Genomic DNA, 72,089 nt, shown 5'->3' on the forward strand with positions numbered 1-72,089 from the left:
ACGGTTTCAGTGGGAAAGACGGTAAATGGTTCAGACATTAATGGCAAATATAAAAAACTAAGATACCGAAGTTACCGGAGTCTACAATGGCAGACTGTTAATGTAGGGATAGTGAGAAGTAACATTCAAGACTGAAGCAATTATCCCCTCTAGTGGTATACTTTATACTGTACCAGGTTACTACACACTGATAATACAAAACATTTAGGACACCTGCTCTTTCCATGACATAGACTGACCAAGTTAAAGCTATGACCCCTTATTGATGTCACTTGTTGAATCTACTTCAATCAGTGTAGATGAAGGGGAGTTAAAGAAAGATTTTAAAACCTTGAGAGAATTGAGACATGGATTGTGTGTGTCATTCAGAGGGTGATTCAGCAAGAGAAAATATTTAACTGTCTTTGAACGGGGTATGTTAGTAGGTGGCAGGCGCACCGGGTTAAGTGTGTCAAGAACTGCAACACTGCTGTTTTTTTCCATGTGTCTCAAGAATGGTCCACCACCAAAGGACGTCCAGCCAACTTGACACAACATGGGCCAGCATCCTTGTGGAACGCTTAGGGCAGCTTGTCGAGTCCATGCCCAGAGGAAATTAGGCTGTTCTGAGGGGAAAAGAGTGTGCAACTCAATATTAGGAAGATGTTCCTAGTCTATTGTGGACTCAGTGTATGTCATCCTACATGTTTTTTTAATAGTACAGTATTTTTTTATTTAACTAGGCAAGTCAGTTAAGAACAAATTCTTATTTTCAATGATGGCCCCTGTTCAGGGGCAGAACTACAGATGTGTACCTTGTCAGCTCGGGGGTTTGAACTTGCAACCTTCCGGTTACTAGTCCAACGCGCTAACCACTGCCGCCCCAGTATCACAAACGCCCGTACAAAACCATATAAAGTGTGGGCCTGTAGTATCTGTAAATCAACTAAACGTTGTTTTTTATTTCCATATGCAGATAATAAAGCATCATTGTTCAGTTAATATTCTAATATTAGCATTATACCTCTAGGAAGAGGAAATGGTCATAAAATCAAATAGATGAAAAGACGGAAACAAATGTTTTTGAACTACAACTTTTATTTAAAAAATGTCAAATTCAGTGCAAAGTAATGTAGTTCATTGGTGTCTAGATCCCTGTTGGGTGGCAAAGTGTCACAATAATCCTGTGGGGAGAGAAAACAAGAGAATACATTAAATTAATGGGTGTTAACTAATCAGGGTTCAACAAAGCACTTCAAGTCCTCAATTCCTTCAAAAGAGAGAGAGCAGGAGAAAGGAGTATGGTCCCTGCAGTAGGACTACATGCTGGCCATGAGGTTCTCCAAGTGGTACTCCAGGAGGCTGGAGAGCTCAGTGACCAGAGACTCTGGGTTAAAGTACCAGGCCAGCTGCTGGCCAAACATGTCATCTAGCAGAGCCATCAGCCCGCCCTGAAGAGAACACCACACAACACATAGAAAATGGTCCTGAGTTACTAGCTTATCAAGAGGAGAGAGACAATTAGAAATACTCCCCCTAAAATGGCATTGAAACCTGGTTAACCATGAATAAGGAAGTACACTAAGAATATGGAAGTAAACAGGAAGTAACCTCTTGACTCTTACATTGAGCAGCAGTAGGTATCTATCAGCCTCTGGCTCCATGTTGGCAGCAGTGGGCAGGAAGGAGTACAGGAGAGCGTACAGACGCTCCACGAACCCACCAGGGTGCTAAAGGAAACAAAGGAGGAGTAAAGAGAATAGAAGAGATGAGGAATTTAAGTGAAACTGCTAATAGAGCGATATTAAAACATGTTCCACTGAGATGCTACTTACCACCATCAGGGACTTCTGAGCTGTCATCATCCCAAACAGCACCAGCTCAAAGAGGACATCTAGCATGTTCACATGATGGATCTAGGACAAGAAAACACGTTTGGAGAAAATAGGAATGATTTCATAAATATCAGCTACTGTGATGTATAAAAGACTTGCATGTGGAAGAACTCAGTGAGACTTGAAAGAGTTAATAAACTCACCTTTGCCTCAGCCAGCTCCCTCTCAATGTCATTCCGCTTGGAGGGGTCACTCCGGTAGTCCACAAAGTCGTTATAGGTACGGATGAATTTGGCCTCGTCCTATGACAAAGAAAAGAGCATCTTAGTGAACAGAACACATTTCCCCTCTGGGACGCTCTCTTTCCCTTGAAAGAGAATGAGTTAGTGAGTTACCATGTGGTTGGCCTGAACAAGGCCGCCCAGGAGGACTTTTCCCGCCACAAACAGATGATTCCTGCTCAGGGTGGAACCAAGCAGGGTCTAGGAAAGAGGGAAGAGTTAGGGTGAGACATCTTCCTCTAGGAGACAGAACAAGAAGTCACAGAGAGAAAAATAAAAGTGGATCCACTCACAGTAAAGGCCTGGCGCAAGGAGACGAGCCTCAGGGCGATGTCCTCCACTCTCTTGGTGGTAAGGTAGAGGCTGTGAAAGGGAGGGAATGAAGCATGTCAACCATTAGAGTCAATGGGGGATAACAGCATTATGACCACTATCCTTCAGCATTTGACAAGCTCAGACTACACAGACATTTAGAGGAACTCACTTTAGCAGAGGAACCTCCCTCTCCTCAGGCAGCAGGTCCTCCCAGCCCTACGACAACAAAACAAGCATTCAAAATCAGTGACCAGTGCAATGACATAACAAACAATCGGTCAATGGAAGGATCTTAATGCTCCTAGTCAATAGTATGTGTGTGTAACGTCTGACCTCATAGCAGTTGTGGCCCTCAGGCTCTGGGTCAGTGAACTGCTGAGTGGTGGGAGTAGAGAAGGAGGCAGCCTCCGACCACGCTGAAGAGGAGAGAAGGCCGTCCAGCCCCATGTGGAGAGTGGCGTACACCACTGAGATATCAGTCTGCTGCTCAAAACACACAACACACCTGTTTACCACACACACACACACGTTATTAGAAAAACACCAAATCGAATGCAAAAATTCCCAGTAATGTCTAGTCTATATACATAGGAAATCGTTTATTTACCTGGTAGCAGCCAAGCGTCACGTCCACAGACGTCTCGTGGCGGAGGTGAGACGCATAGTGGGTCACCCTGCCAGCCACACGCTAACAAAGAGAGAATACATATTAAGGCCAAATGGAATAAGTGAAGAAAAGCCTAATCTAATACTATTTCAGTAGTATTTACGTCTTACCTGGATCCAAGTGATGGACTGCACTTTGGTGGCACAGTAGGGGATGCCCTCTGGACTAGGCCTGGCTGTCTCCTTGGAGATGGCCTACACCAGTTGAGTCTCCAGGCCTCTCACCCTACTCACGTGGTGCATCCTCACCACCACCTGCTGTTGAGATAAACAACAAGACAACATCAACAAAACCACTTCGGCAATTGCTGTGACACATTTCCACCAAGATCAAATGACTGACAATATAGATTATGATTAGGTTGTTACAAAGACACATACCTGGGATCCCCCACGCATGTAGGTGATGGGGCTGATGAACTGGAAAGTTCTCCAAGCTTTAACCACCGGACCGGCATTGTTCTGCACATTACAATACATTCATGTTGGAAACAGTAAACATTGTAACAGTGATGTGACTGTGCTGGGGGGGGGGTCTCTTACCCTGATCACAACAGGCCCACAGTACTGGGGCTGAACCTAATCGGAATCAACTGCCAATTGCCAGTGGCCTCCTAAAGCAGAAAGCAGACAAGAGATTTGTTTCATGTTAAAGAGACACAACTTGAATATCTGGGATATTTTTCAAACATAAAACCCCAAACTTTCAGAAAATTGTACCTCAAGGATAGTCTGCACATCTGGCACATCCTCAAGGATGATAGCAGCATTCTGGACATGAAGGAGGACCGGCAGCTGTGGAACATCTGGCACATCATCCAATGGCACATCCAACTGGACCTCGTCCAGGACAGTTGTTTCTAAAATGAGGAACATTGGAATATAAAATAAACAATTGTTAGGACATAAAACATAGCAAGATTGCTAATACTAGCTAGCTAGGTAGCAAAAGTCGATCGCTTAGCAACAGTTACTAAAGTTAATGTTAGCTAGCAAGCTAGCTAGCTACAACATCTCTAGCACAAGCATTTTTGCCAAGTCTGAATGATAGAAATACACAACATTTCGCAAATTATAATGACATTGTTAAATGTAGTAAAAGAAGAGTTGTAAAACTCCACATACCTCTTCGAAGTCGCTGTCCACCTGTCGACGATCACGAACCCTGCAAAACAGAAAAAGACAAAAACAAGCCACAAATGAATTTGAACAACCTGTCGATGCAGTAGGACGCCGACGTCCACGCACTCTCTCTGCCAGTCTTGAAAAGCACCCAGGCATTTTCCAGTCGATTGTTCTCAGGTCTCAAAAATCAAACAAGTTTGTTGTCAGCAGCAAAGTTGTTGTTTTCGCACAGAAAACGTTCCATAGAACGTCGGTTAGATGTCTCTTGGCAACACACGTTCAAAAATGATTGTTTACAAAATTGACAACTGTGTTGCCATAGAAATTAGTTTGGAATTCTGATTCCCTTTAGAATCCGTTAAAATTGCTTGTCATCATTCTAGTGACGTTGACGTGCTCCTTCGTAGCTCAGTTGATAAGAGCATGACGTGTTGCAAACATTGCTAAGACGATAGATAATGATTTCAGGGATTTTTGTGATGAGTTATCTGAAATTGAGATAAAATACTGTATTAAAAGCCTTAAGGACAATAGGTCCCCTGGAAATTATGGTTTAATAAGCGAGTTTTATAAAGCATTCAATGATAAATTGATTCCTTGCATATCTGATTGGTCAAAAGACCAATTACTCAAAAAATGAATTGGGCTGCCTGTCTCAACGAATCCATAGAAACCTGGACATGCTCCAACTGAAATGTTCCTTCCTGTCAGTACTGATGTTGAATGGCATTAAATACACTTTTTTTGTTGTAGGTTTGTTGAACATGAATGGAAATAAAACTCCAGCACACTGGTAGCTTTAAAGACGTGTGAGTATAACTTTTCCAGGTGAGTTGAACCTGCCTGTGGGTGCAGTGGGGATATTCCTGGGAGGTCTACTGATGAAGAGGTATAAGCTTGGCGTTGTGTCTGGAGCCCAGCTGTCTTTCGTCACCTCCTTCATGGCCTACCTCCTCCTCCCTCTGCAGTCTGGCACTAAGTGTGACAACGTTCAGGTGGCTGGTCTGACCGTGTCCTACAACGGGTAAATATGACATCTGATTGGTTGGTCGGTTGGTGGGTTGATAAAAACAAAAGTTTTGATCAGTGGAATATGAGGGAGAGCTAGACCAAAACACACATGGGCTTGTGCCGGGGCTCCCTCTTGTGGGAATATTCAGTATGGTTGTTACTGAGCCCGGATTCCTGGCTGTTTTGTCACTGTGCCTGTGTCAATGATAGTTCAGCAACAATTATTTAAACATCATTATTACCAGCCATTTTCTCTGTCCCCCAGGTCCCCTGGTGTACGATGGCAGCCTGTTGTCAGAGTGTAACAGAGACTGCTCTTGGCTGGGGAGTGGGACCCTGAGTGTTCAGACAACGGCATCACCTACACCTCCCCCTGCCTCGCAGGCTGCTCCAGCTTTACAGGTTACGGCAAGAACACGTACCAATACTGTTAATGTACTGAGTGTACAAAACATTCACAGGGATGCTGGCCCATGTTGACTCCAATGCTTCCCACAGTTGTGTCAAGTTGGCTTTATGTCTTTTGAGTGGTGGACCATTCTTGATACACACAGGAAACTGTTGAGTGTAAAAAAAAACAGCAGCGTTGCAGTTCTTGACACAAACTGGTACCCCTGGCACCTACTACCATAACCCGTTTAAAGGCACTTAAATATTTTGTCTTGCCCATTCACCCTCTGAATGGCACACATACACAATCCATGTCTCAATTGTCTCAAGCTGTACAATATATTTTTTAAACCTTTCCCCTCTTTATCTATACTGATTTAAGTGGATTTAACTAGTAACATCCATAAGGGATTATAGCGTTAACCTGGCTTCATCTGGTCAGCATATGTCATGGAAAGAGCAGGTGTTCTTAATGTTTTATACACTCAGTGTAACTCATTGGCACTGAAATTAGCTATTTTCAACCATTAACTGGGGCCTTGTTGAGGCCTTATCTAAGTAAGTAATTGCTGATTGACAAAGTATTATTTTGATGTATGGAAAAAAATATAGTATGCAATTCCTATGTAGAGAAGGTTCTCTCTGGTAGTTGTTCAATATGACTTCAGCTTTTACAGGGCACTGTGGTAAAATGGATGTTTAATCTCAGTGTGACTCCCTGTTTAAATAAAATAAAAAAACATCAACACAAACACAGGATATGGGGTACACATGGTATCACATCATTACATACTAGGCCCTACTGCACCTGTATTCCAGCACCATTCCAGCATCTGGAATTGACTCAACATGTTTTAGGTGGAGGATCAATACATGTGGGGGAAGAGGTGGCTGTCGAATGTATGATTCTGATATGTACAGGTAAGTTCATTGTGTGTGTGTATGGGGGGCGTCCATGTTTGTGTCCATACTCTGAGGTGTGTTTTGAATATGAATGAGCAGCAGTGTTGTGATGTGTCCTATCCCGTCCTTGCAGAGTGATCTTCCTTGGCCTCATCACATGTCTCAGTGGCTCCTCCTGAGGAGGGATGGGGACACCACTATGGGCTGATTTCAAGGTTTTACTGCTAACCTACAAAGCATTACATGGGCTTGCTCCATGACATCTCTCTGATTTGGTTCTGCCGTACATACCTACCCGTATGCTACGGTCAAAAGACACAGGCCTCCTAATTGTCCCTAGAATTTCTAAGCAAACAGCTGGAGGCAGGGCTTTCTCCTTTAGAGCTCAATTTTTATGGAATGGTCTGCCTACCCATGTGAGAGACGCAGACTCGGTCTTAACCTTTTAGTCTTTACTGAAGACTCATCTCTTCAGTGGGTCATATGATTAAGTGTAGTCTGGCCCAGGAGTGTGAAGGTGAACGGAAAGGCTCTGGAGCAACGAACCGTACCGCCCTTGGTGTCTCTGCCTGGCCGGTTCCCCTCTTTCCACTGGGATTCTCTGCCTCTAACCCTATTACAGGGGCTGAGTCACTGGCTTACTGGGGCTCTTTCATGCCGTCCCTAGGAGGGGTGCGTCACTTGAGTGGGTTGAGTCACTGATGAGATCTTCCTGTCTGGGTTGGCGCCCCCCCTTGGGTTGTGCCGTGGCGGAGATCTTTGTGGGTTATACTCGGCCTTGTCTCAGTAAGTTGGTGGTTGAAGATATCCCTCTAGTGGTGTGGGTCTGTGCTTTGGCAAAGTGGGTGGGGTTATATCCTTCCTGTTTGGCCCTGTCCGGGGGTATCATCGGATGGGGCCACAGTGTCTCCTGACCCCTCCTGTCTCAGCCTCCAGTATTTATGCTGCAGTAGTTTGTGTCGGGGGGGCAAGGGTCAGTTTGTTATATCTGGAGTACTTCTGTCTTATCCGGTGTCCTGTGTGAATTTAAGTATGCTCTCTCTAATTCTTTCTCTCTTTCGTTCTCTCTCTCGGAGGACCTGAGCCCTAGGACCATCCCTCAGTACTACCTGGTATGATGACTCCTTGCTGTCCCCAGTCCACCTGGCCGTGCTGCTTCTCCAGTTTCATCTGTTTTGCCTGTGGCTATGGAACCCTGACCTGTTCACCGGACGTCCTACCTGTCCCAGACCTGCTGTTTTCAACTCTCTAGAGACAGCAGGATGGTAGAGATACTCTTAATAATCGGCTATGAAAAGCCAACTGACATTTACTCCTGAGGTGCTGACTTGCTGCACCCTCGACAAGCACTGTGACTATTATTATTTGACCAATCTGGTCATTTATGAACATTTGAAAATCTTGGCCATGTTCTGTTATAATTTCCACCCGGCACAGCCAGAAGAGGACTGGCCACCCCTCATAGCCTGGTTTCTTCCTAGGTTTTGGCCTTTCTAGGGAGTTTTTCCTAGCCACCGTGCTTCTACACCTGCATTGCTTGCTGTTTGGGGTTTTAGGCTGGGTTTCTGTACAGCACTTTGAGATATCAGCTGATAAAAATACATTTGATTTGACAGACCCCACACTCATGTCTAGAGATCGAACTTCAGACTCCCTCCAAAACCACTGAACCCCTCAACACACCGAAAGAGATTACGGTGCACACCCTTAGAGGGAGCCGGAACAGGATAACTCCCTCTACCATCACAAAGACACAGAGGAGGAGGAACTATCCAACACCCAGGGAGAGAGAACGAGTGACCTCAGTCGAACACAGTCAGAAAGAGGAGGTGGAAGAGGCATTAGATAGAGGGGGAGGTTACCCCAGAGGCCATTCCTCCTGTTCATGTGAGTAAGAAAGAGCAGAAGGCTTCTGATCAGCCAAATGGCAGGCAGAGGGAGAGCTCATAGTGATTCACACCCACAGAGAGAAAGACAACCCACACAACCTCTTGGTTGAGATGAACCGCACAGAGGCACAGGGCTAGCCAGTCAGCCTGCCTGCTCTGATCCTCAAGTCAATTGTATTTAAATTCATGTTAATTAAAGATTTTTATTCAAGAATTGAAAAGTCCCATTTACTTAATGATCATTTTTCACTGTCTTCAACCCTCAAGAACCAGGGTGAGTCTGGGTCACCCTTTTACTGCTGCTCATTCCTTAGTACTATTACCAACGAATACCTGTTTGTCTGTAGTCATAGCTGTTCTTAACCTGTTCAACTCTGACGCCCTCTGGTGGCATTTTATAAACGATGCATAATATTGTATTTTGCCCTCATAAAGTACATTTCGGTCCTTACAGAAACATGCTTACGGAAAAGGAAAGGTGAATACCTAGTCAGTTGTGCAACTGAATGCATTCAACTAAAATGTGTCTTACGCATTTGACCCAACCCCTCTGAATCAGAGATGTGCGGGGTCTGCCTTAATCGACATTCACGTCATCCGCGCCCAGGGAACAGTGGGTTACCTCCCTTGCTCAGGGGCAGAACGACAGTTAAGTACTGTTAGAAAGCTAAGAACTGTGGGATTCTGATAATCGTCAGAAACAATGTGACTATTACAGAGCCCGAGATACGGTGGAGGTCCCAATTGTTGGGGAATAAGGGGTTTGAAAGTCTAGGTTTGACATAAAATATGTAAACAATTACTCGCTCTAAACATGTGCACATTTCCAAAGGAACATAGCCATTTTAAAAGCACGGGGTTTGTGCAACGTTTTTCGTTTTACAGGATATACACATGAGAAGAAAGCTGAAGTCTCTACCTATCCATTGATATAAATATTCCCCTGTCTGATTCCTAGTTCATCCACTAGTTAGCAGTAGGAGATCACATGAGTTCTCTTGGCCACTTGAAACCAGTTGCATCTGGATCCTGTAATTTCCTAATGAGCCGCCCCCAGGTGGTGAGGGTAGGCAACAATTTGTAACTGGATCCTGGACTTCCTGACAGGCCGCCCCAGGTGGTGAGGGTAGGCGGCAACATATCTGCCATGCTGATCCTCAATACGGGGACCCCTCAGGGGTGCCTGCTTAGTCCCTTCCTGTACTCCATGTTCACCTGCGACTCCAACACCATTAAGTTAGCCAATGACACGATTGTGGTAGGGCCTGATCACCAACGACGATGAGACAGCCTATAGGGATTTTTTTACATTTGTTTATTGCTTAAACACAAATTTTAACACAGCATAAACCAATACTGATCAAATTAGAAATCAAAGCAGTGGTAGGTTTTATGGGGAAAACATTCAATCAAATACACATGGTAAGCAGATGTTAATGCGAGTGTAGCGAAATGCTTGTGCTTCTAGTTCCGACCGTGCAGTAATATCTAACAAGTAATCAAAACATTTCACAACAACTACATTATGCACACACAAGTGTAAAGGAATAAATAAGAATATGTACATATAAATATATGGATGAGCGATGGCCAAACGGCATAGGCAAGATGCAGTAGATGGTATAGAGTACAGTATATACATATGAGATGAGTAATATAGGGTATGTAAACATTATATAAAGTGGCATTGTTTAAAGTGACTAGTGATGCATTTATTACATCCAATGTTTTATTATTAAAGTGGCTAGAGATTGAGTCAGTATGTTGGCAGCAGCCACTCAATGTTAGTGATGGCTGGTTAACAGTCTGATGACCTTGAGATAGAAGCTATTTTTCAGTCTCTCGGTCCCAGCTTTGATGCACCTGTACTGACCTCGCCTTCTGGATAATAGCAGGGTGAACAGGCAGTGGCTCGGGTGGTTGTTGTCCTTGGTCTTTTTTTGCCTTCCTGTGACATCGGGTGGTGTAAGTGTCCTGGAGGGCAGGTAGTTTTACCCCGGTGATGCGTTGTGCAGTTGCTGTACCAGGCGGTGATACAGGATGCTCTCGATTGTGCCAAATTTCTTCAGCCTCCTGAGGTTGAAGCCAAATTTCTTCAGCCTCCTGAGGTTGAAGAGGCGCTGTTGTGCCTCCTTCACCATGCGGTCTGTGTGGGTGGACCATTTCAATTTGTCCGTGATGTGTACGCCGAGGAATTTAACTTTCAATTTCTCCACTACTGTCCTATTGATGTGGATAGGGGGGTTTCTCCCTCTGCTGTTTCCTGAAGTCCACGATCATCTCCTTTGTTTTGTTGACGTTGAGCGTGAGGTTATTTTCCTGACACCACACTCCCGAGGGTGTAGCATAAGAACAGCTTCATTGGCACAATGGACAATAACCTTGCACAATGTTCTAATCTAACATTCTAATCTATATCTGCTTAATTTGTAAATTATGTCAGTGTTGGAGCCCCTAGCTATCCATAAATGAAAAAAACAAGAATATGGTGCCATCTGGTTTGCTTATTAATATAAGGAATTTGAAAATATTTATAGGTTTATAAGTATATTGTATCCAATTACATTTTTGATACTTAAGTATATTTAAAACCAAATACTTTTAGACTATTACTCTAGTATTTTACTGGGTGACTTTAACTTGAGTAAAAGGGACACGTACGGAAGTCGTCTGTATCAACAATAGTTCGTTGCGGGACAAAGCAATGGCCATGCACGTATACATTTTACGTATGGGTGCTCCCGGGAATCGGACCCATAATTCTTGCAGGACCACAGACAACAAGTCAACGTTACGTTTCTCTCAAGATTAGAATACTTGTGTTGTAGCTACACAGTAACACGTTAGCTAACGTGCTAGCCAGGGCTACAGTTTGCATCCATGACATACTTGTGTCATACAGTGAATTCAGGTTTAGCTCATGTCAGCTACAATGTAGTTGGAATCATTTGTAATAACTGTCTCTCTGAAGTTTATTTTGTTGCCACCACGGTGAACCACGTGTATTTCTGCGTGCGCCACCATTTTTTCTCATTTCAACTATGACCCTTCGCCTCTGACCCAACAACACATGGCATGTTTCTGTCCTCGTTTATTCAAAACTGGTTCGTAGTCGCCCTCAAGCGTTCTTCTCAAATTACTGCATTTTATTATTATTATTTTTTTTTTTAAATGATTTAACCTTATTTAACGAGGCAAGTCAGTTAAGAACGCATTCTTATTTACAATGTTATGTATTGCTCATCATTGGTGACGGCTGTTGTTTACTTATTTATTTGTTGTCTCATCACATTATTGTACAAAACAACGGACACGTAGCTAATACACCAGTATTTATTGTTTCGAGTGGTCTTTTTAGTGGTATGGGGATCCAGTATTGCGTCGCTGATGGCATTGATTGACAGATCATCCCTGAAGTTGTTTTATTACGTCAAAGTGCATTCACATTATGACGTTGGCTGAGTTACCGTATAAAATGCGATAGTTTATCTCTTTGGTAATCACTTGGTAAAGTTTTACATGGTGGGAATATAGGCTCCAGCCATAGACTTTAACCATGGAGGATAATAAGGTAAGCCTATGAATTGCTAACAGAGAAGCCCCATGCAGTGGTGCAGGAACCGCTCCACCGTCTTTTTTTATGCTGCAGGGTTTACAGGACATGGCGGTAGGGGTGCCGCAAGTAGTGGCAGCTGGGTGGCAGTGTGGGCTAACGTTAATGTGCCGCTAATATTATAATTTGTAATATTGTAAAACAAATGAATGCATTATAATAACCTATGGGACTTGTTATACATCAAATATGATCATTGCAAAGATAACAGTAGTAGGCTATTTATCATAATTCTACCTAAATTATAATAATAATAATAGGTGACTCCATAACGCATTAATTACGAATCTTGATATCAAGCAATATAATCTATGTGTATTTATAGCGAAAACCTGTTCTGTTATTTTTTTTAAATTAATTGAATGCTGATTGGCTGAAAGCTATGGTATATCAGAGCGTAAAACATTTATTTGTCCTCTTCTAATTAAGTTGGTAACCAGTTTATAATAACTGTGCGTTGTGTCACTTGTAAGAACAGCTCTTAGCTGTGGTATATTGTCCATATCCATGAGCATTTAAAGAATGGTCCATTTCTTCCAATCAGAGTTTAAATGAAGATGATCCACATGATCATCAAAGTTTGGAAGGTCAAGTCCAGAAAATGAAGAATGATATCCAGAGTTTAAACTATCCAGAAGATAGTGAAGTGAAAGATCCCCTGCCTCAGATCGAGCTGAAGGCTGTGACAAGGAGAAAAGTTAAGGTGAGAGAATAGACTGAGGAGAGAAAGGGAAATCTGGGGTCTTACATGTCCACACTTTAAACCTGTCCAATATGCCATATAACATGTTGTTGTGAGGTTGGAGGGTAAATTGTCCTTACAACAGACTTCCATCTCTTAATATTCAATCACCAATTGTTTACTGTAGCTCTTCTCAAAGGCCTGTATAGCAACGGCAACATACAGTATGTCATTGACTGTATTGTCTTTTTAGACCAAGAGGAGGACAGGTGCCAACAGGTCCACAGTTGAACAGAGCACTGATAGTGATGCGGCTGAGAGAGATTTTGTTGATAATCAGAATGATGAAGATGAGGAAAAGGTGAAGAAGGATCCCCTGCCTCAGATGCAGCAGGATGCCGTGAAGAGAAATAAAGTCAAGGTAAGGGAATAGATTGAGCAGAGATGTGGATATTTGTGATATCTTTCATATCTGTAACCTGCCCCTACAGCATGTTGTTCCGAGGAAGGTAAATTGCCCATGCAATACCCTTTTATCTCCTAATAGTAAATCTAGGGCTGACCCCATTTGGTTGACAGTTTGGTCGATAGGCTGTTGGTTGACTGGGATTTCTTAAGTCGAGCAGCCGCAAAAGTTTGTTTTCTTCATGGTGCACATGGACACCTGTCTGATTCGCGCCTGTCTCAGTTGACTAATCCATTGCCGCGGCCACAGGGATGGCACAGTCCATCACGCTAAGACGTGATACTGACATTTTATATGGTTATATCATTTAAAAATAATGGCGCAACACTAATAAATCATATTATTTTATAACAAATGCGCTTTCTCCTGCATTGGATACGGTCGCTGTCCATGGTTCTGAAACATAATCTTCAGTGCTCCGTATAATTGCCGCCCTTTCCTATGTTGCTATGTGCATAATAACAAAGTTAACCAGCATATTGGGATTGAGAACAATGCTGCAGAGGCAGCAGCAGTAGCAGAGATGTGGAAACAGCCCTGGCCTTAGCCTAATTGTCTAAGAAAATTGAGGAGAGAGGAAAACCCAACTAAATTAGGTCTATAATCAAAAGCCTAATTGTTAAATGTGCCTGGCTTTGTAAATCATCCATATACACTGCTCAAATAAAGGGAACACTTAAACAACACAATGTAACTCCAAGTCAATCACACTTCTGTGAAATCAAACTGTCCACTTAGGAAGCAACACTGATTGACAATACATTTCACATGCTGTTGTGCAAATGGAATAGACAACAGGTGGAAATTATAGGCAATTAGCTAGACACCCCCAATAAAGGAGTGGTTCTGCAGGTGGGGACCACAGACCACTTCTCAGTTCCTATGCTTCCTGGCTGATGTTTTGGTCACTTTTGAATGCTGGCGGTGCTTTCACTCTAGTGGTAGCATGAGACGGAGTGTACAACCCACACAAGTGGCTCAGGTAGTGCAGCTCATCCAGGATGGAACATCAATGCGAGCTGTGGCAAGAAGGTTTGCTGTGTCTGTCAGCGTAGTGTCCAGAGCATGGAGGCGCTACCAGGAGACAGGCCAGTACATCAGGAGACGTGGAGGAGGCCGTAGGAGGGCAACAACCCAGCAGCAGGACCGCTACCTCCGCCTTTGTGCAAGGAGTAGCAGGAGGAGCACTGCCAGAGCACTGCAAAATGACCACCAGCAGGCCACAAATGTGCATGTGTCTGCTCAAACGGTCAGAAACAGACTCCATGAGGGTGGTATGAGGGCCCGGCGTCCACAGGTGGGGGTTGTGCTTACAGCCCAACACAGTGCAGGACGTTTTTCATTTGCCAGAGAACACCAAGATTGGCAAATTCGCCACTGGCGCCCGTGCTCTTCACAGATGAAAGCAGGTTCACACTGAGCACATGTGACAGACGTGACAGTCTGGAGACGCCGTGGAGAACGTTCTGCTGCCTGCAACATCCTCCAGCATGACCGGTTTGGCGGAGGGTCAGTTATGGTGTGGGGTGGCATTTCTTTGGGGGGCCGCACAGCCCTCCATGCCATTAGGTACCGAGATGAGATCCTCAGACCCCTTGTGAGACCATATGCTGGTGCGGTTGGCCCTGGGTTCCTCCTAATGCAAGACAATGCTAGACCTCATGTGGCTGGAGTGTGTCAGCAGTTCCTGCAAGAGGAAGGCATTGCTGCTATGGACTGGCCCGCCCGTTCCCCAGACCTGAATCCAATTGAGCACATCTGGGACATCATGTCTCGCTCCATCCACCACAGACTGTCCAGGAGTTGGCGGATGCTTTAGTCAAGGTCTGGGAGGAGATCCCTCAGGAGACCATCCACCACCTCATCAGGAGCATGCCCAGGCGTTGTAGGGAGGTCATACAGGTACGTGGAGGCCACACACACTACTGAGCCTCATTTGGACTTGTTTTAAGGACATTACATCAAAGTTGGATCAGCCTGTAGTGTGGTTTTCCACTTTAATTTTAAGTGTGACTCCAAATCCAGACCTCCATGGGTTGATAAATTTGATTTCCATTGATCATTTTTGTGTGATTTTGTTGTCAGCACATTCAACTATGTAAAGAAAAAAGTATTTAATAAGAATATTTCATTCATTCAGATCTAGGATGTGTTTTTTTTAGTGTTCCCTTTATTTTTTTGAGCAGTGTATATATTACCAGTCGAAAGGGTTTTTCTTTATTTTTACTATTTTCTACATTGTAGAATAATAGTGAAGACATCAAAACTATGAAATAACACATATGGAATCATGTAGGTATCAAAAAAGTGTTAAACAAATCAAAATATATTTTACATTTGAGATTATTCAAAGTAGCCCTTTGCCTTGATGACAGCTTTGCACACGCTTGGCATTCTCTCAACCAGCTTCATGAGGTAGTCACCTGGAATGCATTTCATAAATTAACATGTGTGCCTTGTTAAAAATTAAGTAAAGGAATTTATTTCATTCTTAATGAATTTGAGCTAATCAGTTGTGTTGTGACAAGGTAGGGTTGGTATACATAAGATAGCCCTATTTGGTAAAAGACCAAGTTCATATTATGGCAAGAACAGTTCAAATAAGCAAAGAGAAACAGCAGTCCGTCATTACTTTAAGACATGAAGTTAAGTCAATCCGGAGAATTTAAAGAACTTTGAACTTTTCATCAAGTGCAAAAACCATCAAGTCGCAAAAACCATCAAGCACTATGATGAAACTGGCTCTCATGAGGACCGCCACAGGAAAGGAAGACAGAGTTAACTCGGCTGCAGAGGATACGTTCTTTAGAGTTAACTGCACCTCACACTGCAGCCCAAATAAATGCTTCACAGAGTTCAAGTCACCAACACATCTCAACATCAACTGTTCAGAGGAGACTGCGTGAATCAGGCCTTCGTGGTCAAATTGCTGCGAAGAAAGCACTACTAAAGGACACCAATAAGAAGAAGAGACTTGCTTGGGCCAAGAAACACAAGCAATGTACATTAGACTGGTGGAAATCTGTCCTTTGGTCTGATAAGTCCAAATTCTAACAATGTCTTTGTGAGAGTAGGCGTACAGATGATCTCCGCATGTGTGGTTCCCACCATGAAGCAAGGAGGAGGTGTGATAATGTGGGGGCGCTTTGTTGGTGACACTGTCTGTGATTTATTTAGAATTCAAGGCACACTTAACCAGCATGGCTACCATAGTATTCTGCAGTGATACGCCATCCCATCTGGTTTGCGTCTCCAGGCTGTGTAAGGGCTATTTGACCAAGAAGGAGAGTGATGGAGGGCTGCATCAGATGACCTGACATCCACAATCACCCAACCTCAACCCAATTGAGATGTTTTGGGATGAATTGGACCACAGAGTGAAGGAAAAGTAGCCAATAAGTTCTCAGCATATGTGGGAACTCCTTCAAGACTGTTGGAAAAGCATTCCAGGTGAAGCTGGTTGAGAGAATGCCAAGAGTGTACAAAGCTGCCATCAAGGCAAAGGATGGCTACTTTGAAGAATCTCAAATATAAAATATATTTAGATTTGTTTAACACTTTTTGGTACCTAAATGATTCCATGTGTTATTTCATAGTTTTGATGTCTTCACTACTATTCTACAATGTAGAAAATAGTACAAATAAAGAAAAGCCTTGAATGAGTAGGTGTGTCCAAACTTTTGACTGGTACTGTATACATATATACAGGAGTAAGACAGATATAGCTTCTATTGCCTGTTTGAGTATTTGTTTAATAGCCTACTGATTCTGTGAGCACCAAGCCTCATGCACCAGCAAAATGTTGAATTAAGCAATTTCACAGATTCGGTTGTTTTTAATATTTGCTATGCTGTAATAATGGCTTTATAATTTTTAGTCATTAGAACAGACTGGTATTGCTTAACATTTGCTTAACCTTTTGCGCGTAGGGGGCAGTATTTTCGTTTTTGGATAAAAAACATACCCATTTGAAACGGCCTATTTCTCAGCCCCAGAAACTAGAATATGCATACAATTGTCAGATTAGGATAGAAAACACTCTAAAGTTTCCAGAACTGTAAAGAAGAAGTTTCCAGAACTGTAAAGAAGAAGTTTCCAGAACTGTAAGGAAGAAACTAAATGGCTGAAATGATATTGCGTCTTCAGCATGGACAGCACAATAAACACTTGCTGTTATGTGGTGCCTTTTCGCTGCAGTAAGGAGGAGAGCGAGACAACGTGCACCTGTCACACAGGCACTCGCTGTCATTTATTTTAATACAGTGTCACCATCGGGCTCTTTCTTGAGTCATTTGTGTGTCTTAATTATTTAATTAAACAGTGTGCTTAAAGCATCAGCCAAGCTCAGTGCCTATGTAGGTGATTGTATTCAAACACATAGGCTGTGTCTGATATGGAAAAATACATTTTAACATTAGAACAGGATGACTCTCGGTCGACAAATATTTGTTTTTGTCGGGGACAGCCCTGCAATCAGTCTTACCCTTGCTCTACTCAAAGGGCTGTATTGGGATGGCTTCATACAGTATCTACGTGTATATCATTGACTGTATTGTATTTTTAGGCCAAGAGGACCAAGAGAAACAAAGTGGAGCAGATCACTGATGCAGGTCATAAATGAAACACTAATTTCACTGAATGTAATCCTTTTGCATGTAAATCTAATTTAGTATGGACATCTATTGAGCAGAAGACTAATAGCAGAGTGCACATGTTATACTTTCTTGGCTACTTAACTTCACAAAGTTGGCTAATACATATTTGCCTCAGAAGGTTACATGTTTTCTGACTTCTTTACCTTGGTGAATGCTGCTTTGCACACAGATCCCTCTACATCTGTGGAATTCTCTGGGATGGCAGTTCAGGGGACATCTCACCAGGGACAATCTAATGAGAAGATCCTAAGTGAGTGTGTCTCCAGGGCCTGTCAGACCAGGGCTCTTGACCTCCCGCCAATCGATCCGGATGCTTTCAACCCGATTATCATCCGGTTTCTGGAAAAACTTACTGAGGAGTATGTCCAAACTTATATTGTAGTATTTGAATGCAATGTCATCTGGAGGATTTTATAAATTGTATGTGTGTTGGTGTGCTTTTTGGTGCTAAAAACATCTAATTATCTCCTATAGGCAATGGAGGCAGTTAAGCATTGGCAGGATGGACCCTGTAAGTCCCTTAACCCTGAAAATGATTCATAGATATATTAATAGATGTTTCAAGAATATTAGATACAAACCTTTTATCTATCTACAGTATCATCCACATTATCACAAACAGTTACATTCAAAGAGCTTTTTAGTAGCCTACTGCTTTTCATGCTTTCCAATGTATGCCACTTTCATGATTCTCATGAACATATGTGAGATTGTTGGTATCTCTTCGAGGAGCTTGGTTTCAGAGCCCGGCTATGAGTAATCTACCTACACTGTTTCGGTCCTACAGGTGATGAGGGCATTGCTTGCAGAGATGTGCCTGGAGATTGTGCGGTTTGTATCTGAGGCCATCCTGGAGGTCATCATCCCTGCAATTTTCCGTTTTGTACGGATATACAGCCACGTGTCTCCAGTATCTGGCAAGTCTCTGACAGAATCAGAGAGATCCTCTAGCACAAACCTGAAGGTTCGCAAGAGAGGCAGCAGCAAATCCTCAAGGTCTTGCACGGCCAAATCAAGCTCCTCACGTAATGGGTATGTTCAGTCATTCCTAAAGAAACCGGTTTCACCTAACTATTCATAACCCATTTTGTGAAAATATGTTTTGTTATCTGTATAACAGTTTACTCTTAATGACCAGTTTAACTGATTACTGAATGATGTATTAATGTCACTACTGTGTCTACTATTGAATATGGAATGCTGTATTGTTTGCTTTGTATTCTCAAAGGTCTCAGACAGTGTTGCCAAATACTCAGGGAGATGGTGAGTCTATATCATCTGAGCCACTCAGGGACTTTTTTGGGATTACTGAGGACAGTCTCCTCACTGGTGTCCAGGATTCCTTCAAAGAGTCGCTGAACAATGTCCTCTGTATCCAAAGAGAGGACCAGGTAGACACTCAAAGTCTATCCCGGGTTATTGTTGGAGAAGTGTCAAAGAAGGTCAATTCCATAATCTCTGTGGCTATCCAAACTCCCATCTCTGGCCGAATGTCCCCTGTTATTTTTGCCAGTGGTGGTGTCTCCAGAACCAAGGTTGTTGAGGAGATGGTGTCTGGCGTTTCCAACATACTTCAGATGTATATTAATGGGAAGAGTGTTGAGCAGATTGTTGTTCTCAGAGAGGATGGTGTTGAGGTGGATATGACACATTTAACAGGACAGGTCATGACAGCCTTCAGTGGCACTGTTTTGAACTTCAGCAATAAGGAGGAAAATGACCCCGATAAGAGGGAACTGCTTTGTGTTGTTGCTGACCATATGAAGATGCTTGAAGCTTGTAAAAGTCCTGAGGAGATGCTAAAACAAGGAGAGAGCAACCTCAATATCAAAGGTGCCACATCTAGTCTTCGTCTGTCAACACAAAGTATGGACAGACTACTCACTGAGGAGTTTCAGACCAAGGCCACTGAATCGATCCGGGAGATCGTTAAAAGATTCAGGGGTTGTACATCATGTTGTTCTGGCACTACATCATCTTGTCCAACTCCTAGGATAGGTGAGATCAGAGACCTTATGATTGACCCTGAGGCCTCTGAGTTGGTAAGTACCTTTGTTTCAGACATGGACAATCTTACCCAGTCTATCAGGGCATCCTGCTCTCCTGCACAGAGTGAGCAGATCCTTCTTGAAAACCATCAGAGTAAGATCTGGTCTTACACTGTTGGTTGTTACTACGACATGAAAAATACGCTGAAGAGGATTCTTACCTGTCCAGAAAAAGGGTATCTCGCAAGTACATTTGTGGAGAGCACAAAAGATTATTTCACAATGGTTCCAACTTTGTGCCTAGACATCGGTCATTCCAGTAATGGTGAGGCTGACACATCGGACTCCATTTCTTGTAAACCACTTTTAATAACCCCCTCATCTATGAATGAACAAAAAGGACAAAGTGAGACCCCAAAACCTCTCTTGGCTCTCAAAAAGTATTTGCAAGACCAAGTCCTCCTTGACACCACAAAAGCGATTGCCAGCCAGGTTCTTGTCTTGTATAAGACTGAGGTGATGGAGAAGTTCTCATCTTCTGTTGGAGAGTGTGATTCTGAAGAGTCTCTGGAGGCCATTCTATTTGTGGATGGCATCATGTCTGACTTGAATGATTTCACCAGTTCGTGTTCCCCCTCACCATCTGAGTTGTTAGACAGTGAACAATGTCTCTCCCATCTCACTTTTCCACTTGGTCTGCAGGACAGGACCACCAACAGTGAATCTACCCAGAGTCTTCCAGTTATAAATATGAAGAAACTCTCCAGTGTGTCTTTCCAGACAAAGGCTAGAAAGGCAGTGAGCGAAGCCCTGAGATCTGTCAACCCCTTTACAAACAGCTTACTGGGAGACTCTGAAGCATCTAAATTGCTGGACACTTTTGTAACAGATGTGGAGACTATTGTTCAGTCCATGCAGGCACATCACTCTGAAAATGTCAGAATTTCAAAAGTGAGCACCCTTTCTGCTGCTCGTATTATATATCATAGATTTCGAGAAATGCTGAGGCGGTTTCTCACTCCCTGCCAAGACTCTGTAAAGGTCATCGATGGTGTTACACCAATACATGATGAGACTCTCAAACAGGCTCCTAGTGAAAGTTTAGATTCTCAGGTGACTTGTAATAGGGATTCTCTTGAAATCCAAGCGGACCTTCAAACCTGTACCAAGGAGGTCATTAGTCAGATCCTCACTGTGTATCACTCTGAGGAATCCATGGAGGAATACCTCTCTAGCCTAAAAGGAGATACAGAAGACCTGTCCAAGCTTTTGGATGCCGTTGTTTCTCAGATTGACGTCCTTGCCGCCTCCAAATCATATTTATCTGTTGATGACTATGCTGTCAATACACAGGACAATTTGCATGGTGAGATCAACAATGATGAGGAGGAAGCATCCTCTAGAAGTCTTAAATCCACAGCCTTTGACAAATTATGTACTGATGAGTTTCAAACTAAAGCCTCACATTTGGCTGGTGGGATCCTTCAATCAGGGTTGATTGCCATTGTAAATACCAGCCTTGATGGTAGAAGTGCAGACATTTGTACAGAGTCCAGTAATGATGGTGATGATAGAGATTTCAAAATCCTTCAGAACCGTGGAACTCCACCTTTGTTCACCTCTTCTCTGCACACCAATTCTGCAGCATCCAACATCGTCATAAGCATCACTAAAGACCTTAATAGCATCACCCAGATGACTAAAATGTCTGATGCTTCAGTGTCTGGCCAGTTAGAGAGATCCCTGTCAGCTTCAACCCTTCCTGTCAGTGTTCACAACGGGGTCAATGTGAAAGGAAAGATCATTTGGCCAGGCACTGTTAACCTGTTCAACAATGTGTTCATCAAGGTCAAGGATTTTTTTGCCCAGCAACAACCAGTACTCCTAGACAATGTGGTTGAGGCCTCCAAACATGCCGAATCCATATGCAGAACAGCTACTTCTACACAAATTACTTACAATGAACATGAAGGCAGCCAGACCAGCATGGTAAATTATTCCAAAGCCTTAATTAGTCAGACTCTGATGACAATCCAGAGGAGAGTGTTTATGTCAGAGAGGATGAGCACCTCAGAGAAAGCCCTCTTGACTCGTTCCATCGTGGGCTCCATGTTGGAGGATGTTGACATGGTGAGAAGTGATGGACACGAGATACACCGGCCATCCTCCTCAAAGTCCTCCCTGTCCATCACCTCTGCCATGACCAGAGGGTCCCAGAGTGATTTGACAAATTCTCTTCCAGGCACTCCAGTCCCCAATGAGTGGCCTGTTGAAATCTATTGTCCTATCATTAGGAGTTCGGTCATTGATATGAGTGACTCCTCAACTCATTCACAAGGGTCAACAAATTACACAAGGCAAACCATCTCTGCCATAGTTGACACTGTTATGGAGGTCATTCCAAGAGAAGATACGAAACACACAGCCACTGCAGATGATGTCACTTCTTTTACAAGAAGACTTGCGAGACTCAGCCCCAGGGACGGTCTTCAGAACTTCTCACATGAGCTCACTGACAAAGTTTATGAGCTCATAAAAAGTCACAACACCCCCCAGGCTCTTTTTGTGCCAGCTGGCAAGAGCGTGTCTGACTCTATTCTTTTGAAGCTGAAGACAGGATTGAATGCTTCTGAAGAATCCAGGGAGTTTCCATCTGACCTTGTATACTCCTTTGCTACGGAGTCAATAAAACGTCTGCTACAGCAGATTGTCTTCTGGCTTCCTCCACCATCACAAGGATCCGATTTCTGCCAAACTATCATCTCTGATGGTTCTCTGCAGGAAACAAGTTGGCTTATGCCGAGCTCTTCTGCCATCTCCATTAGTTCCTCACAGGTTTACTTTGACACAAAGAGCCTTTTCACCAATATAATGGTCAATCAGGTCATGGATACCTGTTCTGTGGCCTCCAATTCATCAGAAGAATTATCAGAGTTGATGAACATAATCAATGGGTTGTCCCCAACTGATGCTGGAACACTTGACTCTGACAGACCGGCTCTCATGACCACTAGCCGTCAGTCTAGTTCCAAATCATTGCCTAGACCCCCTCTGTCTGGCAGCAGCACACACAACGGTGGAACTGTGGATATTCAAGTTTTAGGAGAGGTGGAATCCAAGATGGACAACAAAGATCTGGAGATGTCTAGTGTCTCTGTGCATCCATCAACTCCATCAGCCATGGACTCTGAGACACATGCATCATTTGACTCCACTAGCAATGACTACACCTCTTTGGTACTTTTACTGATTGTTAGATTGCTGTCAATGATCACCCCTATCACATTACTGGAATCCTCTGACATTGGTGAAACATCAAGAGTTCTCACAAAGAGGATTCTGTCTGAGTTCTGTGGCACCTCAGGCCTTGAACCAACTCAAGCCTACCCCCAGAATCTGAAAATCAAAAAGATTTTCAAGGCTGTCTACAAGGGGCTTCTTCAAGAATTTGGGTCAGAGAAGATGCTCCAGGTTGCAATGAAGTCAACGGATTATGCATTTGACGATGCCCTGGTCAAATCATTAACTAGGGAACTACTAGCTAAATGCAATGAGGCTAGCTCTTCACCTCCCTCCATGACACAGTTGTCATCACACAATGTACTTGGCAGTGACGAGGTAGGTAATTCTGGGCTTCCAACAACTTGTAGAAAGGAAAAGAAGAGAGGAAGATTCAGCGCTCTCTGTGGACTCAACCCAAAGGTACATATGTCATCAAAATACACATTTTTAAGATTATTTTTTATTCATTACGTACAGTATGATGGTAAACACTGATACCCTTTGTGTGCAATTTCTCCTACTGTATAAATGACTGTTTGTTACCCAGTGTACAAAGAAGGTCAACAAGAAGAACCACTGCACTCCAACACCTTCCCAGAACCAGACCCCTGCCGTCAGTGAAAAAGGTAAGTCAATACACTCAAATGTGTACTGAACAAAAATATAAACGCAACATGCAACAATTTCAAAGATTTTATTGAGTTACAGTTCATATATGGAAATCAGTCAATTGAAATACGTTCATTAGGCCCTTATCTATGGATTTCACATGACTGGGAATACAGATATGCATCTGTTCGTCACAGATACCTTAAATAAAAGGTAGGGGCGTGGATCAGAAAACCAGTCAGTATCTGGTGTGACCACCATTTTCCTCATGCAGCGTGACACTTCTCTTTCGCATAGAGTTGATCAGGCTGTTGATTGTGGCCTATGGAATGTTGTCCCACTCCTCTTCAATAGCTGTGCAAAGTTGTTGAATATTGGTGGGAACTGGAACACGCTGTTGTACACGTCAATCCAGAGCATCACAAACATGCTAAATGGGTGACATGTCTGGTGAGTATGCAGGCCTTTCGACATGGGGCCATGCATTACCATGCTGAAACATGAGGTGATGGCGGCGGATGAATGGCACGACAATGGGCCTAAGGATCTCGTGACGGTATCTCTGTGCATTCAAATTGCCATTGATAAAATGCAATTGTATTCGTTGTCCGTAGATTATGCCTGCCCACACCATAACCCTACAGCCAACACGACGCCATATACGTACGTGGTCTGTGGTTGTGAGGCCTGTTGGACATACTGCCAAATTCTCTAAAACGACATTGAAGGCAGCTCTGAGACAGAGACAGAGTTGCGTTGTGTGGTGTGACAAAACTGCACATTTTAGCGTGGCCTTTTATTGCCTCCAGCACGAGTTGCACCTTTGTAATGATCATGCTTTTTAACCCACAAGAGTCTACGCCCTGTCTGGGCCGAGGGGTTTGTATCGGCCTTACTGCTATTTGCCCATACAAACGCATTGAATAACAGATTCACTACATGGAACTGAAGCGTCTGATATATATCGTCAACTTTTTTATATATATATATATATATATATATATATATATATATATATTTATTTATATGTATATATATTTTTTGCATGTTTTTATCCCCTTCTTTTTGGCACTAAACAGTCTAAGCCCTGGGGTGGCCTATGTAACACTTCTGCGTTAAATAGGCGGATTGAGACTGCTAGGCTACCTGCCGCCCGACATTTGTAAATTATGTAGAATATTACAATTTAAATAATAATAATGCAATACTAATTCTTCACACTAACTAGGGTCAGTTAAAGAAAATGTTATGTTTACATTTTTTCCCCCAGCAATTGTCAATGATCAACAATCCTGCCGAACAGAGAGTGTATGCTCCACCAAGAAGAAACCAAGGAAGCGCTCGCTCATTTCCAGGATGTTTTCAGCTATAGGCAAAGCCTTGTCCAGTCCCTTTACTTCCTGCTATAAAAAGAAGAGTACCTAATCTATATTTCAAAATAAATATTTGAAATTAACATAATTGCATTAATTCTTCATGTTGAGTGTTTTTCATTATATATTATTGGATGATATAAAGTGTAGTAGTAGTAGAAGTTGTATAGTTGACTATAAACATACATTAAAAAATAATAAGAATAGTGTGCACTTCTAGGTACAGTTGAAGTCTGATGTTTACATACACCTTAGCCAAATACATTTAAACTCAGTTTTTCACAATTCCTGATATTTAATCCTCGTAAAAAATCCCTGTCTTAGGTCAGTTAGAATCATCACTTTATTTTAAGAATGTGAAATGTCAGAATAATACTAGAGATAATTATTTATTTCAGCTTTTCTTATTATTTATTTCACGTTCCCAGTGGGTCAGAAGTTTACATACACTCAATTAGTATTTGGTAGCATTGCCTTTAAATTGTTTAACTTGGGTCAAACGTTTCGGTTGGTCTTCCACAAGCTTCCCACAATAAGTTTACTGAATTTTGGCCCATTCCTCCTGACAGAGCTGGTGTAACTGAGTCAGGTTTGTAGGCCTCCTTGCTCGCACACACCTTTTCAGTTCTGCCCACACATTTTCTATAGGATTGAAGTCAGGGCTTTGTGATGGCCACTCCAATACCTTGACTTTGTTGTCCTTAAGTCATTTTGCCACAACTTTGGAAGTATACTTGGGGTTATTGTCCATTTGGAATACCCACTTGCGACCAAGCCTTAACTTCCTGACTGATGTCTTGAGATGTTGCTTCAATATATCCACATCATTTTTGTGGATATCACATCAAATAAAACTATAAATAATCTTATCTAAGTCCTTTACAATTTTAGGGGTAAGTCAAGTGACAACGAGACATAAACCAATCTGGATAACCCTTCAGCTTTGGATAATAATACTCAACCGTATAACGAAATATCTCTCATCAACCAGAGGTTCAATTAGTTAAAGTTCAATTCAGTCCTTTGTTTTTCATCCTTGCATATAACAATTTCAATATAAGTAACCTTATCTTTAATTGGGATACCAAATACTTCCTGTAAAACACAATCCTTGAATGGAAATAAGGCTGACTTACTGATATTCATTTTCAAACCCGAAACTAAGGAAAAGTCTTCAATACAGGAAACTGCTTTAGAAACCTCATTCCTGTCTCTTAAAAATATTACGATTCGCCTAGCATTAATAGAAAAAACAGAAATGGACATTTACTATCACAGTGACTAGATGAAGAATATTAAACTTGTATACGTTCACATGAACCAGGGTCTCACAAAAAGAAAAGTTCTTACTAGTTGCAAATAAAAACAGTCCTTTGCACCACGCTAGTGGGTGACCTAAATTCTCTATATATATATATTTATACAATTGCAAATAACATTGTACCATAAATTGGTAAAAACTAATAGCCATCAAGCTAACATTAAGTGTCAGTGCGAATTTCCCTGCCATAAAATAAATCTATATATAAAAAAAGTGTGGCTCACACAAACAATGCTCTTTCCTCAAGAAATATAAAGTTTTATCAGATGCAAATAAAACTCAGTCCTGCACAACTCACTTGATAAATCCAGCCACAGACGATTCTGAGCTTCTTTGTCAAATGCTGTCAGATCCTCCTTGAACCTCAGGTTGTTCTTCTTTAAACAGTCATTTTTCTTTGCACTTTTCCTTGTCATGTCCCTCACTGTCCTGGAGATGAATCTCATGATCACTGGTCGTGGTGGCTGGTTGTTTTCCCCATCTCTCAGCCTACCCAGGCGGTGCACTACATCCAGAGAACCTGCAACAACATTTCGCTCCTCCTATTGCCCTGCAAATGTCCTTCACTCTTGCTTTGATGTTCTCGTCAGATTTTTCTGCTATTCTTTTTATTTTTAAATTTTACCCCTTTTTCTCCCCAATTTCGTGGTATCCAATTGTTGTAGCTACTATCTTGTCTCATTGCTACAACTCCCGTATGGGCTCTGGAGAGACGAAGGTTGAATGTCATGCGTCCTCCAGCGCGCATCCAACCCGGAAGCCAGCCGCACCAATGTGTCGGAGTATGTTTTCATGTGCCATGTGCCATGATTCTGACATTTCACATATGGTCCTCATAGGATTAGGCTACATAATTACAGTGGTGCAGTAAATGTAATCTCAATTCAATACGAGATGCATATACTGTACATATAGCCATTATAGCTATTAAACCCATGTTCAGTGACTGTAATCTGTGACGCAAGTGGCCTAATATGTTTGTGACGTTCCATGGAACCCACAGTGTTGTTTAAAACTAGATTCTGATTGGCTTGCAGGTCATTCTACTGTGTAAATTATAAATGAAAACGTGCTTTTATATCAGTGTTACAGATTCACATTACTGAACGTGTCTCAACCCGTACCGCGCTTTTATCTAAAGGTATCTTCACGCACGACTGGATAGGCCTTTTGGATACGCTTGTCCAAGGTAAGGATATGAGTCAAGCTATAGCCTACTTTTAATGTTTTAGTTCCGAACTCAAATTACTCCAGTCAAGTGATTCATCATAAAAGTGAGTTGTTTTGACTGAGCAGTCCAATGACCAATGCTGTTTTTGGACTATGAGACCCTCGGCTATATACTATGATGAGCCAATAACATGCATAGATTGTGCATTAGGCATTGCACAAGTTAGTGTCTAGGTCAGAATATAAAGTTGCTACTTCCGTCAACTCAAGTTACTCAAGTCAAGTGATTAATCGTAAGAGTTAGTTGTTTTGACTGTCAAAACAAATAACTTTGATGGAATATTCCAAATTACAATGGCAATTATTCATCACAAATTCACAATATTACTTGTATTTCAATGATTCATCCAGGCCCAAGACATAAAGTCTCCTGAAAGCTGTGTAGCAATCATTCCATTGCTGACCCATAGGATGGTAATCACATACATGATTGGCTTCATCTAGAATCATGGATACCTTTCATGTGAGTACTCACACACAATATTTTTTTTACATACCTCAGAAGGAAGATACCTCAATATCTGGAAGCACTGTCTCGTGTACAATTGCTAATGCTATCTCTGAAATGTCTAGCAAAATGTTGACTTGATCGTTTCATCAAGACCTTCTCATCACAAGTTGGAACTAGTGGTCAACATTGGGACAATGCAGCCATAAATAACATGGACCAATATTTTCATGGAGGTAAGCACTATACTTCTGATGGGTTTAAAGATTGTATTACATTATCTTACCATAGATATTTTTCCTCTAATTTGGCTCCCGTTCCTCCAACAGTGAGCATGACCTGCCAGCAGAGCTCACTGGAGCAGGGAGACATGCCGTCATCCTTTTGGCGCCTGACAAAGTACACTTTTTCTCTTCTAAATAACACTACAGTAACATCTTCTGCACAAAGTTACATTCCTAATTAGATTGGTGTTAAGTGAGAACGAATCCTAAAGATGGTCCAATGGGCATGGTATGAAGCCTCTCATCATCTCAGTGTGTTGAACCACCTGATTTCTTGCAGGCTTGAGATTCAGATCCTGCTGAATGATGTTAAGCATTCGATTAACCACATGCAGGGGACGCTGAACACCATGCAGGGGCAGTGTATTGAGTTGCAGACTGCCATGTCTAAGGTAGTGTCAGATGAGTCTCAGATACAGAAGAATAAGTCTATGATGGTATGGTGATAATGATTGAGATGGTGATTATAATAATGATGACTAGCGGTACCCCACCCTAAGGGCAGTAAATCATTGGATCTGATTAATTAAATTCAATGCAATTCAATCTTTGAGGAGTGCAACCATAGAAATACAATGACTTTACACTAATAATAAGCTATTGTCAACTTGCCGTCTATGCTTATCTTGCTCATTGCTCACTGTCAATTGCTGACTGTTACCCTATGAGTGCAACTATTATTGATTTCTCACAGAAAAATTATTTGGTTGCAAATGTACCTGGGGCCATGTAAATAATTGTTAGGCTACTCATTTTGAATCCACCGGTGGCAACTTGTGTGACCATAAAAGTCTGTGCGACTTGGCACAGTAAAATAATTTGGTTACTGACCTGCCCTACATCATAGAAGGCCCTTCAAGTCGAACTAGGAAATTCTGACATTTCTGACTCACTAACTCGTCATGGAATGACTAACTCGTCATGGAAAGTTTCCCACTTGTGAAGTATTAGAATCAACCAGTAGGAAGCTCTACGCTAATAACGTACATTCATTTTAACTCTGAGGTTCCAAGTTTCCGATGACATGTGAATGCGTCAATAATTGCTATGGTAATTTTGAATGTTCAGTCAGTGAGCATTATGTGTAATTATCCTACATACTTACATCAAATACTTTATGATAGCATCATCTCCTGTAGTAGCAGTGCCATTCCAAACACAATAAATGTAAAAATGAACAAAGATACAAAATATTGCTAAAGTGAAGAAAATCAGCTCAAAAGTGTAGGAGGAAATGCCCCTGCAGCAGGGAGGCTTACGGTATTATAATATATTGTAGATAACATTAATATAATTTGTGTATTTACAGTATCAGTACACATACAAATGAAAGTATATGCTAGGGAATGATCTACACTGAGTGAACAAAACATTAAGAACACCTTCCTTTTGAGGTCCCCCCCCTTGGTGGTGGACCATTGTTGATACTCAGGGAAAACTGTTGAGCTGAAAAACCCAACAGCTTCTGGCACCTACTACCATACTCTGTTCAAAGGGACTTAAATGTTTGGTCTTGCCCATTCACCCTCTGAATGACACACATACACAATCCATGTCTCAATTGTCTAAAAGTCCATCTTTAACCTGTCTCCTCCTCTTCATCTACACTGAGAAGAAGATTTAACAATTAACATCAATAAGGGATTATAGCTTTCACCTGATTAGTCTGTGTCACAGAAAGAGAAGGTGTTCTTAATAATGTTTAATACACTCAGTATACTATGTGTCAATGATGCTATAGATTCCAAGTGGTTGATTTTTTAGGGAATATGGAATATTCTCTATTTTATACCTGCAGATCATCACAGCAGCTGATGTTGCTGTACAGAGGAAGGAGATCCTCCGAGCATCAGGCCTCATCCCTGAACAAAAGGAGTTGATCCTCATGGCCAGTGTCACTGCGCAGAGGAAGGGAATCGTCCCAATGTCCAGCGTCCCTGCACACAGGGAGGGGATCCTCCTCACAGCCAGTGTCCCTGTGAAGAATGGAAACAATCATCCACAACCACCTCCCATCATCCCCATGGTGGCACCACTGTGGAAATGGGATGGTGGAGCGTGTACTCCACCTGTGGATTTCTATTCCAAGAGAAGAGGTCACTTAAACGTACCTAATTAGTAAAGAAATTACCATTGTGATAGCGTGATGATGTGACTATTTTATGCAGAAATAGTTTGGCGATTGGTCACATTTGTAAGCCCTCACATAATAATGCAGGGAATTGTTGATTTTGCAACCAAAACAATGCGATGGCAGAGTACTGGAGTAAACTCCCAGTAATCCCCGTGACTGCGTGTAGGTTAAGATTGGGTTGTAACAGAGTATCAGAGCGAGACGTTCCTACCTGTCAGCAAGTAATTGTTCTGTGTGGTGACATGATCAGAGTGGCCTGACTTCTTCCACTTATTACAGATGTCCGACTTAGATATGTTGAGCATCCTGCTATGATGTCCATTACCAAGCCGGAACACTCCGAGGCCAACCCTCAGTGCCAGACGGCAGCTGGGTCTTTGGGAGTGGAAGAGTTAATAAGAAGGAGGTTCATCTACCTGAGGACAAAGACAGATCTGTAAGGAACTGGTTATTAACACTATATTCTATGTAGAGACAATTGAGTGGATTAAAATTTGTACAAATTGTGGCTTGCTTCACATTGCTAATATCTTCTTCCTCAGATTGTCTGGGATCCAACTCTGCACAGATGGGTTAACAAAACTGAGCCCAAGGCTGAGGTACACACTTAAATTCAATGAAATTAAAAACAGTGAACAACCATTGTATTTCAACTGTGATAATATTACTAACAATTTGGAAAATGTGTTGATGCGTTTTCCAGAACAAGTGTGTACAACCACCTCCACGAATGGGGACATATGGATATCAGGAGAACACTGGCAGTGTCCCCAAAGGAGTGAATCCTTACTCTATGAAAGCAAGTGAATATTGCTTTAGAATACATGTGGTTTAACCAAGACCGTGTCAGCCGATCATAGATGTCCCTGGTGGTCTCCTGCTAACACCTTTCCCACTACCAGCAGGTCTATGGGGCAGCAGATACCCTACAATGCATTACAATGATGGGACCAACTCAAAGCCGTGGGCCTGGACTGCTTCCTAGACAGCTCTCTGGCTTGCTCCCTCCTTCACACTTTGACCTCATGGCACCAATGGTTGTACCACCTGACACTCTACCCTACTGAGGTATGACTCTGGAAAATCCTTCCAAATTGTATCCATTCATCATTAAATGAGATTTTACTTTAACATAGCAAATGACTGAAGTAGCAAGGATGTTATCTAATTTTTATTTTTGTCCAACAGGCCATTTGCCCAGATTGGATTTGCAATACATAGATTTTTTCAGCATTAAAAAACTTCAGCATTAAAAATGTATTAAAATATGATCTTTCAATGAATCTCTCCTTTGTGTCCTCATGTTCATTAATTTGATGTGTTATATCATCATTTACAATGCTTATTGCTTCTGCATTGCTTTACGTTACAGAAAAGTATATACACTGCTCAAAAAAATAAAGGAAACACTAAAATAACACATCCTAGATCTGAATGAATGAAATATTCTTATTAAATACTTTTTTCTTTACACAGTTGAATGTGCTGACAACAAAATCACACAAAAATGATCAATGGAAATCAAATGTATCAACCCATGGAGGTCTGGATTTGGAGTCACACTCAAAATTAAAGTGGAAAACCACACTACAGGCTGATCCAACTTTGATGTAATGTCCTTAAAACAAGTCCAAATGAGGCTCAGTAGTGTGTGTGGCCTCCACGTGCCTGTATGACCTCCCTACAACGCCTGGGCATGTTCCTGATGAGATGGCGGATGGTCTCCTGAGGGATCTCCTCCCAGACCTGGACTAAAGCATCCGCCAACTCCTGGACAGTCTGTGGTGGATGGAGCGAGACATGATGCCCCAGATGTGCTCAATTGGATTCAGGTCTGGGGAACGGGTGGGCCAGTCCATAGCATCAATGCCTTCCTCTTGCAGGAACTGCTGACACACTCCAGCCACATGAGGTCTATCATTGTCTTGCATTAGGAGGAACCCAGGGCCAACCACACCAGCATATGGTCTCACAAGGGGTCTGAGGATCTCATCTCGGTACCTAATGGCAGTCGGGCTACCTCTGGCGAGCACATGGAGGGCTGTGCGGCCCCCCAAAGAAATGCCACCCCACACCATGACTGACCCACCGCCAAACCGGTCATGCTGGAGGATGTTGCAGGCAGCAGAACGTTCTCCACGGCGTCTCCAGACTGTCACGTCTGTCACGTGCTCAGTGTGAACCTGCTTTCATCTGTGAAGAGCACAGGGCGCAAGTGGCGAATTTGCCAATCTTGGTGTTCTCTGGCAAATGCCAAACATACTGCACGGTGTTGGGCTGTAAGCTGTGGACGTCATACCCCCCTCATGGAGTCTGTTTCTGACCGTTTGAGCAGACGCGTGCACATTTGTGGCCTGCTGGAGGTCATTTTGCAGGGCTCTGGCTGTGCTCCTCCTGCTCGTCCTTGCACAAAAGTGGAGGTAGCGGTCCTGCTGCTCGGTTGTTGCCCTCCTACGGCCTCCACGTCTCCTGATGTACTGGCCTGTCTCCTGGTAGCGCCTCCATGCTCTGGACACTACGCTGACAGACACAGCAAACCTTCTTGCCACATCTCGAATTGATGTGCCATCCTGGATGAGCTGCACTACCTGAGCCACTTGTGTGGGTTGTAGACTCCGTCTCATGTTACCACTAGAGTGAAAGCACCGCCAGCATTCAAAAGTGACCAAATCAGCCAGGAAGCATAGGAACTGAGAAGTGGTCTGTGGTCCCCACCTGCAGAACCACTCCTTTATTGGGGGTGTCTTGCTAAATGCCTATAATTTCCACCTGTTGTCTATTCCATTTGCACAACAGCATGTGAAATGTATTGTCAATCAGTGTTGCTTCCTAAGTGGACAGTTTGATTTCACAGAAGGGTGATTGACTTGGAGTTACATTGTGTTGTTTAAGTGTTCCCTTTATTTTTTTGTGCAGTATATATATATATATATATATATATGTGTGTGTGTATATATATATATGTACATATATATAAAGTGCCTTGCGAAAGTATTCGGCCCCTTGAACTTTGCGACCTTTTGCCACATTTCAGGCTTCAAACAGAAAGATATAAAACTGTATTTTTTTGTGAAGAATCAACAACAAGTGGGAGACAATCATGAAGTGGAACGACATTTATTGGATATTTCTAACTTTTTTAACAAATCAAAAACTGAAAAATTGGGCGTGCAAAATTATTCAGCCCCTTTACTTTCAGTGCAGCAAACTCTCTCCAGAAGTTCAGTGAGGATCTCTGAATGATCCAATGTTGTCCTAAATGACTAATGATGATAAATACAATCCACCTGTGTGTAATCAAGTCTCCGTATAAATGCACCTGCACTGTGATAGTCTCAGAGGTCCGTTAAAAGCGCAGAGAGCATCATGAAGAACAAGGAACACACCAGGCAGGTCCGAGATACTGTTGTGAAGAAGTTTAAAGCCGGATTTGGATACAAAAAGATTTCCCAAGCTTTAAACATCCCAAGGAGCACTGTGCAAGCGATAATATTGAAATGGAAGGAGTATCAGACCACTGCAAATCTACCAAGACCTGGCCGTCCCTCTAAACTTTCAGCTCATACAAGGAGAAGACTGATCAGAGATCCAGCCAAGAGGCCCATGATCACTCTGAATGAACTGCAGAGATCTACAGCTGAGGTGGGAGACTCTGTCCATAGGACAACAATCAGTCGTATATTGCACAAATCTGGCCTTTATGGAAGAGTGGCAAGAAGAAAGCCATTTCTTAAAGATATCCATAAAAAGTGTCGTTTGAAGTTTGCCACAAGCCACCTTGGAGACACACCAAACATGTGGAAGAAGGTGCTCTGGTCAGATGAAACCAAAATTGAACTTTTGGCAACAATGCAAAACGTTATGTTTGGCGTAAAAGCAACACAGCTCATCACCCTGAACACACTGTCAAACATGGTGGTGGCAGCATCATGGTTTGGGCCTGCTTTTCTTCAGCAGGGACAGGGAAGATGGTTAAAATTGATGGGAAGATGGATGGAGCCAAATACAGGACCATTCTGGAAGAGAACCTGATGGAGTCTGCAAAAGACCTGAGACTGGGACGGAGATTTGTCTTCCAACAAGACAATGATCCAAAACATAAAGCAAAATCTACAATGGAATGGTTAAAAAATAAACATATCCAGGTGTTAAAATGGCCAAATCAAAGTCCAGACCTGAATCCAATCGAGAATCTGTGGAAAGAACTGAAAACTGCTGTTCACAAATGCTCTCCATCCAACCTCACTGAGCTCGAGCTGTTTTGCAAGGAGGAATGGGAAAAAATGTCAGTCTCTCGATGTGCAAAACTGATAGAGACATACCCCAAGCGACTTACAGCTGTAATCGCAGCAAAAGGTGGCGCTACAAAGTATTAACTTAAGGGGGCTGAACAATTTTGCACGCCCAATTTTTCAGTTTTTGATTTGTTAAAAAAGTTTGAAATATCCAATAAATGTCGTTCCACTTCCTGATTGTGTCCCACTTGTTGTTGATTCTTCACAAAAAAAATACAGTTTTATATCTTTATGTTTGAAGCCTGAAATGTGGCAAAAGGTCGCAAAGTTCAAGGGGGCCGAATACTTTCGCAAGGCACTGTGTGTGTGTGTGTATATATATATATATATATATAGTATTTACAAATTCACCACATTCATGATTTTATATGGGAATCAAAAAGCTTTCATTAATGTTCACCATGTGCTGATGTGCTCAGCACTCAACAGACCCCATTATGACATCACAATGTAACGGAAGCCTTGCCATGATATCATTCCTGGTTCCATCTGACAAGCAACATTTAATTTCCACTCATTTCATGATAGATCTCTCACAGAGATAGGTTAAGTTCTTATTTTGAGAGTGTTAATATTTATCATCAATGGCTTATCGAGGGAGAAAATCAAGTGAGTTTGACAAACTCCAGAAGGAGAACTCACAGATGAAGAGCGTCATCGAAAACCTGAGGAAGCAAAACATGGCTTTAAACCAGCAGGATGACCAGGACAAGTTTTCAAGTTTTGTAAGGCTCATCAGTTTTTCAAACGTTTTTTCCAAAAATATCACTGTTATTTTGTGGTTTCATAGACATACAGTAGGCCTACATCCATAAAATATTTTGCTTAACTTTTTTATGACACACTGTAGAGACTATTTTGCCTACTTCACTTCTGCTATACATTTCATACTGTACCATTGTGATCCAGGGATATCAGGAGAGCTACCCAATCCCAGAGTGCCATCGTGGCTTCATCAGTGATGCCAGACTTCTGCAGATGCAGAGAGCTGAGAGAGAGGCCATGGAAGCAAAGCAAAGAAAGATAAGTGCTATCCATGAGAATTATGTCCGGACTGCTCTCATCGGGGTTGGCAGCACCTTCGCACACCACTTCGTCCCACCTATTCAGTGCATTCCGCGGCCGAAAGCTCCACCGAGGCCTTTGCCACGAAGGCTTGACGGCTTAGCTCTGGCCCCACTGAAGAACGTGGTGGGGGTGGACGGAGCCCAAGTCGCCCGGATCTCACTCTCTGGAGGAATATCCAGGTAAATGAGTCATTCACAGCAGTAGCGTGTGGACTGTTCCCGTCCCTCCAACTGGAGCTCCCTCCAAAGGGGCAAGAAGAAGACAGGGCAGGCGGGGAGTCAAAGGGGTGAAAGTCCAGTCGGACCAGGGCTGTGCTGACAACAACGGACCCATTGACCTGATGGAGGAGGTGAGGGACATCGAGGCTCACCTGAAGGAATGCCTGGAAGGTAGGATGATACTTCAGAATTTATTGTAAATGTGAAAATTTGTCACTTCAGAATTTACTTGGACTGATAAATTGCCAAAACAGATAGTGGTTCCATGTCTTAATAATCAAATCAAACTTTATTTGTCACATGTGCCGAACACACAGGGGTAGACTTACCGTGAAACAAACAGTGCAGTTCAAGAAGAGTTAAGAAAATATTTACCAAATAAACAAAAGTAAAAAATAATAATAATTAAAGTAACACAATGACATAACCTAACGAGGTTAAATACAGGGAGTATCGGTATCGAGTCAGTCTGTGGCCGTACAGGTTAGAAAGGATACCCTTCTTTTTGACTGCATGATAGAATAGATCCTAGAATACAGGATCTCTCTTATTTAGTTTATGTACGATACAGTTGCAAGTCAAGAAATTGCACAATACATCATTTCAATACCCTATTGTTTTGTTTTGCACACTTCGTACAAAATAATACAATGCAGTACTACAGGATATTTCTTAACGTAACTCTTTATTAGCTAGCTATAACAGGCATGTTCACATATCGCCAACCAGGATCAATCTGCCATGACCTAACCATTTGGGTGGTCTTAACCAATCATAGCACAGTATGATATGGCGGTAAAATGCGTCCAATTACAATTCCGTATGTTTACACATGAACAATACATCCCCCTTCTTTTAAAACAAAAAAAATGTTTACATATTCTAAGGGTGTCTTTTGAATACATGCTCTGTAGTTTGATCTCAAGGTAGGTAACCATTTATATTGCATACTACACCAACTGATTCAACAGACTCAAACAATAATCCAACATACTGTTACTTTTCAAACAAGGGATTCTCAGCAACTCAGCTTTCACTGTAGAAATAACATCTTAACATTTCAAACCACTACAATACCAAAGCATTTCAAGTGAACTTTCAATAACAAGTTTACAGTCTGGAACTCTTTTAGGGCAGCGATCCGCCTACACCCTTTGACATTTCACAGGTCTAGGACAGCTCTGGGCTTGACCTCTCTTCCTGACCTTGTGCGATATGATGCTGAGCATGCTTCTGTCAGTCATCAGTTCTTATGGTGTTGCAGGTAAGTGTGGTGTATGTTGTGCTGTGTGTGTGTGTGTGTGTTTAGTCCATCACGTTCTCTTTCAGGGGAACAGTTCATCTCATCAGTGTGTTGTTCTTTTGTGTTCAGTAGGTGACGACGATTGCAGTGTGATCCTTCTGCGGTGCGGACGTGATATGAACGTTCTGTGTCAGCTGGCTGGATGACGACTACTGGCTTCCAGAGGCCATGCTCCTGGATTCTAACTGACTCTCCGTCAATCAGTGGTGCAGTGGTCTAGCTGACCTGTCGTAGTGTCGCTTTTGTTGTTGTCTCTGTGCACGTTTTCCATGCATTTCCTATTAGCTGACGACCTCAGTTTGCAGCTGTTGGTTGGTGCTGGGAAGGATTGAGCCAAGTCTGCGGCTCATCAACAGCTGGGCTGGGGATTTGAAGTTGTCAACTGGAGTGTTGCAGTATTCAAGAAGACTGAGGTAGGGGTCTCTCGTCTGCTTTTGCTTTGTCCATGAGTGATTTAGCAATCTGCACAGATTTTTCAGCGAGGCCATTACTTTGAGGGTAATATGGGCTTGTGGTGACTTGTAAACTCCCATGCTTTTGTGAAGGATTCAAACTCATTTGATTTGTAACAGTGTCCATTGTCAGATATTAAAGTCTCTACAAAGGCTGCTTTCAGCTTGTGTATCACGGCTGCAGATGTGGTGCTGTGAAGCTTGTTGAGTTCGAAGTATCTGCTGTAGTAGTCCACTGTTACGATGTAGTCCTCGTTGTTCCAGGTGAACAGATCGGTTGCCACGACCTGCCAAGGTCGGCCTGGGATACAGTGAGGTAACATTGGCTCTTTGGTGTTAGAGGGGCGTCATTCAAGACATATGGCGCATTTACCAACAATGTCCTCTATTTGTTTGCACATTCCGGGCCAAAACAAAATGTCCCGGGCTCTCTGTTTATTCAGAAATTCATTAAAAATCCTACAATGTGATTTTCTGGATTTTTTTCTCATTTTGTCTGTCATAGTTGAAGTGTGATAAAAATGACAGGCTTCTCTCATCTTTTTAAGTGGGAGAACTTGCACAATTTGTGGCTGACTAAATACTTTTTTGCCCCACTGTATGTACTGATGGAAATGTTTACATCTGAACAGAATGGCGTAGAGCTCCTTTTCGATTTGAACGTAGTTTATTTCAGTCTGTGAGAGATTTGGAAGCGTAGCCGATGGGCTTTCCTTCTTGCAGTAGCACTGCACCTAGTCCATACTTCGACGTGTCCACTTGGAGTCTGAGCTCTTTGTCGGGGTCGTAGTAGGCAAAGATTGGTCCTGGTGCTCTCGTGATCACGTCTTTCACATTCTGGAAAGCAATGTCGTGTTGCTTGTCCTAGAGAAACTCACTGGAATGCTTTAGCAGTTGACACAGGGGTGCCTTAGCATTGGAGAGGCTGGGTGCAAACTTGGCTAAGTAGTTGACCATGCTAATCACTGTTTCCAGCTCTGCACGGTTCTTTGGTGGCTCCCTTTCTTTTATGGCTTAGATCTTCTGTGGATCTGGCTTGATTCCAGTCGCTGACCTCTAACTTCGACTGTGTTCTTCTCGGTGTTGAGCCGGACTCCTCTCTCACGGGACCTTTGCAGCATCGCGCTGAGGTTTCGGTCGTGCTCCTCTTTGGTTCGACCGTAGACAAGGATGTCGTCCACAACTCCGTCGAGGCCTTCGTACACTTGGTCAATCTTTCGCTGAAACTCGTCTTGGGCTGCGATAATCTCAAAAGGCAGGCGACGGAACCTGTAGCGTCCAAACGGTTGTGAGCTTAGATGACTCTTCTGTGAGCATGATAGCCCAGTAGCCTGATCTAGCGTCCATGACACTGAAGTAGTGTGCTCCCGCTAGCTTGTGTGTGATGCCATCTAGCGTCAGTAAAGGATCACGGGGGCGTTTGATAGCCTTGTTCAAGTCTCTTGGGTCGAGACATACTCGGAGCTTGCCTATGCGAGGTTTCTCCACCACCACTAACGCGTTCACCCAGTCAGTCGTTTCTGTAACCTTGGTGACTATGTCACATTGCTCCATGCTCTCCAACACTTTCTTCAGGCGGGCACGGAGAGCAAGGGGAATCTTTCTCGGTGGGTAGACCACAGGGGTTGCGTCTGGGTCAAGGTGAATGGTACATTCTCCTGGGAATAATCCTATTCCTGTAAAAACATAAGCAAACTCCTCCAGTGAATTGTCTCTCTACTGGTGCTGTCACTGATAAAACTAGCTTGATGAGGTCCATGTCTAAGCATGCTTTAAGACCTAGCACTGCAGGTGCTCTAGTGTCAACAACATAAAAGTCCAACATCATGTCACTTTCCTTGTATTTGCATTTGAAAGTGCATGTGCCTTTTACTGGGAGCTGTTCACCATCATAACCAGTCAGTCTGCGCGTGGTGGGCTGTAGCTCGTACTCAGATGTCAAGCTGCGGTACTTATTCAGAGGAATAATGTTTACTTGTGCACCAGTGTCTAGTTTGAACTTTAGCTTTGTGCCTTGTGTTCCTATCTCAATGTCAGCAAAGGCTTGCTCTGTCTCTGATATTTGACTTTTCTGTGTCACTGAATCAATAAACAGTTCATCAGCGTTTGACTCTTTGATTGACATTTCATCTTCACTCACTGTGAGTACTGTTTTTCCACGGTAAGCTCTGCACACTTTTGCAAAGTGATTCCATCCGGCTATGTCGATAGCTTTGTCCAGCGCTACCTCAGACCCAACATTCAAAAGTTTCTCTCCCACTCGCGGTGTGTATTCCAACTACAATACGGTCCCTGACCATCTCATCCTTGTTTGCATAATCACAGTCTTTCACAAGCAGACGCAGCTCTGTCACAAACTGTTCAAAAGACTCGCTAGCTCCCTGAATTTGTACCGAGCAATATGGTCTTCGGCACAACATATGCTTCAAAAAGATCGTAGTATGTTTTCAGTACCTTTGATTCAGCCTCGGTAAGTGTCCATGTAAATATCTCTCACTTTTTCACCGATCCAGAGGAGCAGGTAGCAGCATTTTTCCTCTTCTCCTCTGTCCTTCAGAGGACCCGTGAACCTTAGCTCCACATGCTGTTTGTACTTACGCCATGCATCGGGTAAGTTTGTAGACTCCCAGTCCATTCGAGGTGAAGGAACTCCAGAAAAATCCATCTTGTAAGGCCTTTTATTCTGACACCATGTCCTGTTTTGCACACAATAATACAATGCCGTTGTAACGCTCCGGGTGTCGTGGGTGTGGAGTCAGACGCTGGAAACAGAGAGTGCAATGCTGTGCTCTTTAATGCACAAACGCAACAGGGTGCTCACAACCAAACTGCCCCAAACACGGGGGACGAAAATAGTACAACTGAAATACACGACCAGGAACAAACTCGTTCCTCTACTACAGAACCGAAGGTCACAATAATTAATCCCGCACAAAGAAACAGGCAGGCCGGCTGTCTAATAAAGCCCAACTAATCATTCACGAACAGGTGCTAACAATAAACAAGGAGGGGGAGGAAAGACACTCAGTGGCAGCTAATAGGCCGGTGACGACGACCGCCGAGCGCCACCCGACCGGGAAGGGAAGCCACCCTCGGTCGGACTCGTGACAGCCGTACTACAAGATATTTCTTAACGTAGCTCTTTATTATTTAGCTATAACTGGCATGTTCACGTATCGCCAACCAGGATCAATCTGCCCATGACCTAACCATTTGGGTGGTCTTAACCAATCATAGCACAGCATGATATAGCGGTGAAATGCATCCAATTACAATTCAGTATGTTTACACATATGAATATTATACCTATAGCCTAAATCTTTTGATTACTGATGCACGTTTCTGCCTGGTGGCCAACATGCCTTCCTATGCCTGGCTTTGCCCCTCCCATCTCTCTCCATTGCTAACTCCGTGCCTACCTATTCCTGGCTTTGCCCCAACTATCTCTTTCTCTTGCTAACACTGTGTTTCTTTTCTGTGAAAGATGCGAGAGTTTGTGCTGTTGAAGTAAAGCATGGAAAATAGTTTCCTCCGTTGCAGAAAACACTGAATCTTAGGAGTCGGAGTCCATTCCGCCAAGCTTGACACCCCAAATTTGTAGTCGACACCAGGAGTGGACGACTCTATTATTTTGAAGTCGACTCCCAACCACTACCTGTGAGATTCAGTCTGACTAGTAGCAACTTTGTCTTCTCTTCCCTAGCAGTTGAAACTCAAACATTAAAAAACAACAGCTTGTGAACAAAACAATGTAAATAGCCAAGAAACACAAGGACAAAGTCTCCCTCCAGTAGTCTTTAGTTTCAAGTATTTTATTCCTGTGCGCAGCGCTTTTATAAATGTATCTTTCTCTCAGATCTTCATGTGCGCACAACCCCCAGCCAGGCAGTGTTGCAGCACAAGGTGGGATAGGCTATATATAATTCGTAGTTCTTTGACTTTGCGATTTAATTTACCAGCTATGAAACAAAACAGCAGAAATACAGCTGCTGCAGTATTTATTTTACAATAAATGTGATCATGCTTGACTATTTTTATTTACAAGTAAGTGAAATGCTGGAATTACACAAAATGTTAACCTCAGATCACGATCACGACAAGATTGATTAGTTTTAAACAGATCTGTCACGACTTCCTCCGAAGTCGGTTCCTCTCCTTGTTCGGGCTGCGTTCGGTGGTCGACGTCACCGGTCTTCTAGCCATCGCCGATCCATCTTTCGTTTTGTCTTGTTTTCCCACACACCTGGTTTACATTTCCTCATTGCTTGACGTGTATATAACCCTCGGTTCCCCCCATGTCTGTGTGTGGAATTGTTTGTTGTAAAGTGTATGTGCACTTCAGACTGGTTTGCGACGGGTTATTTCAACCCACATTTTGTTGTTCTGGGTGCTGTTGGTTTTTTTCCTCCATTAAACTGCTCCGGTTATTACCCAGTTCTGCTCTCCTGCGCCTGACTTCACTGCAGCTTGTTTCGCAACTCTTTCAAGATCAATATCTTAGGGTTCGATTTTTCCAAGCGCTGGGATGCGCAGAACTTAGAACACGTAGTTAATGAAATGCCCAGGAAATGGCACAGAAAATTTGGGGCGGTCTCTGCATAAAAGTCAATGGCCACACACCAATACATGGATTTGACAGTCAAATTATTACTTAAATAGCAGTCAACTGTTGTCACTGTATAGAGGGTCGTGACTCGTTTAGGTTAACTAACAAAAAAAGTGGTCTGGTCCCTTTTCCATGATCGAAGCCTCCCGAAATCAACATCCAATATTCCAAAATATAGATAAAAGCCTTCAAGTACTCATCTGACCAACTTCTTCAGGGCCAGCCAGGCCCCCTGTCGCCCCCCATGCGCCCTGAAACCCAACCCCCATAAGAAGAAGCCCAAATACGACCTGCCCTTGCCCAGTATACATACAAGGTAAGAGGACAACACTAGTTTTTCGTCTTGTAGTTAAACTTGTTTTATACACAGTTTAAAGGTATAGGTCATCCCAATTACAAAATGACTTAAGTTACGTTTACATTTCATTTGAAATCCAATGCATCCAAAGTGTACATTAGTCTTTCCTGGTTCATAACATATTTTTTGGTCCCTTTCAGATCACAGCCATGTCAACAGTGGGCGTCAGGCTTGTAAGAGACATGAATTATCTGTGAGATTCAGTGACCAAGGCTAGAAGGTGAGATTCCATCTCTCAACTGCTCATTGTACTGAATAGATAATCATGAGCTAACATTGTACGACCTTATTTGCTGTAACAGACAGTTAGTATTTTAGGGAAGCAAGGCATTTGTGTAGGATGTGCATTGTAGACTATGTTCTTTGCATTCTTTATCATGTATTTCTCATAGAAAGAGTCTGTTCTAGTCATTCATCTAATCTTGTCATTCAATTTCTATGGTATTTCTCTCCATTAGGACTGGGTATTGGCTCCTACGGGTTACTCTGCCTTCCAATGTGATAGAGAATGCCTCTACCCTCTGTGTTCCTGCATAAACTCCACCACCCACACTATGATCCAACTAGTGGTCAGTATGCACCTCTACACCCTCTCTCACATGAACGCAAACATTACGGTTTCAGTGGGAAAGACGGTAAATGGTTCAGACATTAATGGCAAATATAAAAAACTAAGATACCGAAGTTACCGGAGTCTACAATGGCAGACTGTTAATGTAGGGATAGTGAGAAGTAACATTCAAGACTGAAGCAATTATCCCCTCTAGTGGTATACTTTATACTGTACCAGGTTACTACACACTGATAATACAAAACATTTAGGACACCTGCTCTTTCCATGACATAGACTGACCAAGTTAAAGCTATGACCCCTTATTGATGTCACTTGTTGAATCTACTTCAATCAGTGTAGATGAAGGGGAGTTAAAGAAAGATTTTAAAACCTTGAGAGAATTGAGACATGGATTGTGTGTGTCATTCAGAGGGTGATTCAGCAAGAGAAAATATTTAACTGTCTTTGAACGGGGTATGTTAGTAGGTGGCAGGCGCACCGGGTTAAGTGTGTCAAGAACTGCAACACTGCTGTTTTTTTCCATGTGTCTCAAGAATGGTCCACCACCCAAAGGACGTCCAGCCAACTTGACACAACATGGGCCAGCATCCTTGTGGAACGCTTAGGGCAGCTTGTCGAGTCCATGCCCAGAGGAAATTAGGCTGTTCTGAGGGGAAAAGAGTGTGCAACTCAATATTAGGAAGATGTTCCTAGTCTATTGTGGACTCAGTGTATGTCATCCTACATGTTTTTTTAATAGTACAGTATTTTTTTATTTAACTAGGCAAGTCAGTTAAGAACAAATTCTTATTTTCAATGATGGCCCCTGTTCAGGGGCAGAACTACAGATGTGTACCTTGTCAGCTCGGGGGTTTGAACTTGCAACCTTCCGGTTACTAGTCCAACGCGCTAACCACTGCCGCCCCAGTATCACAAACGCCCGTACAAAACCATATAAAGTGTGGGCCTGTAGTATCTGTAAATCAACTAAACGTTGTTTTTTATTTCCATATGCAGATAATAAAGCATCATTGTTCAGTTAATATTCTAATATTAGCATTATACCTCTAGGAAGAGGAAATGGTCATAAAATCAAATAGATGAAAAGACGGAAACAAATGTTTTTGAACTACAACTTTTATTTAAAAAATGTCAAATTCAGTGCAAAGTAATGTAGTTCATTGGTGTCTAGATCCCTGTTGGGTGGCAAAGTGTCACAATAATCCTGTGGGGAGAGAAAACAAGAGAATACATTAAATTAATGGGTGTTAACTAATCAGGGTTCAACAAAGCACTTCAAGTCCTCAATTCCTTCAAAAGAGAGAGAGCAGGAGAAAGGAGTATGGTCCCTGCAGTAGGACTACATGCTGGCCATGAGGTTCTCCAAGTGGTACTCCAGGAGGCTGGAGAGCTCAGTGACCAGAGACTCTGGGTTAAAGTACCAGGCCAGCTGCTGGCCAAACATGTCATCTAGCAGAGCCATCAGCCCGCCCTGAAGAGAACACCACACAACACATAGAAAATGGTCCTGAGTTACTAGCTTATCAAGAGGAGAGAGACAATTAGAAATACTCCCCCTAAAATGGCATTGAAACCTGGTTAACCATGAATAAGGAAGTACACTAAGAATATGGAAGTAAACAGGAAGTAACCTCTTGACTCTTACATTGAGCAGCAGTAGGTATCTATCAGCCTCTGGCTCCATGTTGGCAGCAGTGGGCAGGAAGGAGTACAGGAGAGCGTACAGACGCTCCACGAACCCACCAGGGTGCTAAAGGAAACAAAGGAGGAGTAAAGAGAATAGAAGAGATGAGGAATTTAAGTGAAACTGCTAATAGAGCGATATTAAAACATGTTCCACTGAGATGCTACTTACCACCATCAGGGACTTCTGAGCTGTCATCATCCCAAACAGCACCAGCTCAAAGAGGACATCTAGCATGTTCACATGATGGATCTAGGACAAGAAAACACGTTTGGAGAAAATAGGAATGATTTCATAAATATCAGCTACTGTGATGTATAAAAGACTTGCATGTGGAAGAACTCAGTGAGACTTGAAAGAGTTAATAAACTCACCTTTGCCTCAGCCAGCTCCCTCTCAATGTCATTCCGCTTGGAGGGGTCACTCCGGTAGTCCACAAAGTCGTTATAGGTACGGATGAATTTGGCCTCGTCCTATGACAAAGAAAAGAGCATCTTAGTGAACAGAACACATTTCCCCTCTGGGACGCTCTCTTTCCCTTGAAAGAGAATGAGTTAGTGAGTTACCATGTGGTTGGCCTGAACAAGGCCGCCCAGGAGGACTTTTCCCGCCACAAACAGATGATTCCTGCTCAGGGTGGAACCAAGCAGGGTCTAGGAAAGAGGGAAGAGTTAGGGTGAGACATCTTCCTCTAGGAGACAGAACAAGAAGTCACAGAGAGAAAAATAAAAGTGGATCCACTCACAGTAAAGGCCTGGCGCAAGGAGACGAGCCTCAGGGCGATGTCCTCCACTCTCTTGGTGGTAAGGTAGAGGCTGTGAAAGGGAGGGAATGAAGCATGTCAACCATTAGAGTCAATGGGGGATAACAGCATTATGACCACTATCCTTCAGCATTTGACAAGCTCAGACTACACAGACATTTAGAGGAACTCACTTTAGCAGAGGAACCTCCCTCTCCTCAGGCAGCAGGTCCTCCCAGCCCTACGACAACAAAACAAGCATTCAAAATCAGTGACCAGTGCAATGACATAACAAACAATCGGTCAATGGAAGGATCTTAATGCTCCTAGTCAATAGTATGTGTGTGTAACGTCTGACCTCATAGCAGTTGTGGCCCTCAGGCTCTGGGTCAGTGAACTGCTGAGTGGTGGGAGTAGAGAAGGAGGCAGCCTCCGACCACGCTGAAGAGGAGAGAAGGCCGTCCAGCCCCATGTGGAGAGTGGCGTACACCACTGAGATATCAGTCTGCTGCTCAAAACACACAACACACCTGTTTACCACACACACACACACGTTATTAGAAAACACACCAAATCGAATGCAAAAATTCCCAGTAATGTCTAGTCTATATACATAGGAAATCGTTTATTTACCTGGTAGCAGCCAAGCGTCACGTCCACAGACGTCTCGTGGCGGAGGTGAGACGCATAGTGGGTCACCCTGCCAGCCACACGCTAACAAAGAGAGAATACATATTAAGGCCAAATGGAATAAGTGAAGAAAAGCCTAATCTAATACTATTTCAGTAGTATTTACGTCTTACCTGGATCCAAGTGATGGACTGCACTTTGGTGGCACAGTAGGGGATGCCCTCTGGACTAGGCCTGGCTGTCTCCTTGGAGATGGCCTACACCAGTTGAGTCTCCAGGCCTCTCACCCTACTCACGTGGTGCATCCTCACCACCACCTGCTGTTGAGATAAACAACAAGACAACATCAACAAAACCACTTCGGCAATTGCTGTGACACATTTCCACCAAGATCAAATGACTGACAATATAGATTATGATTAGGTTGTTACAAAGACACATACCTGGGATCCCCCACGCATGTAGGTGATGGGGCTGATGAACTGGAAAGTTCTCCAAGCTTTAACCACCGGACCGGCATTGTTCTGCACATTACAATACATTCATGTTGGAAACAGTAAACATTGTAACAGTGATGTGACTGTGCTGGGGGGGGGGTCTCTTACCCTGATCACAACAGGCCCACAGTACTGGGGGCTGAACCTAATCGGAATCAACTGCCAATTGCCAGTGGCCTCCTAAAGCAGAAAGCAGACAAGAGATTTGTTTCATGTTAAAGAGACACAACTTGAATATCTGGGATATTTTTCAAACATAAAACCCCAAACTTTCAGAAAATTGTACCTCAAGGATAGTCTGCACATCTGGCACATCCTCAAGGATGATAGCAGCATTCTGGACATGAAGGAGGACCGGCAGCTGTGGAACATCTGGCACATCATCCAATGGCACATCCAACTGGACCTCGTCCAGGACAGTTGTTTCTAAAATGAGGAACATTGGAATATAAAATAAACAATTGTTAGGACATAAAACATAGCAAGATTGCTAATACTAGCTAGCTAGGTAGCAAAAGTCGATCGCTTAGCAACAGTTACTAAAGTTAATGTTAGCTAGCAAGCTAGCTAGCTACAACATCTCTAGCACAAGCATTTTTGCCAAGTCTGAATGATAGAAATACACAACATTTCGCAAATTATAATGACATTGTTAAATGTAGTAAAAGAAGAGTTGTAAAACTCCACATACCCTCTTCGAAGTCGCTGTCCACCTGTCGACGATCACGAACCCTGCAAAACAGAAAAAGACAAAAACAAGCCACAAATGAATTTGAACAACCTGTCGATGCAGTAGGACGCCGACGTCCACGCACTCTCTCTGCCAGTCTTGAAAAGCACCCAGGCATTTTCCAGTCGATTGTTCTCAGGTCTCAAAAATCAAACAAGTTTGTTGTCAGCAGCAAAGTTGTTGTTTTCGCACAGAAAACGTTCCATAGAACGTCGGTTAGATGTCTCTTGGCAACACACGTTCAAAAATGATTGTTTACAAAATTGACAACTGTGTTGCCATAGAAATTAGTTTGGAATTCTGATTCCCTTTAGAATCCGTTAAAATTGCTTGTCATCATTCTAGTGACGTTGACGTGCTCCTTCGTAGCTCAGTTGATAAGAGCATGACGTGTTGCAAACATTGCTAAGACGATAGATAATGATTTCAGGGATTTTTGTGATGAGTTATCTGAAATTGAGATAAAATACTGTATTAAAAGCCTTAAGGACAATAGGTCCCCTGGAAATTATGGTTTAATAAGCGAGTTTTATAAAGCATTCAATGATAAATTGATTCCTTGCATATCTGATTGGTCAAAAGACCAATTACTCAAAAAAATGAATTGGGCTGCCTGTCTCAACGAATCCATAGAAACCTGGACATGCTCCAACTGAAATGTTCCTTCCTGTCAGTACTGATGTTGAATGGCATTAAATACACTTTTTTTGTTGTAGGTTTGTTGAACATGAATGGAAATAAAACTCCAGCACACTGGTAGCTTTAAAGACGTGTGAGTATAACTTTTCCAGGTGAGTTGAACCTGCCTGTGGGTGCAGTGGGGATATTCCTGGGAGGTCTACTGATGAAGAGGTATAAGCTTGGCGTTGTGTCTGGAGCCCAGCTGTCTTTCGTCACCTCCTTCATGGCCTACCTCCTCCTCCCTCTGCAGTCTGGCACTAAGTGTGACAACGTTCAGGTGGCTGGTCTGACCGTGTCCTACAACGGGTAAATATGACATCTGATTGGTTGGTCGGTTGGTGGGTTGATAAAAACAAAAGTTTTGATCAGTGGAATATGAGGGAGAGCTAGACCAAAACACACATGGGCTTGTGCCGGGGCTCCCTCTTGTGGGAATATTCAGTATGGTTGTTACTGAGCCCGGATTCCTGGCTGTTTTGTCACTGTGCCTGTGTCAATGATAGTTCAGCAACAATTATTTAAACATCATTATTACCAGCCATTTTCTCTGTCCCCCAGGTCCCCTGGTGTACGATGGCAGCCTGTTGTCAGAGTGTAACAGAGACTGCTCTTGGCTGGGGAGTGGGACCCTGAGTGTTCAGACAACGGCATCACCTACACCTCCCCCTGCCTCGCAGGCTGCTCCAGCTTTACAGGTTACGGCAAGAACACGTACCAATACTGTTAATGTACTGAGTGTACAAAACATTCACAGGGATGCTGGCCCATGTTGACTCCAATGCTTCCCACAGTTGTGTCAAGTTGGCTTTATGTCTTTTGAGTGGTGGACCATTCTTGATACACACAGGAAACTGTTGAGTGTAAAAAAAAACAGCAGCGTTGCAGTTCTTGACACAAACTGGTACCCCTGGCACCTACTACCATAACCCGTTTAAAGGCACTTAAATATTTTGTCTTGCCCATTCACCCTCTGAATGGCACACATACACAATCCATGTCTCAATTGTCTCAAGCTGTACAATATATTTTTTAAACCTTTCCCCTCTTTATCTATACTGATTTAAGTGGATTTAACTAGTAACATCCATAAGGGATTATAGCGTTAACCTGGCTTCATCTGGTCAGCATATGTCATGGAAAGAGCAGGTGTTCTTAATGTTTTATACACTCAGTGTAACTCATTGGCACTGAAATTAGCTATTTTCAACCATTAACTGGGGCCTTGTTGAGGCCTTATCTAAGTAAGTAATTGCTGATTGACAAAGTATTATTTTGATGTATGGAAAAAAATATAGTATGCAATTCCTATGTAGAGAAGGTTCTCTCTGGTAGTTGTTCAATATGACTTCAGCTTTTACAGGGCACTGTGGTAAAATGGATGTTTAATCTCAGTGTGACTCCCTGTTTAAATAAAATAAAAAAACATCAACACAAACACAGGATATGGGGTACACATGGTATCACATCATTACATACTAGGCCCTACTGCACCTGTATTCCAGCACCATTCCAGCATCTGGAATTGACTCAACATGTTTTAGGTGGAGGATCAATACATGTGGGGGAAGAGGTGGCTGTCGAATGTATGATTCTGATATGTACAGGTAAGTTCATTGTGTGTGTGTATGGGGGGGCGTCCATGTTTGTGTCCATACTCTGAGGTGTGTTTTGAATATGAATGAGCAGCAGTGTTGTGATGTGTCCTATCCCGTCCTTGCAGAGTGATCTTCCTTGGCCTCATCACATGTCTCAGTGGCTCCTCCTGAGGAGGGATGGGGACACCACTATGGGCTGATTTCAAGGTTTTACTGCTAACCTACAAAGCATTACATGGGCTTGCTCCATGACATCTCTCTGATTTGGTTCTGCCGTACATACCTACCCGTATGCTACGGTCAAAAGACACAGGCCTCCTAATTGTCCCTAGAATTTCTAAGCAAACAGCTGGAGGCAGGGCTTTCTCCTTTAGAGCTCAATTTTTATGGAATGGTCTGCCTACCCATGTGAGAGACGCAGACTCGGTCTTAACCTTTTAGTCTTTACTGAAGACTCATCTCTTCAGTGGGTCATATGATTAAGTGTAGTCTGGCCCAGGAGTGTGAAGGTGAACGGAAAGGCTCTGGAGCAACGAACCGTACCGCCCTTGGTGTCTCTGCCTGGCCGGTTCCCCTCTTTCCACTGGGATTCTCTGCCTCTAACCCTATTACAGGGGCTGAGTCACTGGCTTACTGGGGCTCTTTCATGCCGTCCCTAGGAGGGGTGCGTCACTTGAGTGGGTTGAGTCACTGATGAGATCTTCCTGTCTGGGTTGGCGCCCCCCCTTGGGTTGTGCCGTGGCGGAGATCTTTGTGGGTTATACTCGGCCTTGTCTCAGTAAGTTGGTGGTTGAAGATATCCCTCTAGTGGTGTGGGTCTGTGCTTTGGCAAAGTGGGTGGGGTTATATCCTTCCTGTTTGGCCCTGTCCGGGGGTATCATCGGATGGGGCCACAGTGTCTCCTGACCCCTCCTGTCTCAGCCTCCAGTATTTATGCTGCAGTAGTTTGTGTCGGGGGGGCAAGGGTCAGTTTGTTATATCTGGAGTACTTCTGTCTTATCCGGTGTCCTGTGTGAATTTAAGTATGCTCTCTCTAATTCTTTCTCTCTTTCGTTCTCTCTCTCGGAGGACCTGAGCCCTAGGACCATCCCTCAGTACTACCTGGTATGATGACTCCTTGCTGTCCCCAGTCCACCTGGCCGTGCTGCTTCTCCAGTTTCATCTGTTTTGCCTGTGGCTATGGAACCCTGACCTGTTCACCGGACGTCCTACCTGTCCCAGACCTGCTGTTTTCAACTCTCTAGAGACAGCAGGATGGTAGAGATACTCTTAATAATCGGCTATGAAAAGCCAACTGACATTTACTCCTGAGGTGCTGACTTGCTGCACCCTCGACAAGCACTGTGACTATTATTATTTGACCAATCTGGTCATTTATGAACATTTGAAAATCTTGGCCATGTTCTGTTATAATTTCCACCCGGCACAGCCAGAAGAGGACTGGCCACCCCTCATAGCCTGGTTTCTTCCTAGGTTTTGGCCTTTCTAGGGAGTTTTTCCTAGCCACCGTGCTTCTACACCTGCATTGCTTGCTGTTTGGGGTTTTAGGCTGGGTTTCTGTACAGCACTTTGAGATATCAGCTGATAAAAATACATTTGATTTGACAGACCCCACACTCATGTCTAGAGATCGAACTTCAGACTCCCTCCAAAACCACTGAACCCCTCAACACACCGAAAGAGATTACGGTGCACACCCTTAGAGGGAGCCGGAACAGGATAACTCCCTCTACCATCACAAAGACACAGAGGAGGAGGAACTATCCAACACCCAGGGAGAGAGAACGAGTGACCTCAGTCGAACACAGTCAGAAAGAGGAGGTGGAAGAGGCATTAGATAGAGGGGGAGGTTACCCCAGAGGCCATTCCTCCTGTTCATGTGAGTAAGAAAGAGCAGAAGGCTTCTGATCAGCCAAATGGCAGGCAGAGGGAGAGCTCATAGTGATTCACACCCACAGAGAGAAAGACAACCCACACAACCTCTTGGTTGAGATGAACCGCACAGAGGCACAGGGCTAGCCAGTCAGCCTGCCTGCTCTGATCCTCAAGTCAATTGTATTTAAATTCATGTTAATTAAAGATTTTTATTCAAGAATTGAAAAGTCCCATTTACTTAATGATCATTTTTCACTGTCTTCAACCCTCAAGAACCAGGGTGAGTCTGGGTCACCCTTTTACTGCTGCTCATTCCTTAGTACTATTACCAACGAATACCTGTTTGTCTGTAGTCATAGCTGTTCTTAACCTGTTCAACTCTGACGCCCTCTGGTGGCATTTTATAAACGATGCATAATATTGTATTTTGCCCTCATAAAGTACATTTCGGTCCTTACAGAAACATGCTTACGGAAAAGGAAAGGTGAATACCTAGTCAGTTGTGCAACTGAATGCATTCAACTAAAATGTGTCTTACGCATTTGACCCAACCCCTCTGAATCAGAGATGTGCGGGGTCTGCCTTAATCGACATTCACGTCATCCGCGCCCAGGGAACAGTGGGTTACCTCCCTTGCTCAGGGGCAGAACGACAGTTAAGTACTGTTAGAAAGCTAAGAACTGTGGGATTCTGATAATCGTCAGAAACAATGTGACTATTACAGAGCCCGAGATACGGTGGAGGTCCCAATTGTTGGGGAATAAGGGGTTTGAAAGTCTAGGTTTGACATAAAATATGTAAACAATTACTCGCTCTAAACATGTGCACATTTCCAAAGGAACATAGCCATTTTAAAAGCACGGGGTTTGTGCAACGTTTTTCGTTTTACAGGATATACACATGAGAAGAAAGCTGAAGTCTCTACCTATCCATTGATATAAATATTCCCCTGTCTGATTCCTAGTTCATCCACTAGTTAGCAGTAGGAGATCACATGAGTTCTCTTGGCCACTTGAAACCAGTTGCATCTGGATCCTGTAATTTCCTAATGAGCCGCCCCCAGGTGGTGAGGGTAGGCAACAATTTGTAACTGGATCCTGGACTTCCTGACAGGCCGCCCCAGGTGGTGAGGGTAGGCGGCAACATATCTGCCATGCTGATCCTCAATACGGGGACCCCTCAGGGGTGCCTGCTTAGTCCCTTCCTGTACTCCATGTTCACCTGCGACTCCAACACCATTAAGTTAGCCAATGACACGATTGTGGTAGGGCCTGATCACCAACGACGATGAGACAGCCTATAGGGATTTTTTTACATTTGTTTATTGCTTAAACACAAATTTTAACACAGCATAAACCAATACTGATCAAATTAGAAATCAAAGCAGTGGTAGGTTTTATGGGGAAAACATTCAATCAAATACACATGGTAAGCAGATGTTAATGCGAGTGTAGCGAAATGCTTGTGCTTCTAGTTCCGACCGTGCAGTAATATCTAACAAGTAATCAAAACATTTCACAACAACTACATTATGCACACACAAGTGTAAAGGAATAAATAAGAATATGTACATATAAATATATGGATGAGCGATGGCCAAACGGCATAGGCAAGATGCAGTAGATGGTATAGAGTACAGTATATACATATGAGATGAGTAATATAGGGTATGTAAACATTATATAAAGTGGCATTGTTTAAAGTGACTAGTGATGCATTTATTACATCCAATGTTTTATTATTAAAGTGGCTAGAGATTGAGTCAGTATGTTGGCAGCAGCCACTCAATGTTAGTGATGGCTGGTTAACAGTCTGATGACCTTGAGATAGAAGCTATTTTTCAGTCTCTCGGTCCCAGCTTTGATGCACCTGTACTGACCTCGCCTTCTGGATAATAGCAGGGTGAACAGGCAGTGGCTCGGGTGGTTGTTGTCCTTGGTCTTTTTTTGCCTTCCTGTGACATCGGGTGGTGTAAGTGTCCTGGAGGGCAGGTAGTTTTACCCCGGTGATGCGTTGTGCAGTTGCTGTACCAGGCGGTGATACAGGATGCTCTCGATTGTGCCAAATTTCTTCAGCCTCCTGAGGTTGAAGCCAAATTTCTTCAGCCTCCTGAGGTTGAAGAGGCGCTGTTGTGCCTCCTTCACCATGCGGTCTGTGTGGGTGGACCATTTCAATTTGTCCGTGATGTGTACGCCGAGGAATTTAACTTTCAATTTCTCCACTACTGTCCTATTGATGTGGATAGGGGGGTTTCTCCCTCTGCTGTTTCCTGAAGTCCACGATCATCTCCTTTGTTTTGTTGACGTTGAGCGTGAGGTTATTTTCCTGACACCACACTCCCGAGGGTGTAGCATAAGAACAGCTTCATTGGCACAATGGACAATAACCTTGCACAATGTTCTAATCTAACATTCTAATCTATATCTGCTTAATTTGTAAATTATGTCAGTGTTGGAGCCCCTAGCTATCCATAAATGAAAAAAACAAGAATATGGTGCCATCTGGTTTGCTTATTAATATAAGGAATTTGAAAATATTTATAGGTTTATAAGTATATTGTATCCAATTACATTTTTGATACTTAAGTATATTTAAAACCAAATACTTTTAGACTATTACTCTAGTATTTTACTGGGTGACTTTAACTTGAGTAAAAGGGACACGTACGGAAGTCGTCTGTATCAACAATAGTTCGTTGCGGGACAAAGCAATGGCCATGCACGTATACATTTTACGTATGGGTGCTCCCGGGAATCGGACCCATAATTCTTGCAGGACCACAGACAACAAGTCAACGTTACGTTTCTCTCAAGATTAGAATACTTGTGTTGTAGCTACACAGTAACACGTTAGCTAACGTGCTAGCCAGGGCTACAGTTTGCATCCATGACATACTTGTGTCATACAGTGAATTCAGGTTTAGCTCATGTCAGCTACAATGTAGTTGGAATCATTTGTAATAACTGTCTCTCTGAAGTTTATTTTGTTGCCACCACGGTGAACCACGTGTATTTCTGCGTGCGCCACCATTTTTTCTCATTTCAACTATGACCCTTCGCCTCTGACCCAACAACACATGGCATGTTTCTGTCCTCGTTTATTCAAAACTGGTTCGTAGTCGCCCTCAAGCGTTCTTCTCAAATTACTGCATTTTATTATTATTATTTTTTTTTTTAAATGATTTAACCTTATTTAACGAGGCAAGTCAGTTAAGAACGCATTCTTATTTACAATGTTATGTATTGCTCATCATTGGTGACGGCTGTTGTTTACTTATTTATTTGTTGTCTCATCACATTATTGTACAAAACAACGGACACGTAGCTAATACACCAGTATTTATTGTTTCGAGTGGTCTTTTTAGTGGTATGGGGATCCAGTATTGCGTCGCTGATGGCATTGATTGACAGATCATCCCTGAAGTTGTTTTATTACGTCAAAGTGCATTCACATTATGACGTTGGCTGAGTTACCGTATAAAATGCGATAGTTTATCTCTTTGGTAATCACTTGGTAAAGTTTTACATGGTGGGAATATAGGCTCCAGCCATAGACTTTAACCATGGAGGATAATAAGGTAAGCCTATGAATTGCTAACAGAGAAGCCCCATGCAGTGGTGCAGGAACCGCTCCACCGTCTTTTTTTATGCTGCAGGGTTTACAGGACATGGCGGTAGGGGTGCCGCAAGTAGTGGCAGCTGGGTGGCAGTGTGGGCTAACGTTAATGTGCCGCTAATATTATAATTTGTAATATTGTAAAACAAATGAATGCATTATAATAACCTATGGGACTTGTTATACATCAAATATGATCATTGCAAAGATAACAGTAGTAGGCTATTTATCATAATTCTACCTAAATTATAATAATAATAATAGGTGACTCCATAACGCATTAATTACGAATCTTGATATCAAGCAATATAATCTATGTGTATTTATAGCGAAAACCTGTTCTGTTATTTTTTTTAAATTAATTGAATGCTGATTGGCTGAAAGCTATGGTATATCAGAGCGTAAAACATTTATTTGTCCTCTTCTAATTAAGTTGGTAACCAGTTTATAATAACTGTGCGTTGTGTCACTTGTAAGAACAGCTCTTAGCTGTGGTATATTGTCCATATCCATGAGCATTTAAAGAATGGTCCATTTCTTCCAATCAGAGTTTAAATGAAGATGATCCACATGATCATCAAAGTTTGGAAGGTCAAGTCCAGAAAATGAAGAATGATATCCAGAGTTTAAACTATCCAGAAGATAGTGAAGTGAAAGATCCCCTGCCTCAGATCGAGCTGAAGGCTGTGACAAGGAGAAAAGTTAAGGTGAGAGAATAGACTGAGGAGAGAAAGGGAAATCTGGGGTCTTACATGTCCACACTTTAAACCTGTCCAATATGCCATATAACATGTTGTTGTGAGGTTGGAGGGTAAATTGTCCTTACAACAGACTTCCATCTCTTAATATTCAATCACCAATTGTTTACTGTAGCTCTTCTCAAAGGCCTGTATAGCAACGGCAACATACAGTATGTCATTGACTGTATTGTCTTTTTAGACCAAGAGGAGGACAGGTGCCAACAGGTCCACAGTTGAACAGAGCACTGATAGTGATGCGGCTGAGAGAGATTTTGTTGATAATCAGAATGATGAAGATGAGGAAAAGGTGAAGAAGGATCCCCTGCCTCAGATGCAGCAGGATGCCGTGAAGAGAAATAAAGTCAAGGTAAGGGAATAGATTGAGCAGAGATGTGGATATTTGTGATATCTTTCATATCTGTAACCTGCCCCTACAGCATGTTGTTCCGAGGAAGGTAAATTGCCCATGCAATACCCTTTTATCTCCTAATAGTAAATCTAGGGCTGACCCCATTTGGTTGACAGTTTGGTCGATAGGCTGTTGGTTGACTGGGATTTCTTAAGTCGAGCAGCCGCAAAAGTTTGTTTTCTTCATGGTGCACATGGACACCTGTCTGATTCGCGCCTGTCTCAGTTGACTAATCCATTGCCGCGGCCACAGGGATGGCACAGTCCATCACGCTAAGACGTGATACTGACATTTTATATGGTTATATCATTTAAAAATAATGGCGCAACACTAATAAATCATATTATTTTATAACAAATGCGCTTTCTCCTGCATTGGATACGGTCGCTGTCCATGGTTCTGAAACATAATCTTCAGTGCTCCGTATAATTGCCGCCCTTTCCTATGTTGCTATGTGCATAATAACAAAGTTAACCAGCATATTGGGATTGAGAACAATGCTGCAGAGGCAGCAGCAGTAGCAGAGATGTGGAAACAGCCCTGGCCTTAGCCTAATTGTCTAAGAAAATTGAGGAGAGAGGAAAACCCAACTAAATTAGGTCTATAATCAAAAGCCTAATTGTTAAATGTGCCTGGCTTTGTAAATCATCCATATACACTGCTCAAATAAAGGGAACACTTAAACAACACAATGTAACTCCAAGTCAATCACACTTCTGTGAAATCAAACTGTCCACTTAGGAAGCAACACTGATTGACAATACATTTCACATGCTGTTGTGCAAATGGAATAGACAACAGGTGGAAATTATAGGCAATTAGCTAGACACCCCCAATAAAGGAGTGGTTCTGCAGGTGGGGACCACAGACCACTTCTCAGTTCCTATGCTTCCTGGCTGATGTTTTGGTCACTTTTGAATGCTGGCGGTGCTTTCACTCTAGTGGTAGCATGAGACGGAGTGTACAACCCACACAAGTGGCTCAGGTAGTGCAGCTCATCCAGGATGGAACATCAATGCGAGCTGTGGCAAGAAGGTTTGCTGTGTCTGTCAGCGTAGTGTCCAGAGCATGGAGGCGCTACCAGGAGACAGGCCAGTACATCAGGAGACGTGGAGGAGGCCGTAGGAGGGCAACAACCCAGCAGCAGGACCGCTACCTCCGCCTTTGTGCAAGGAGTAGCAGGAGGAGCACTGCCAGAGCACTGCAAAATGACCACCAGCAGGCCACAAATGTGCATGTGTCTGCTCAAACGGTCAGAAACAGACTCCATGAGGGTGGTATGAGGGCCCGGCGTCCACAGGTGGGGGTTGTGCTTACAGCCCAACACAGTGCAGGACGTTTTTCATTTGCCAGAGAACACCAAGATTGGCAAATTCGCCACTGGCGCCCGTGCTCTTCACAGATGAAAGCAGGTTCACACTGAGCACATGTGACAGACGTGACAGTCTGGAGACGCCGTGGAGAACGTTCTGCTGCCTGCAACATCCTCCAGCATGACCGGTTTGGCGGAGGGTCAGTTATGGTGTGGGGTGGCATTTCTTTGGGGGGCCGCACAGCCCTCCATGCCATTAGGTACCGAGATGAGATCCTCAGACCCCTTGTGAGACCATATGCTGGTGCGGTTGGCCCTGGGTTCCTCCTAATGCAAGACAATGCTAGACCTCATGTGGCTGGAGTGTGTCAGCAGTTCCTGCAAGAGGAAGGCATTGCTGCTATGGACTGGCCCGCCCGTTCCCCAGACCTGAATCCAATTGAGCACATCTGGGACATCATGTCTCGCTCCATCCACCACAGACTGTCCAGGAGTTGGCGGATGCTTTAGTCAAGGTCTGGGAGGAGATCCCTCAGGAGACCATCCACCACCTCATCAGGAGCATGCCCAGGCGTTGTAGGGAGGTCATACAGGTACGTGGAGGCCACACACACTACTGAGCCTCATTTGGACTTGTTTTAAGGACATTACATCAAAGTTGGATCAGCCTGTAGTGTGGTTTTCCACTTTAATTTTAAGTGTGACTCCAAATCCAGACCTCCATGGGTTGATAAATTTGATTTCCATTGATCATTTTTGTGTGATTTTGTTGTCAGCACATTCAACTATGTAAAGAAAAAAGTATTTAATAAGAATATTTCATTCATTCAGATCTAGGATGTGTTTTTTTTAGTGTTCCCTTTATTTTTTTGAGCAGTGTATATATTACCAGTCGAAAGGGTTTTTCTTTATTTTTACTATTTTCTACATTGTAGAATAATAGTGAAGACATCAAAACTATGAAATAACACATATGGAATCATGTAGGTATCAAAAAAGTGTTAAACAAATCAAAATATATTTTACATTTGAGATTATTCAAAGTAGCCCTTTGCCTTGATGACAGCTTTGCACACGCTTGGCATTCTCTCAACCAGCTTCATGAGGTAGTCACCTGGAATGCATTTCATAAATTAACATGTGTGCCTTGTTAAAAATTAAGTAAAGGAATTTATTTCATTCTTAATGAATTTGAGCTAATCAGTTGTGTTGTGACAAGGTAGGGTTGGTATACATAAGATAGCCCTATTTGGTAAAAGACCAAGTTCATATTATGGCAAGAACAGTTCAAATAAGCAAAGAGAAACAGCAGTCCGTCATTACTTTAAGACATGAAGTTAAGTCAATCCGGAGAATTTAAAGAACTTTGAACTTTTCATCAAGTGCAAAAACCATCAAGTCGCAAAAACCATCAAGCACTATGATGAAACTGGCTCTCATGAGGACCGCCACAGGAAAGGAAGACAGAGTTAACTCGGCTGCAGAGGATACGTTCTTTAGAGTTAACTGCACCTCACACTGCAGCCCAAATAAATGCTTCACAGAGTTCAAGTCACCAACACATCTCAACATCAACTGTTCAGAGGAGACTGCGTGAATCAGGCCTTCGTGGTCAAATTGCTGCGAAGAAAGCACTACTAAAGGACACCAATAAGAAGAAGAGACTTGCTTGGGCCAAGAAACACAAGCAATGTACATTAGACTGGTGGAAATCTGTCCTTTGGTCTGATAAGTCCAAATTCTAACAATGTCTTTGTGAGAGTAGGCGTACAGATGATCTCCGCATGTGTGGTTCCCACCATGAAGCAAGGAGGAGGTGTGATAATGTGGGGGCGCTTTGTTGGTGACACTGTCTGTGATTTATTTAGAATTCAAGGCACACTTAACCAGCATGGCTACCATAGTATTCTGCAGTGATACGCCATCCCATCTGGTTTGCGTCTCCAGGCTGTGTAAGGGCTATTTGACCAAGAAGGAGAGTGATGGAGGGCTGCATCAGATGACCTGACATCCACAATCACCCAACCTCAACCCAATTGAGATGTTTTGGGATGAATTGGACCACAGAGTGAAGGAAAAGTAGCCAATAAGTTCTCAGCATATGTGGGAACTCCTTCAAGACTGTTGGAAAAGCATTCCAGGTGAAGCTGGTTGAGAGAATGCCAAGAGTGTACAAAGCTGCCATCAAGGCAAAGGATGGCTACTTTGAAGAATCTCAAATATAAAATATATTTAGATTTGTTTAACACTTTTTGGTACCTAAATGATTCCATGTGTTATTTCATAGTTTTGATGTCTTCACTACTATTCTACAATGTAGAAAATAGTACAAATAAAGAAAAGCCTTGAATGAGTAGGTGTGTCCAAACTTTTGACTGGTACTGTATACATATATACAGGAGTAAGACAGATATAGCTTCTATTGCCTGTTTGAGTATTTGTTTAATAGCCTACTGATTCTGTGAGCACCAAGCCTCATGCACCAGCAAAATGTTGAATTAAGCAATTTCACAGATTCGGTTGTTTTTAATATTTGCTATGCTGTAATAATGGCTTTATAATTTTTAGTCATTAGAACAGACTGGTATTGCTTAACATTTGCTTAACCTTTTGCGCGTAGGGGGCAGTATTTTCGTTTTTGGATAAAAAACATACCCATTTGAAACGGCCTATTTCTCAGCCCCAGAAACTAGAATATGCATACAATTGTCAGATTAGGATAGAAAACACTCTAAAGTTTCCAGAACTGTAAAGAAGAAGTTTCCAGAACTGTAAAGAAGAAGTTTCCAGAACTGTAAGGAAGAAACTAAATGGCTGAAATGATATTGCGTCTTCAGCATGGACAGCACAATAAACACTTGCTGTTATGTGGTGCCTTTTCGCTGCAGTAAGGAGGAGAGCGAGACAACGTGCACCTGTCACACAGGCACTCGCTGTCATTTATTTTAATACAGTGTCACCATCGGGCTCTTTCTTGAGTCATTTGTGTGTCTTAATTATTTAATTAAACAGTGTGCTTAAAGCATCAGCCAAGCTCAGTGCCTATGTAGGTGATTGTATTCAAACACATAGGCTGTGTCTGATATGGAAAAATACATTTTAACATTAGAACAGGATGACTCTCGGTCGACAAATATTTGTTTTTGTCGGGGACAGCCCTGCAATCAGTCTTACCCTTGCTCTACTCAAAGGGCTGTATTGGGATGGCTTCATACAGTATCTACGTGTATATCATTGACTGTATTGTATTTTTAGGCCAAGAGGACCAAGAGAAACAAAGTGGAGCAGATCACTGATGCAGGTCATAAATGAAACACTAATTTCACTGAATGTAATCCTTTTGCATGTAAATCTAATTTAGTATGGACATCTATTGAGCAGAAGACTAATAGCAGAGTGCACATGTTATACTTTCTTGGCTACTTAACTTCACAAAGTTGGCTAATACATATTTGCCTCAGAAGGTTACATGTTTTCTGACTTCTTTACCTTGGTGAATGCTGCTTTGCACACAGATCCCTCTACATCTGTGGAATTCTCTGGGATGGCAGTTCAGGGGACATCTCACCAGGGACAATCTAATGAGAAGATCCTAAGTGAGTGTGTCTCCAGGGCCTGTCAGACCAGGGCTCTTGACCTCCCGCCAATCGATCCGGATGCTTTCAACCCGATTATCATCCGGTTTCTGGAAAAACTTACTGAGGAGTATGTCCAAACTTATATTGTAGTATTTGAATGCAATGTCATCTGGAGGATTTTATAAATTGTATGTGTGTTGGTGTGCTTTTTGGTGCTAAAAACATCTAATTATCTCCTATAGGCAATGGAGGCAGTTAAGCATTGGCAGGATGGACCCTGTAAGTCCCTTAACCCTGAAAATGATTCATAGATATATTAATAGATGTTTCAAGAATATTAGATACAAACCTTTTATCTATCTACAGTATCATCCACATTATCACAAACAGTTACATTCAAAGAGCTTTTTAGTAGCCTACTGCTTTTCATGCTTTCCAATGTATGCCACTTTCATGATTCTCATGAACATATGTGAGATTGTTGGTATCTCTTCGAGGAGCTTGGTTTCAGAGCCCGGCTATGAGTAATCTACCTACACTGTTTCGGTCCTACAGGTGATGAGGGCATTGCTTGCAGAGATGTGCCTGGAGATTGTGCGGTTTGTATCTGAGGCCATCCTGGAGGTCATCATCCCTGCAATTTTCCGTTTTGTACGGATATACAGCCACGTGTCTCCAGTATCTGGCAAGTCTCTGACAGAATCAGAGAGATCCTCTAGCACAAACCTGAAGGTTCGCAAGAGAGGCAGCAGCAAATCCTCAAGGTCTTGCACGGCCAAATCAAGCTCCTCACGTAATGGGTATGTTCAGTCATTCCTAAAGAAACCGGTTTCACCTAACTATTCATAACCCATTTTGTGAAAATATGTTTTGTTATCTGTATAACAGTTTACTCTTAATGACCAGTTTAACTGATTACTGAATGATGTATTAATGTCACTACTGTGTCTACTATTGAATATGGAATGCTGTATTGTTTGCTTTGTATTCTCAAAGGTCTCAGACAGTGTTGCCAAATACTCAGGGAGATGGTGAGTCTATATCATCTGAGCCACTCAGGGACTTTTTTGGGATTACTGAGGACAGTCTCCTCACTGGTGTCCAGGATTCCTTCAAAGAGTCGCTGAACAATGTCCTCTGTATCCAAAGAGAGGACCAGGTAGACACTCAAAGTCTATCCCGGGTTATTGTTGGAGAAGTGTCAAAGAAGGTCAATTCCATAATCTCTGTGGCTATCCAAACTCCCATCTCTGGCCGAATGTCCCCTGTTATTTTTGCCAGTGGTGGTGTCTCCAGAACCAAGGTTGTTGAGGAGATGGTGTCTGGCGTTTCCAACATACTTCAGATGTATATTAATGGGAAGAGTGTTGAGCAGATTGTTGTTCTCAGAGAGGATGGTGTTGAGGTGGATATGACACATTTAACAGGACAGGTCATGACAGCCTTCAGTGGCACTGTTTTGAACTTCAGCAATAAGGAGGAAAATGACCCCGATAAGAGGGAACTGCTTTGTGTTGTTGCTGACCATATGAAGATGCTTGAAGCTTGTAAAAGTCCTGAGGAGATGCTAAAACAAGGAGAGAGCAACCTCAATATCAAAGGTGCCACATCTAGTCTTCGTCTGTCAACACAAAGTATGGACAGACTACTCACTGAGGAGTTTCAGACCAAGGCCACTGAATCGATCCGGGAGATCGTTAAAAGATTCAGGGGTTGTACATCATGTTGTTCTGGCACTACATCATCTTGTCCAACTCCTAGGATAGGTGAGATCAGAGACCTTATGATTGACCCTGAGGCCTCTGAGTTGGTAAGTACCTTTGTTTCAGACATGGACAATCTTACCCAGTCTATCAGGGCATCCTGCTCTCCTGCACAGAGTGAGCAGATCCTTCTTGAAAACCATCAGAGTAAGATCTGGTCTTACACTGTTGGTTGTTACTACGACATGAAAAATACGCTGAAGAGGATTCTTACCTGTCCAGAAAAAGGGTATCTCGCAAGTACATTTGTGGAGAGCACAAAAGATTATTTCACAATGGTTCCAACTTTGTGCCTAGACATCGGTCATTCCAGTAATGGTGAGGCTGACACATCGGACTCCATTTCTTGTAAACCACTTTTAATAACCCCCTCATCTATGAATGAACAAAAAGGACAAAGTGAGACCCCAAAACCTCTCTTGGCTCTCAAAAAGTATTTGCAAGACCAAGTCCTCCTTGACACCACAAAAGCGATTGCCAGCCAGGTTCTTGTCTTGTATAAGACTGAGGTGATGGAGAAGTTCTCATCTTCTGTTGGAGAGTGTGATTCTGAAGAGTCTCTGGAGGCCATTCTATTTGTGGATGGCATCATGTCTGACTTGAATGATTTCACCAGTTCGTGTTCCCCCTCACCATCTGAGTTGTTAGACAGTGAACAATGTCTCTCCCATCTCACTTTTCCACTTGGTCTGCAGGACAGGACCACCAACAGTGAATCTACCCAGAGTCTTCCAGTTATAAATATGAAGAAACTCTCCAGTGTGTCTTTCCAGACAAAGGCTAGAAAGGCAGTGAGCGAAGCCCTGAGATCTGTCAACCCCTTTACAAACAGCTTACTGGGAGACTCTGAAGCATCTAAATTGCTGGACACTTTTGTAACAGATGTGGAGACTATTGTTCAGTCCATGCAGGCACATCACTCTGAAAATGTCAGAATTTCAAAAGTGAGCACCCTTTCTGCTGCTCGTATTATATATCATAGATTTCGAGAAATGCTGAGGCGGTTTCTCACTCCCTGCCAAGACTCTGTAAAGGTCATCGATGGTGTTACACCAATACATGATGAGACTCTCAAACAGGCTCCTAGTGAAAGTTTAGATTCTCAGGTGACTTGTAATAGGGATTCTCTTGAAATCCAAGCGGACCTTCAAACCTGTACCAAGGAGGTCATTAGTCAGATCCTCACTGTGTATCACTCTGAGGAATCCATGGAGGAATACCTCTCTAGCCTAAAAGGAGATACAGAAGACCTGTCCAAGCTTTTGGATGCCGTTGTTTCTCAGATTGACGTCCTTGCCGCCTCCAAATCATATTTATCTGTTGATGACTATGCTGTCAATACACAGGACAATTTGCATGGTGAGATCAACAATGATGAGGAGGAAGCATCCTCTAGAAGTCTTAAATCCACAGCCTTTGACAAATTATGTACTGATGAGTTTCAAACTAAAGCCTCACATTTGGCTGGTGGGATCCTTCAATCAGGGTTGATTGCCATTGTAAATACCAGCCTTGATGGTAGAAGTGCAGACATTTGTACAGAGTCCAGTAATGATGGTGATGATAGAGATTTCAAAATCCTTCAGAACCGTGGAACTCCACCTTTGTTCACCTCTTCTCTGCACACCAATTCTGCAGCATCCAACATCGTCATAAGCATCACTAAAGACCTTAATAGCATCACCCAGATGACTAAAATGTCTGATGCTTCAGTGTCTGGCCAGTTAGAGAGATCCCTGTCAGCTTCAACCCTTCCTGTCAGTGTTCACAACGGGGTCAATGTGAAAGGAAAGATCATTTGGCCAGGCACTGTTAACCTGTTCAACAATGTGTTCATCAAGGTCAAGGATTTTTTTGCCCAGCAACAACCAGTACTCCTAGACAATGTGGTTGAGGCCTCCAAACATGCCGAATCCATATGCAGAACAGCTACTTCTACACAAATTACTTACAATGAACATGAAGGCAGCCAGACCAGCATGGTAAATTATTCCAAAGCCTTAATTAGTCAGACTCTGATGACAATCCAGAGGAGAGTGTTTATGTCAGAGAGGATGAGCACCTCAGAGAAAGCCCTCTTGACTCGTTCCATCGTGGGCTCCATGTTGGAGGATGTTGACATGGTGAGAAGTGATGGACACGAGATACACCGGCCATCCTCCTCAAAGTCCTCCCTGTCCATCACCTCTGCCATGACCAGAGGGTCCCAGAGTGATTTGACAAATTCTCTTCCAGGCACTCCAGTCCCCAATGAGTGGCCTGTTGAAATCTATTGTCCTATCATTAGGAGTTCGGTCATTGATATGAGTGACTCCTCAACTCATTCACAAGGGTCAACAAATTACACAAGGCAAACCATCTCTGCCATAGTTGACACTGTTATGGAGGTCATTCCAAGAGAAGATACGAAACACACAGCCACTGCAGATGATGTCACTTCTTTTACAAGAAGACTTGCGAGACTCAGCCCCAGGGACGGTCTTCAGAACTTCTCACATGAGCTCACTGACAAAGTTTATGAGCTCATAAAAAGTCACAACACCCCCCAGGCTCTTTTTGTGCCAGCTGGCAAGAGCGTGTCTGACTCTATTCTTTTGAAGCTGAAGACAGGATTGAATGCTTCTGAAGAATCCAGGGAGTTTCCATCTGACCTTGTATACTCCTTTGCTACGGAGTCAATAAAACGTCTGCTACAGCAGATTGTCTTCTGGCTTCCTCCACCATCACAAGGATCCGATTTCTGCCAAACTATCATCTCTGATGGTTCTCTGCAGGAAACAAGTTGGCTTATGCCGAGCTCTTCTGCCATCTCCATTAGTTCCTCACAGGTTTACTTTGACACAAAGAGCCTTTTCACCAATATAATGGTCAATCAGGTCATGGATACCTGTTCTGTGGCCTCCAATTCATCAGAAGAATTATCAGAGTTGATGAACATAATCAATGGGTTGTCCCCAACTGATGCTGGAACACTTGACTCTGACAGACCGGCTCTCATGACCACTAGCCGTCAGTCTAGTTCCAAATCATTGCCTAGACCCCCTCTGTCTGGCAGCAGCACACACAACGGTGGAACTGTGGATATTCAAGTTTTAGGAGAGGTGGAATCCAAGATGGACAACAAAGATCTGGAGATGTCTAGTGTCTCTGTGCATCCATCAACTCCATCAGCCATGGACTCTGAGACACATGCATCATTTGACTCCACTAGCAATGACTACACCTCTTTGGTACTTTTACTGATTGTTAGATTGCTGTCAATGATCACCCCTATCACATTACTGGAATCCTCTGACATTGGTGAAACATCAAGAGTTCTCACAAAGAGGATTCTGTCTGAGTTCTGTGGCACCTCAGGCCTTGAACCAACTCAAGCCTACCCCCAGAATCTGAAAATCAAAAAGATTTTCAAGGCTGTCTACAAGGGGCTTCTTCAAGAATTTGGGTCAGAGAAGATGCTCCAGGTTGCAATGAAGTCAACGGATTATGCATTTGACGATGCCCTGGTCAAATCATTAACTAGGGAACTACTAGCTAAATGCAATGAGGCTAGCTCTTCACCTCCCTCCATGACACAGTTGTCATCACACAATGTACTTGGCAGTGACGAGGTAGGTAATTCTGGGCTTCCAACAACTTGTAGAAAGGAAAAGAAGAGAGGAAGATTCAGCGCTCTCTGTGGACTCAACCCAAAGGTACATATGTCATCAAAATACACATTTTTAAGATTATTTTTTATTCATTACGTACAGTATGATGGTAAACACTGATACCCTTTGTGTGCAATTTCTCCTACTGTATAAATGACTGTTTGTTACCCAGTGTACAAAGAAGGTCAACAAGAAGAACCACTGCACTCCAACACCTTCCCAGAACCAGACCCCTGCCGTCAGTGAAAAAGGTAAGTCAATACACTCAAATGTGTACTGAACAAAAATATAAACGCAACATGCAACAATTTCAAAGATTTTATTGAGTTACAGTTCATATATGGAAATCAGTCAATTGAAATACGTTCATTAGGCCCTTATCTATGGATTTCACATGACTGGGAATACAGATATGCATCTGTTCGTCACAGATACCTTAAATAAAAGGTAGGGGCGTGGATCAGAAAACCAGTCAGTATCTGGTGTGACCACCATTTTCCTCATGCAGCGTGACACTTCTCTTTCGCATAGAGTTGATCAGGCTGTTGATTGTGGCCTATGGAATGTTGTCCCACTCCTCTTCAATAGCTGTGCAAAGTTGTTGAATATTGGTGGGAACTGGAACACGCTGTTGTACACGTCAATCCAGAGCATCACAAACATGCTAAATGGGTGACATGTCTGGTGAGTATGCAGGCCTTTCGACATGGGGCCATGCATTACCATGCTGAAACATGAGGTGATGGCGGCGGATGAATGGCACGACAATGGGCCTAAGGATCTCGTGACGGTATCTCTGTGCATTCAAATTGCCATTGATAAAATGCAATTGTATTCGTTGTCCGTAGATTATGCCTGCCCACACCATAACCCTACAGCCAACACGACGCCATATACGTACGTGGTCTGTGGTTGTGAGGCCTGTTGGACATACTGCCAAATTCTCTAAAACGACATTGAAGGCAGCTCTGAGACAGAGACAGAGTTGCGTTGTGTGGTGTGACAAAACTGCACATTTTAGCGTGGCCTTTTATTGCCTCCAGCACGAGTTGCACCTTTGTAATGATCATGCTTTTTAACCCACAAGAGTCTACGCCCTGTCTGGGCCGAGGGGTTTGTATCGGCCTTACTGCTATTTGCCCATACAAACGCATTGAATAACAGATTCACTACATGGAACTGAAGCGTCTGATATATATCGTCAACTTTTTTATATATATATATATATATATATATATATATATATATATATTTATTTATATGTATATATATTTTTTGCATGTTTTTATCCCCTTCTTTTTGGCACTAAACAGTCTAAGCCCTGGGGTGGCCTATGTAACACTTCTGCGTTAAATAGGCGGATTGAGACTGCTAGGCTACCTGCCGCCCGACATTTGTAAATTATGTAGAATATTACAATTTAAATAATAATAATGCAATACTAATTCTTCACACTAACTAGGGTCAGTTAAAGAAAATGTTATGTTTACATTTTTTCCCCCAGCAATTGTCAATGATCAACAATCCTGCCGAACAGAGAGTGTATGCTCCACCAAGAAGAAACCAAGGAAGCGCTCGCTCATTTCCAGGATGTTTTCAGCTATAGGCAAAGCCTTGTCCAGTCCCTTTACTTCCTGCTATAAAAAGAAGAGTACCTAATCTATATTTCAAAATAAATATTTGAAATTAACATAATTGCATTAATTCTTCATGTTGAGTGTTTTTCATTATATATTATTGGATGATATAAAGTGTAGTAGTAGTAGAAGTTGTATAGTTGACTATAAACATACATTAAAAAATAATAAGAATAGTGTGCACTTCTAGGTACAGTTGAAGTCTGATGTTTACATACACCTTAGCCAAATACATTTAAACTCAGTTTTTCACAATTCCTGATATTTAATCCTCGTAAAAAATCCCTGTCTTAGGTCAGTTAGAATCATCACTTTATTTTAAGAATGTGAAATGTCAGAATAATACTAGAGATAATTATTTATTTCAGCTTTTCTTATTATTTATTTCACGTTCCCAGTGGGTCAGAAGTTTACATACACTCAATTAGTATTTGGTAGCATTGCCTTTAAATTGTTTAACTTGGGTCAAACGTTTCGGTTGGTCTTCCACAAGCTTCCCACAATAAGTTTACTGAATTTTGGCCCATTCCTCCTGACAGAGCTGGTGTAACTGAGTCAGGTTTGTAGGCCTCCTTGCTCGCACACACCTTTTCAGTTCTGCCCACACATTTTCTATAGGATTGAAGTCAGGGCTTTGTGATGGCCACTCCAATACCTTGACTTTGTTGTCCTTAAGTCATTTTGCCACAACTTTGGAAGTATACTTGGGGTTATTGTCCATTTGGAATACCCACTTGCGACCAAGCCTTAACTTCCTGACTGATGTCTTGAGATGTTGCTTCAATATATCCACATCATTTTTGTGGATATCACATCAAATAAAACTATAAATAATCTTATCTAAGTCCTTTACAATTTTAGGGGGTAAGTCAAGTGACAACGAGACATAAACCAATCTGGATAACCCTTCAGCTTTGGATAATAATACTCAACCGTATAACGAAATATCTCTCATCAACCAGAGGTTCAATTAGTTAAAGTTCAATTCAGTCCTTTGTTTTTCATCCTTGCATATAACAATTTCAATATAAGTAACCTTATCTTTAATTGGGATACCAAATACTTCCTGTAAAACACAATCCTTGAATGGAAATAAGGCTGACTTACTGATATTCATTTTCAAACCCGAAACTAAGGAAAAGTCTTCAATACAGGAAACTGCTTTAGAAACCTCATTCCTGTCTCTTAAAAATATTACGATTCGCCTAGCATTAATAGAAAAAACAGAAATGGACATTTACTATCACAGTGACTAGATGAAGAATATTAAACTTGTATACGTTCACATGAACCAGGGTCTCACAAAAAGAAAAGTTCTTACTAGTTGCAAATAAAAACAGTCCTTTGCACCACGCTAGTGGGTGACCTAAATTCTCTATATATATATATTTATACAATTGCAAATAACATTGTACCATAAATTGGTAAAAACTAATAGCCATCAAGCTAACATTAAGTGTCAGTGCGAATTTCCCTGCCATAAAATAAATCTATATATAAAAAAAGTGTGGCTCACACAAACAATGCTCTTTCCTCAAGAAATATAAAGTTTTATCAGATGCAAATAAAACTCAGTCCTGCACAACTCACTTGATAAATCCAGCCACAGACGATTCTGAGCTTCTTTGTCAAATGCTGTCAGATCCTCCTTGAACCTCAGGTTGTTCTTCTTTAAACAGTCATTTTTCTTTGCACTTTTCCTTGTCATGTCCCTCACTGTCCTGGAGATGAATCTCATGATCACTGGTCGTGGTGGCTGGTTGTTTTCCCCATCTCTCAGCCTACCCAGGCGGTGCACTACATCCAGAGAACCTGCAACAACATTTCGCTCCTCCTATTGCCCTGCAAATGTCCTTCACTCTTGCTTTGATGTTCTCGTCAGATTTTTCTGCTATTCTTTTTATTTTTAAATTTTACCCCTTTTTCTCCCCAATTTCGTGGTATCCAATTGTTGTAGCTACTATCTTGTCTCATTGCTACAACTCCCGTATGGGCTCTGGAGAGACGAAGGTTGAATGTCATGCGTCCTCCAGCGCGCATCCAACCCGGAAGCCAGCCGCACCAATGTGTCGGAGTATGTTTTCATGTGCCATGTGCCATGATTCTGACATTTCACATATGGTCCTCATAGGATTAGGCTACATAATTACAGTGGTGCAGTAAATGTAATCTCAATTCAATACGAGATGCATATACTGTACATATAGCCATTATAGCTATTAAACCCATGTTCAGTGACTGTAATCTGTGACGCAAGTGGCCTAATATGTTTGTGACGTTCCATGGAACCCACAGTGTTGTTTAAAACTAGATTCTGATTGGCTTGCAGGTCATTCTACTGTGTAAATTATAAATGAAAACGTGCTTTTATATCAGTGTTACAGATTCACATTACTGAACGTGTCTCAACCCGTACCGCGCTTTTATCTAAAGGTATCTTCACGCACGACTGGATAGGCCTTTTGGATACGCTTGTCCAAGGTAAGGATATGAGTCAAGCTATAGCCTACTTTTAATGTTTTAGTTCCGAACTCAAATTACTCCAGTCAAGTGATTCATCATAAAAGTGAGTTGTTTTGACTGAGCAGTCCAATGACCAATGCTGTTTTTGGACTATGAGACCCTCGGCTATATACTATGATGAGCCAATAACATGCATAGATTGTGCATTAGGCATTGCACAAGTTAGTGTCTAGGTCAGAATATAAAGTTGCTACTTCCGTCAACTCAAGTTACTCAAGTCAAGTGATTAATCGTAAGAGTTAGTTGTTTTGACTGTCAAAACAAATAACTTTGATGGAATATTCCAAATTACAATGGCAATTATTCATCACAAATTCACAATATTACTTGTATTTCAATGATTCATCCAGGCCCAAGACATAAAGTCTCCTGAAAGCTGTGTAGCAATCATTCCATTGCTGACCCATAGGATGGTAATCACATACATGATTGGCTTCATCTAGAATCATGGATACCTTTCATGTGAGTACTCACACACAATATTTTTTTTACATACCTCAGAAGGAAGATACCTCAATATCTGGAAGCACTGTCTCGTGTACAATTGCTAATGCTATCTCTGAAATGTCTAGCAAAATGTTGACTTGATCGTTTCATCAAGACCTTCTCATCACAAGTTGGAACTAGTGGTCAACATTGGGACAATGCAGCCATAAATAACATGGACCAATATTTTCATGGAGGTAAGCACTATACTTCTGATGGGTTTAAAGATTGTATTACATTATCTTACCATAGATATTTTTCCTCTAATTTGGCTCCCGTTCCTCCAACAGTGAGCATGACCTGCCAGCAGAGCTCACTGGAGCAGGGAGACATGCCGTCATCCTTTTGGCGCCTGACAAAGTACACTTTTTCTCTTCTAAATAACACTACAGTAACATCTTCTGCACAAAGTTACATTCCTAATTAGATTGGTGTTAAGTGAGAACGAATCCTAAAGATGGTCCAATGGGCATGGTATGAAGCCTCTCATCATCTCAGTGTGTTGAACCACCTGATTTCTTGCAGGCTTGAGATTCAGATCCTGCTGAATGATGTTAAGCATTCGATTAACCACATGCAGGGGACGCTG

General features: G+C 42.6%; 2 protein-coding genes across 6 annotated transcripts; both read left to right on the forward strand.

The window, feature by feature from the left end:
• The first annotated feature begins 12,443 nt into the window (after nt 1-12,443).
• On the forward strand, nt 12,444-25,153 carry LOC110490030. 3 transcript variants are annotated; one of them, XM_036974290.1, is made up of 6 exons: nt 12,444-12,710; nt 12,943-13,110; nt 17,720-17,765; nt 17,980-18,169; nt 18,285-18,321; nt 18,598-18,962. In XM_036974290.1, exons 1-6 carry the CDS (start codon nt 12,609-12,611, stop codon nt 18,889-18,891), a joined length of 837 nt encoding a protein of 278 aa, XP_036830185.1. In that variant the 5' UTR covers nt 12,444-12,608; the 3' UTR covers nt 18,892-18,962. The 3 variants fall into 3 exon arrangements, with proteins under 3 accessions (XP_036830185.1, XP_036830186.1, XP_036830184.1); XM_036974291.1 differs by lacking the exon at nt 18,285-18,321 and having other exon boundaries at nt 18,598-18,710; XM_036974289.1 differs by lacking the exons at nt 12,444-12,710; nt 12,943-13,110; nt 17,720-17,765; nt 18,285-18,321 and adding exons at nt 19,039-23,500; nt 23,628-23,706; nt 24,960-25,153 and having other exon boundaries at nt 18,118-18,169; nt 18,598-18,842.
• A 30,689-nt stretch (nt 25,154-55,842) lies between these two features.
• On the forward strand, nt 55,843-68,552 carry LOC118957244. Of its 3 annotated transcripts, XM_036974287.1 has the most exons (6): nt 55,843-56,109; nt 56,342-56,509; nt 61,119-61,164; nt 61,379-61,568; nt 61,684-61,720; nt 61,997-62,361. In XM_036974287.1, exons 1-6 carry the CDS (start codon nt 56,008-56,010, stop codon nt 62,288-62,290), a joined length of 837 nt encoding a protein of 278 aa, XP_036830182.1. In that variant the 5' UTR covers nt 55,843-56,007; the 3' UTR covers nt 62,291-62,361. The 3 variants fall into 3 exon arrangements, with proteins under 3 accessions (XP_036830182.1, XP_036830183.1, XP_036830181.1); XM_036974288.1 differs by lacking the exon at nt 61,684-61,720 and having other exon boundaries at nt 61,997-62,109; XM_036974286.1 differs by lacking the exons at nt 55,843-56,109; nt 56,342-56,509; nt 61,119-61,164; nt 61,684-61,720 and adding exons at nt 62,438-66,899; nt 67,027-67,105; nt 68,359-68,552 and having other exon boundaries at nt 61,517-61,568; nt 61,997-62,241.
• Nucleotides 68,553-72,089: the final 3,537 nt, after the last annotated feature.

Source organism: Oncorhynchus mykiss, unplaced genomic scaffold (assembly GCF_013265735.2).
Source record: "Oncorhynchus mykiss isolate Arlee unplaced genomic scaffold, USDA_OmykA_1.1 un_scaffold_444, whole genome shotgun sequence".
NCBI classification, from domain to species: Eukaryota; Metazoa; Chordata; class Actinopteri; order Salmoniformes; family Salmonidae; genus Oncorhynchus; species Oncorhynchus mykiss.

Coding starts and splice junctions, on each gene's coding strand:
- LOC110490030 (XM_036974289.1), top strand. CDS start 18,601: ATGAGGGCATTGCTTGCAGAGATGTGCCTGGAGATTGTGCGGTTTGTA. Junction 23,501..23,627: donor TCTGTGGACTCAACCCAAAG/GTACATATGTCA, acceptor TTTGTTACCCAG/TGTACAAAGAAGGTCAACAA. Junction 23,707..24,959: donor CCCTGCCGTCAGTGAAAAAG/GTAAGTCAATAC, acceptor TTTTTCCCCCAG/CAATTGTCAATGATCAACAA.
- LOC118957244 (XM_036974286.1), top strand. CDS start 62,000: ATGAGGGCATTGCTTGCAGAGATGTGCCTGGAGATTGTGCGGTTTGTA. Junction 62,242..62,437: donor TCAAGCTCCTCACGTAATGG/GTATGTTCAGTC, acceptor GTATTCTCAAAG/GTCTCAGACAGTGTTGCCAA. Junction 66,900..67,026: donor TCTGTGGACTCAACCCAAAG/GTACATATGTCA, acceptor TTTGTTACCCAG/TGTACAAAGAAGGTCAACAA.